At 45.5% G+C, this 72,089-nt stretch overlaps 1 protein-coding gene and 3 pseudogenes across 1 annotated transcript; all 4 read right to left on the minus strand.

The window, feature by feature from the left end:
• Positions 1-10,063: 10,063 nt before the first annotated feature.
• On the minus strand, positions 10,064-12,460 carry LOC147114300 (protocadherin alpha-C2 pseudogene; annotated as a pseudogene).
• Positions 12,461-20,883: 8,423 nt separating this feature from the next.
• LOC147114301 (protocadherin-10-like) lies at positions 20,884-37,345 on the minus strand. Its single transcript, XM_085996198.1, has 5 exons — positions 37,277-37,345; positions 34,369-35,144; positions 33,362-34,037; positions 21,448-21,600; positions 20,884-20,964 (listed from the first exon to the last, which is right to left on the minus strand). The coding sequence occupies exons 1-5, from the start codon at positions 37,343-37,345 to the stop codon at positions 20,884-20,886; spliced, it is 1,755 nt and encodes a 584-aa protein (XP_085852324.1).
• Positions 37,346-49,614: 12,269 nt separating this feature from the next.
• LOC147114302 (protocadherin alpha-C2 pseudogene) lies at positions 49,615-51,705 on the minus strand (annotated as a pseudogene).
• Positions 51,706-67,061: 15,356 nt separating this feature from the next.
• LOC147114303 (protocadherin alpha-C2 pseudogene) lies at positions 67,062-69,927 on the minus strand (annotated as a pseudogene).
• Between the last annotated feature and the right edge of the window lie 2,162 nt (positions 69,928-72,089).

Raw genomic sequence — 72,089 nt, forward strand, 5'->3', positions numbered from 1 at the left:
CAAGTAAAATCAAATAAAACCCAAAGATGTTTTATAAATATATTAACAGTAACAGGATAACTAAAGAAAGGGTAGGGCCTATTAGAGATCATGAGGGTAATCTGTGTGTGGAGGCGGGAGACATTGGTAGGGTTCTCAATAAATACTTTGCATCTGTTTTCACAAAGGAGAGGGGCAAAGCAGACATTGCTATCAGGGGAGAGGAGTGTGAAATATTAGTTGAAATAAACATAGTGAGAGAGGAAGTAACAAGGGGCTTAGCAGCTTTAAAAGTGGATAAATCCCTAGGCCCGGATGATATGTATCTCAGGCTGTTAAGCAAAACAAAAGAGGAAATAGCAGAGGCCCTGACCATCATTCTCCAATCCTCTGTGGCTTCAGGTGTGGTGCCGGAGGACTGGAGGACTGCTAATGTGGTATCTTTGTTTATAAAGGGAGAAAGGGATAGACAGAGTAATTACAGGCCAGTCAGCCTAACCTCGGTGGTGGGAACATTATTGGAAAGAATTCTGAAGGGCAGGATAAAATTTCATTTAGAAAGGCACGGATTAATCAAGGATAGCCAGCACGGATTTGTTAAGGGAAGTTCGTGTCTGACAAAGTTGATAGAACTTTTTGAGGAGGTAAAACGGAGGGTAGATGAGGGTAGTGCATTTGATGTAGTGTATATGGACTTTAGCAAGGCTTTTGAGAAGGTTCCACACTGCAGACTCGTCACGAAGTTAAAAGCCCATGAGATCCAGGGCAAAGTTTCAAGTTGGATTCAAAACTGACTCGGAAACAGGAAGCAGAGTGTAATGGTTGATGCTATTTTTGTGACTGGAAGGCTCTGCAGGGTTTGCTTTTGGTAGTATATATCAATGATCTAGACTTGAATTTATGGAGTATGATTAAGAAGTTTGCAGATGATACTAAAATCGGCTGTGTGGTTGATACTGAAGAATGAAGCTGTAGACTGCAGGAAGCTATCAATAAATTGGTCAGGTGGGCAGAACAGTGGCAAACGGAATTCAATCCGGAGAAGTTTGAGGTAATGCATTTGGGGAGGGCTAACAAGGAAAGGGAATACACATTAAATGGTAGGACTCTGAGTAGTGTCGAGGAACAAAGGGACCTTGGAGTGCATGTCCACAGACCCCTGAAGGTAGCAGGCCAGGTAGATAAGGTGGTTAAGAAGGAATACGGAATGCTTGCCTTTATTAGCTGTGGCATAGAATACAAGAGCAGGGGGGTTATGCTTCAACTGTATAAAACATTAGTTAGGACTCAGCTAGAGTACTGTGTGCAGTTCTGGTCAGCACATTACAGGAAAGATGTTATTGCACTGGAGAGGGTACAGAGGAGATTTACAACGATGTTGCCGGGAGTAGAGAATCTTAGCTATGAGGAAAGACTGGATAGGTTGGGTCTGTTTTCCTTCGAACAGCGGAGGCTGAGGGGAGACCTCATTGTTGTGTATAACATTATGAGGGGCATACAGAAAGTGCACAGAAAGGACCTACTTCCCTTAGCAGAAGGGTCATAAACCAGGGGGCACAGATTTAAAGTTATTAGGGGAAGGTTTAGAGGGGATTTGAGGGGCAATTTCTTCACCCAGAGGGCTGTGGGGGTCTGAAACTCACTGCCTGAAAGGGTGGTAGAGGCAGGAACCCGAACCACATTTAAAAATACTTAGATGTGCACTTGGGATGCTCTGACCTGCAGGGCTACAGACCAAAAGCTGGGATGTGGGATTAGGCTGGATAGCTCTTTGTTGGACCGCGCAGACACGATGAGCCGAAATGGCCTCCTTTTTGATCACAGTTCTACTTTCCTGATGCCCATATCCCTTGATTCCACTAGAGTCCAAATATCTATCTATCTCAGCCTTCAATATATTCAACGACTCAGCATTCACAGCCGTTTAGGATAGAAACTGCCGAAAATTCACAACCCCCTGTGTGAAGAAATTCCTCCTGATCTCAGTCCCAAATCTCCGACTCTGTAGCCTGAGACTATGCACCCTAGTTCTAATCTCTCCAATAATGGGAAACAACCTCTCAGCATCTGCCCTCTACACCCTCTGCAATCTTATATGTTTCAATGAGACCACCTTTCGTTATTCTGAACTCCAGACAGTATAGGCCGAATCTGCTCAACCTCTCCTGATAGGACAACCCTCTCATCCCACGGAACAAACTAGCAAACCTTTGTTGCACTGCCTCTAAGGCATGGATGACATTTCTCAGATAAGGAGACCAAAACAGTGCACAGTACTCCAGGCGTGGTCTCACCAAAGCCATGTACAATTGTAGCAAGATTTCCTTATTCTTGTACTCCAATCTCGTTGCAATAGAGGCCAACATACTATTTGCCTTCCAAAATGCTTGCTGTATCTGCATGCTAACTTTCTGTGTTTCCTGCACAAGGACACCTAAATCTCTCTGAACACCAACATTTAATAGTTTCTCACCATTTAAAACATATTGGCCTAGAAATTCAGTATAGCCACGTTTGGGGCGCTACAGCTGGGCAGCTGCTAAAGTTTGCGCCCGACGCAACTTCGCGCCACTTTCGCTGACATTCAGTGGCATCACCCCAAGAGGTTGCTGCTGCGCTAAAACAGGTGATGCACGACTATCATTAGGCGCTAAGCTGGCGGCCCGGGGCGATACCCCCGAGGGCAGGCGCAGCGCAGGTGCGGCGAGTTGCTGATTGACGGCAGACACTCTGGCGCCGGTGAGCTCTTAAAGGGGGAGGGTGGATTTGTTAGCCTGCCACGCCCTGCACACTGCCGCCCTGAAGCAAGGCCTGACCACTGCTGCTTGATCTGTACAACGCCCAGGACTATGGAGAAGGCCAGGGAGAGAGCGCAGCGCTTCATCAACGGTGATCTGAGGGTGCTGGTTGGCGCAGTGGAGCGCAGGCGCCATGTTCTGTTCCCTGAATGTGGCAGGAGGCCGCTATCCAGTGCCTATTGGAAAGCCTGGAGGGAGGTGTCAAACAGGGTGACCTCCAACAGCGTGGTTGCCAGGACTCCTGTGCAATGCCGGAAAAAGTTCAACAACCTCACTCGGGTTGTCAGGGTGAGTACCCTTTCCAGTGTCCTCCTCATCCCTGCATGTGCACTTCAGTTTATGGGCAAAGGGACCTGAAAGCCCTAATGCCCAGCCCTCATCCAGCAGCTATGGGACTGTCATGAAAATCACTTGCACATTCAGCACTTTACACACTGTACAAGCTATTCGACCATGGGAGGCAGTACAGCCAATATCAGGGCTTCACACTGTCAGGGCTAGTCCACCATGGGAGGCAGTGCAGACAAGATCAGGGCTTCACACTGTACTTAGAGGCCGTCCTTTCTCTTGCAGGCCAAGGTGGCGCACAACCAAAGGCAGCAGCGTGAGACCAGGGGAGGCCATCCTGACCTCAAAGAGCTCTCCGACCTGGACCAGCATGTGGAGCGCATTATGTCAGGCCGGCTGATTGGCCCCGTTGCCAGTGGAGATGCCAACACTGTTCTGTGCCCCAATGATAAGGGCATCACCTTTTTGACCTCTCTCTTTCCACTTGTGCCTCAGAACAGCATCCTTTGCCACTGTCCGACCAATGCAATGCATAGCAGCACTCATGCCTCCCTCGCTGCCGCCCTGTCCTCACTCTAAAGCAACTCTTGTGCCTCCCTGCTTTCAGATGCTGAATCGCTAGGTGAGGAGGCGGGCCCTCAACCTGGCACTGTGAGTGAATCGGAGGGTGAGGAGGAGGAAGAGGAAGAGGAAGCCGGACCATCAGTGCCACCCTCAGTCGAGGCAGCCCATGGCGATGATGGGGACACGTCTTCCCTGGAGGGGAGCTGGGGGGTAGAGTCGGAGGAGAGTGAAGCTCCGGGGCCCAGCAGCCTGCAGCAATGCGGGAGGGGTGGGGAAGCTCGGCAGCCTTCTCCCCGGAGGGTGAGTGCGGCCTCCAGTCCTGCGACGGTGAGCGCAGAGGAGGTGCGGCTCCTAGAGGAAGTGGCCGCCCAGGCTGAGCACAGGCACACTGAGCTCATGGCTGCAGTGGCAAGGATGCCTGACTCCATAGAGTCACTGTCAAGGAGTGTGCAGGAATTCGGGGCAGCACAGGCGGCTTCTAGCCAAATGCTCAGTCGTGCCGTCCATTCACTTGCTGGTGTCATGCAGACACAGACCAGGGCCACTCGGGCACTAACTGCTGCCACCCTCACTGGATCGGCCAGGCATCGCCAGGGCACTCGCCGCGCCGCAGCAGCCCAGCAGTCTGTGCTTCAGCAGATTGCTGCGCCTGCTGCAGTGCTGGCCCGTGCGAGTGCCACTGGCTCAGGCGACCAGGGAGTACCTGTGATCTGTCAGGTTGGCAGCATTCCTGCAGCCGACACTGCCACTCCTCCGTTGCAGCTGCCACCAGCCACTGGACAGACTGCTGCCGCACAAGCAGAGTTGGAGCAGTCAGCAGCCGGCCCCTCCAGGGCCAGAGCTGGTTCAGGCCGCCCCTCAAGGGCATCTGCCGTCTCACCATCTGACCCTCAGCAGCCTTCCCCCAGCCTTGCTGCAGCCACTGGGGTCCCATTGAGGAGGAGCTGCAGGGCGGGCAGGGGCCAGTCACGGATGCGAAAGGCATCTCCCTCGCAGGGCAAAAAGTAGAAGGTGTGCCCAAATGTTTTGTTTCACTTGTAAAGGCCGAGATTGGTCGCTTTGTGTTTTTTGAAAGGCCGAGACTGGTCGATTTGTGTTTTTTGAAAGGCCGAGCCTGGTCGATTTGTGTTTTTTGAAAGGCCGAGACTGGTCGATTTGTGTTTTTTGAAAGGCCGAGACTGGTCGATTTGTGTTTTTTGAAAGGCCAAGACTGGTCGATTTTTGTTTTTTGAAAGGCCGAGACTGGTCGATTTGTGTTTTTTGGGGGGGCTTCTCTCCATTAGTTTGTTATGTGGGAAGGGCAGAGGTATCAAAGTAATAAATGTTCTTAAATCGCACTGTCCATGCTTTCTTTTGGAAGTCCTGGTTGCCCTGCTCGGCTGAGGGCTTGTGGAGCGGCTACATTCATCACAAGCCATTCCCTGAGAGGGGGCCTAGAACCGACATTCAATAAGCCACCGACGGGTGGCCCTTGCACTTTCTGCCTCCCTCCTGTGCTGGTCCTCCTCCTCCTCCTCCTCCTCCTCCTCCTCTGGTGGTCCTCCAATGTCTGGTGGCAGTGGCTGAGTCCTGTGGATAGCCAGGTTGTGCAGCATGCAGCACACGACCACGAAATGGGAGACTTGCTCAGGCGAGTACTGTAGGGCTCCTCTGGAATGATCCAGACAGCGGAACCATTGCTTCAGGACGCCGATTGTTTGCTCAGTGATGTTCCTGGTTGCTTGATGGCTGTCATTGTATCCCTCTTCAGCAGGGGTGCTGGGCAAACGGAGCGGGGTCATCAGCCAGGTGCACAAAGGATAGCCTTTGTCCCCGAGAAGCCATCCTCGTGGGTGAGGCTGGGCCTGGAACATGTCTGCCACAGAAGTCTGGCGCAGGATGAAGGCATCGTGGCTGCTGCTTGGAAAGCGGGCATTGACAGCTAGGATGAGCTGCCTGTGGTCACACACCAACTGCACGTTGAGCGAATGGTAGCCCTTCTGGTTGAGGGAATCCTCGGCATTCTCTAGAGGTGCCCGCAAAGCCACATGCATGCAGTCAATGGCGCCCTGCACCATGGGGAAGCCTGCTAATGCTGCAAAGCCCATTGCACGCTGTTGCTGCTTGACAAGGGCCATGGAGAAGGAGATGAACTGACGTCTCCTTCTGAAAAGGGCATTGGTCACCTGGCGGATGCAGCAATGTATGGCAAACTGGGAGATGTTGGAAATGTCCCCAGTAGCGGATTGGAAGGAGCCGGTGGCATAGAAGTTGAGAGACACCGTCACCTTCACTGCCACCGACAGAGACGTCCTGCTCCTCAGATGTGGCTGCAGGTCTCCACGAAGCAGGGGGCAGATCTCAGTGACCACCGCCCTTCGGAATCGCAGCCTCCGAACACACTGCTCGTCAGACATGTTCAGATATGAGTACTGCTGGCGGTATACCCTGGGTGGGTAAGGCCTCCTTTGCCGACGCCTGTTGCCCCCTCTCCATCTGGCCATGACTGCCACTCTCTCACGGTGTCTCTGAGCCCTTTGAATGCAATGGAGAAGGCCAGCATTTGCACCCATTGCAGCTCCCATTATATGTTTCCAATCAATGATATGGCTCTGAAGTTAAAGACAAGTGCAAAGCTGTGGCCTGAAGCCACAAGTACCTGTGAGAGTGTTGAGCCAAACCAGAAAGCTCGCTACCTTTGTCTCTCTGCAAAGATCCGTCTCTCACAAAGAAGGAGTTTTGCAAAATGGCCGCCTTTTCTACTGCAGGAGGAGTGCCCTTTAATTTGCGCCCCCCGCACCCCGCAGCGACTGGGAACCGTTCCCCTCTACCAGTCGCTAGGAGCGCCAGGCGCACAATAGGCCGGCGCCACTGAATTTCCGGTTTGGGGCGCACAAAGGGCGTTGCACGATGAAATGACGTCAGGATTTGCTCACGCAGCTGAGCGCGTGCAAAGGCTTTGCGCCACCGCTAAATCTTTACTGAAGTTGGGGAGAGGCGCAGATCACGCTGCGCCCGGCCGCTAGCCACCTTGCGCCCCACATCTCCTCCTCCTAAGGTGTTAGCGGCTGGCGCAAACAACTGAATTTCTAGGCCATTATGTTATTCTATTCTTCCTACCAAAGTGAATAACCTCACATTTCCTCTGATTACATATTGCCTCTCACTTAACCTGTCTATATCCTTTTGCAGGCTCTTTGTGTCCTCCTGACAGCTCACTTTCCTACCTAGCCTTGTATTGTAAGCAAAACTGGATACATTGCATTTGGTCCCTCCAGCTAAATCATTAATATAAATTGTAAATAGCTGAGGCCCAAGCACTTATCCTTATGGAACCCCAATTGTTACAGCCAGCCAACCGGAAAATTACAAGTTTACCCCTAATCTCTGCTTTCTGTCCACTAACCAATGCTCTACACTTGCTAATATATTACCACAACCCGTGAGTCCTTATCTTGTGTAGCAACCGTTTATGTGGCACCTTATCAAATGCATTTTGGAAATCCAAATATACTAAATCCACTGCTTCCCCTTTACCTACCTTGCTAGTTACATCCTCAAAAAACTCAATAATTTTTTTTAGCTCCATTTCCCTTTCAGAAACCCTGTTGACGCTACCTAATCAGGTTATGATTTTATAGTACCCTGTTACCACTATCTTAATAATGGATTTCAGCATTTTCCCGACGGCTGATGTCAGGCTTACTGGCCTGTATTTCCCCGTTTTCTCGCTCCATCCTTTCGTGAATAGCAGGGTTACATTTGTTACCTTCCAATCCGCTGGGAACATCCTAGAATCGAGGAAACTTTGGAAGGTCACAACCAATGCATCCACTATCTCTGCAGCCACCTCTTTTAGAACCCTAAGATGCAGGCCGTCAGGTCCAGGGGATTTGTCGGTTTTAATTTTCATCAGTTTATCAGGTACATTTTCCCTACTGATATGAATTACTTTAAGTTCCTCATTCTTATTGGTCCCTTGGTTCCCCACTATTTTTGGTATGCTTTTTGTGTCTTCTCCTCTGAGGACAGATACAAAATATTTGTTTTAAGTCTCTGCCATTTCCTTATTCGCCATTATAATTTCACCTGTCTCAGCCTCTAAGAGACAAAGGGCTAGAAATTCAGTATCGCCATGTTTGGGGCGCTACAGCCGGGCGTTTGCTAAATTTAGCACCCGGCGCAACTTAGTGCCACCTTCACCAAAATTGAGTTGCATCGCGCCAAGAGGTTGCTGCTGCGCTAAAGCAGGTGGTGCACAACTATCATAAGGCGCTAAGCCGATGAGCCGAGGCACTACCACCGAGGGCAGGCGCAGCGCAGTTGCAGCAAGTTGTTGATTGAAGGCAGACATGCTGGCGCCGGTCAGCTCTTAAAGGGGGAGGGTCGATTTGTTTTGCTTCCACGCCCTGCACACTGCAGCCCTGAATCCAGGCCCAAACAGGGCGCTCCCAGCGACTGGTTGAGTGGAACGTTTCCACCCATTGCAGCCTCCATTATTTGTGGCGACTCAAGGCTATGGCACTGAAATTTAAATCCAACTGCAAAGCTCTGGCCTGAAACCAGAAGTACCTGTGCGAGCGCTCAGTCAAAGAAGACAGCTCTCTCCCTTTGCCTCTCTCCAAATCTCTCTCTCTCACACAGAAGGAGTGGAACAAAATGGCTGCCACAAAGAATGCAGGAAGACTCCCCTTTAAATAGCACCCCCAGCGCCCCACAGCGACTGGGAACCGTTCCACTCAACCAGACGCTGGGAGCGCCAGGCGCACAGAAGGGGGGCACCACTGTAGTTCCGGTATGGGGCGCACCAAGGGCATTGCACCATGAAATTATGTCAGGATCTGCGCACACATCGGAGTGGGCGCTGCGGTTTTGCACCACCGCTAATTCTTGACTGAAGTTCGCGAGAGGCGCAGATCACACCACGCCCGGCTGCTAGCCACTTCGCGCCCCACTTCTCGCCCTCTTAAGGCGCTAGCGGCTGGCACTAACAACTGAATTTCTAGGCCGTAACGGCTTACTTTTGCTTGTTAGATAGAGGACATCTGTGAAATAAATTAGAATATTTAATATGGACGTAATATTCCTTGCAGTTCAGTCGAGTGCCTTTACTAGTTCTTTAATTTCACCTTTTGACTTTGCTGTAACTTTACTTCAGCATAATAACCTGACTGACAGATGCAACAAGAATCACGTAGGCTGTCCATTTCAAGCCTTAAGTGGAGCCTAATAGAGAGTCTGCACACTAGGCAGACGAAAGCTGACAGCTATAGACAAGGCGGAGCATCTTTTGGTGCCTCCCCTATTTGGTAACTGTCAATCCAGTCAGTTTATAGATACACCTTGTTGGTGAAGTACTTTACTACGCAACTATAACTTCGTATGAATATTGCAACAAATATTTATTTATAACATCAGTTATGTAATGAATATTTTGTACTAATTTAACTTATTAGTTGTATTACTGCGGAACTTACATAATCAACAAAAATCCTGACGTCAGAGGGATTAAAGTGTATGGAGTGTATCATTGAAAATCTCCACTGAAACGGAAATAAGCATAACGCTTAACAACTCTCCCAGTGCATATGTGCGGTGATGATTCATATTGAGTTATCAATGGGCCGTATACTTTCGCCGCACGTAGGGAGGATTTGGGGATAATTTCGACCGTAGCGCTATTTACTAAATTCAGCCAAAATTAATCCAATTCCTCTGCTCTTCACAAATCGCCTGATATTCTTCTCTGCCTGAAATGCACTTACCGCTTAAAAGACTGAATGGGCTCTACAGCAGCTATGAACTCTAGCAAATAATTCCATGCTCTACCAATTCGCTGTCTAATATTACTTCCTTTTCCAGTAGTAGGCCTCATTAGAAGTCTTTGTGGATAAAATCTTTGAAAGAATGTTTACGGTATGATCAATATAGTGCGTTGGCATGAGTATACCTGATTGCACCAACATGCATTAATCTCTAGTCAGAAGCCATTATTACAGTTAATTTATCGTCCTTCTAAATCGCAATATTTTTATATGTGGATTCACTTCGGCATCTTGTAAAAATGCAATATAAGGAGCTTACGCATAGTGGCCAATATTTTAAACGAACGATGTTTACAAAAGATATAAATTTGCCTTTGCAATAAAACGTGAAATGAAATACTTAATGGCGTTATAGTTCCTATGGAAAATGCTGCTATGGGATGCTGCTTTACAATTACTGATGGAAGTTTTTCGGCAAAGCGATAATAAAAGCTAGACAACCTTAAGCCATTCGAGGGATAATGATGTTGGTATTACTCAGGAAATCACAAAAGGTTAAACTTAAGATAGCTGCTGCGGTCAATGATTTACATACATGAAACTCACTCTTGAATATTACTGCGTAATGAATCGGTTCCCCGTGCAAGTACGTTACCCATCATTCGTAGTATAAATTTACTTTCCAAGTCACTACCTCAGACTGTCACTCACACGGATGTCACTCAAAGGTAACGTAGGCTGGCAGGCCTTGAGAAACAAAAAATCACTCTTGGATGATTCCGGGGATAAGCGAACCGTGTAATGACAGGATTCAGAAACAGGGTGCGTCTGACCAGCTGCATAATAATTTAAAGATTGATTTGCTGCATGCCCACGATTAAAGATATCATTCGAATTCCTCCCCATACTACAACAGGAAATTATAGGGTTGTGGTGTCGCAAGTTATTTCGGTCTTGCTTACATTTCAGGACGACGAGCAACATTATAATTGCAAGAAATATGAAGCTCGTTGATCCAAAAATTACTATTAAATATATATTTACATCCGAGAAATATTCAGCGTGAATAGGATGCTCTACACGTTCAGAAGGATTTTGAGTGACGTTCGTCGAGATTGTAAAGTGGATTTTGACCGTGCTTGACAGACTGGGTTGTCCATTGTCTTTCACCAAGACCACGACTCTTTGCGTGGTGTCGTCTTGTTCCGTAAAGCTTCGGCTTATTCTGATTTCTCCGGTGTAAAGTCCTACAGTGAAGAGACTCCGATCAGTGGCCTCAATCAGGTCGTAGGAAAGACGTGCGTTCTGACCGGAATCTGCATCACTCGCCATTACCTTGGTGACCAAATATCCGGAATATATTGAGTGAGACACAATATCCACTGCCGCTGAACTGTTCCAAATTAATGGCGATATTATAACTGGGGCATTGTCGTTTTGATCCAAGATAACGATGCTCACCATAGCAGAGCTGCTCAGTGACGGAGATCCAGCATCCTGAGCTTGAACTTTGATCTGGAAAGTCTTCAGTTGTTCATAATCAAAGGAGCGCAGCGCATAAATGCTCCCACTTTTCGTGTTAATAGTGAAGTAAGCAGGCGCAGATACCTCTTGTATCTGATTCTCCAGAATAGAATAGGAGACGTCTCCATTTTGGCCCAAATCATAATCCAAAGCGTTAACTGAAAAAATAGACTCACCAGGAATATTGTTCTCCATCAGATAAACGTTATACGAGGACAGGGTAAACAGCGGAACGTTGTCATTTATATCAGAGACAGAAAGGACGATCGTTTTGTTTGTAGAAAGAGATGGCGATCCGGCGTCCCATGCTGAAATGGATATGTTGTACAGTGCAGTCGTTTCCCGATCCAATATATCTGTGGTTACCAACTTGTAGTGATTCCTTAAAGTGGTTTGAAATTTGAATGGCACATTCATCGGAATCTGACAGCGAACCTGCCCGTTCTGCCCAGAATCTCGATCCGTGACACTGAATACAGCGATCAGAGTACCTGGTGCCGAATCCTCGGGTACCATTTTTGTTACTGAAGTCAGCTTTATCTCGGGAGGGTTATCATTCACGTCAATTATTCTGATTAAAACTTTGGAATATCCCGCGTGTGGAGCGCTGTCCACAGCCTGTACCGCAAGTTCATAAACATCTGAGCTCTCATAATCCAGGAAACCTTTAACTCTGATCTCTCCGGTTTCCTCGTCCAAATTGAACAACTCGCGCACTCTTTGTGAAGCATAACGACTGAAGGAATATTTAATTTCAGCGTTGGCACCTTCGTCTAAATCAGATGCGTGTACTTTCATCACCAAAGTACCCTTGGGTGCGTTTTCTAACACACTCGTCCTGTATATTTCATGATCGAATACAGGTGCGTTATCGTTAATGTCCGTTACAGTGATGATAATCTGAGCTGTGCCAGATCTGTGCGGAACCCCGCCATCAACAGCCGTCAGCACCAGCGCAAAGGATGATTGTTGTTCGCGGTCCAAGGGGTTTTCCAATAACAATTCAGCGATTTTGCTACCATCGTTGCTTGTTTGCATTTTCAGGCTGAAGTGCTCATTTGAACTAATCTGGTAAATGCTGATAGTGTTTGTACCCACGTCCGGGTCTTGCGCGTTCTCGAGAGGGAAGAGCGACCCTGGTGTCACTAACTCAGAGAGCTGCAATGAAAACCTACTTATCGGGAAAATCGGTGCATTGTCATTCACATCTAATATCTCCACTTCAACAGGAAACACCTCGAAAGGATTTTCCATCGCGAGTTCCAATGACATGAAACAGGTAGACCTTTCCATGCAAAGCTGTTCCCTGTCGATTCTTTCATTAACAAATAAAATCCCATTTTCCACATTTACCTCGAAATATTGCTTCCCGTCATCCAGGAGCAGGCGAAACCTCCGCGCTATTAATTTCCGAACGCTTATTCTTAAATCTTCAGCGATGTTTCCAACAAAGGCACCAATCTCCAGTTCCTCCGGAATAGAGTAGCGAATTTGTCCGAAAACCAGGTCCGAGACACAAAGCAGTAACATGAAATATGCCGCGCCGCTGAGCGTATTCGCCATTCCTCTGGATTTTATTCTACTTATGTGACAATATTTTTAATCGACGTTTTATCGCTTCACAAAAACGTCGTTTCTCCCACCGAAATGCGGATTTTAAACCCAGAAATGCACAATCGCGACCTGAGCGATCCTTCTAAACATGGCTGCACGGACTTAACGCAGGCACTCTGTTCCTTCCTTCTGTACTGGACTGTATTTATTGAAGGTGGGGGTAGATCTCTCACAGCGTCACAGTTCCTTATTGGCAGACAGCGACACAAAGAGCCTCAACCAATAATTGCACCGGGCATTTCTTAAAGCGAGCTTGTTTTAAAAATGACTTACAAGGGATATTTAAAAGTGTTCAATACAAAATCCAGGACATGTGAAGAAATGTGAATTCAAATTCGGTATGTACAGTTTCATTATCATAAATAATCAATGTTTAATTTCTAGAAAATATAATAAAACCGAGTAATTCTTTACCCATATAGGTTTACAGTAGATATTTTTGCTATGAGTTTATGGTTACTGTTTGTTAAAAATAAACTTTAAATAAATGAATAAAAATTGAAATCTGGAATTTTCCTCTCTCGCTTTATCAATATTCACTTGTTCATTTTTTGGAAACTAAACGCCAGCTGAGTATTACCGAATGGTATGGTCAAATTCCAAGCGTATAGAAAAGGCGTGTCTCATTTAGCATATGTATGCATAAAATGTGATTTGTAATATTGGTAAGTGAATGCAAAAAAATATATTTCGGCATTTTTCCGGTTACGTATGAGCTATTTACATCAACAATATTATTAAATCCCAAACAGCAATTTATTTCCAAGTTTATAAATGGCTTGTTGGATTGCTAGGTCTCCACTCTCTCCTCTTGCACCTGGGTCATTATTTTAAATCAGTCGGATTCAAGTAATGAAACTTGTGTATTTAATTAACTAAATTTCGCAAGTGTCCATACTCGGAAATTACCCATAGCAGAAAACAACCACTACTCCCACGACTTTGCCAGACTCCCTCATGGAAACAGGGGGATGGCTCGTGTCAGGCACTTAAATATCGCATTATTCTCATATTTCATGTTACTATGATGTCGGACTTAATGTCCATTTTTCGGCGCGAACAGACAAAGCTCTGTGTATATCTCGGTCATATCTACGCTGCGAGTGCGTAATGCTGGTGCCAGTTATTTGGATTGGAAGTGCTCTTCATTGTGCAGTGGTAATATTTTATCCTCATCGCCTTGTTGACAAAACCCGACAAAAAATCTTGAGCACTGCAGAGAGAGAGAGCTGCCCTCTGCTGGAAATGCGGTGCTTGTTATCTTCCTAGTTTTGAGAAAAATCTTGGTACTGCGATGCAAGAAATTGCCAAATAAAATCCATTTTAAATTATTCTATTGAAATTATTAAACTAATCACTATGATGTTGAGCATAAAATAATGTATCTTTATGTTCTCCTTATCATTTTGGTAGAGAAAAGTGCACGGTTATACATTCATTATTGTTTGAAGATCCAGTTATACATTATAAGCCAGATGTTAAACAGACAAAATTTACCGTTGCACATTATTTTACATTTACTTGACCAGCAACTTAACTGAAACAATCACATAAATACTGCGGCTACAAGAGGAGGCCAGAGTCTGGAATTCTGCGGCGAATGTCTCACCTCCTAACTCCCCAAAGCGTTTCCACCATCTACAAGACACAAGTCAGGAGTGTGAGGGAATACTTTGCACTTACCTGGATGAGTGCAGCTCCAACAGCACTCAAAAAGCTCGACACCATCCAGGACTAAGCAGACGGCTTGATTGGCACCCCATTCACCACCCTAAGAATTCAGTCCCTCCTACAACGGCACACCATGGCTGCAGTTTTTATCATATACAAGATGGACTGCAGCAACTCGCCAAGGCTTCTTCGACAACATCTCCCACAATCATCACAACCAGAAGGATAAAGGCAGCAAGCGCACGGGAACACCTTCACCTCCAAGTTCTTCTCCAAGTCACATACCATCGTGACTTGGAAATATATCGCCGTTTCTTCACCGTCGCTGCGTCAAAATGCTGGAACTTCCTCCATAACTGCACTGTGGGATTACATTCCCTACACGGACGGCAGCGGTTCAAGAAGGCTCACCACCACCTTCTCAAGGGCAATTAGGGATAGGCAATAAAAGCTAGCCTTGCCAGTGATGCTTACATCCCAGAAACGAATAATAAAAAAAATAGTAAACAGGTGATCGGAATTTTGGTCAAAGCATTAAGGAGTTAGTACGTTTTAGCGATATGAACCTATCTATTTTCTTCCTTCATGAAATACGTGTTTCATGAATAGTTTAAAAAATGCTGTCCTGCACTTGCAAATTATTTTTGATCATAGACTTACATCAATCAACACTTTCCTATGCAATATACATTCTCTGCTTTCTGTCACAGAATTCTTTCTTTCCTTCTTTATTTGTTTTTCCTTTTTCTTTCTTGCTTTCTTTTATTCTTCCTTCGTTCTTCCGTTCCTTCCTACCTCGTGTATTTCTCTCTGTACATATATATGGCGAACTGGTCATCGATATTTCACGCAAACACTTCTTCTGAATTGATCTAAATCTCCTGTACTCTATCAATGATTGTTGCTCTTGTGTTGAAAGCAGATCAGGACACCACATCTCAGAACGCCACAAAAAATATAGCCTCTCTCTAACTTTGGGAGCAGGGGCAAGCAAGTCTATTATCCTGTTACCGATAACATTTAATTCACTCTTTAGACCACAATCAACACCCTACAATAGGGCAGTTTCAAGATCAGGAAGAGAAATTAAGCTTTTATCGACTTGAATCCCAATATTAATTGATGCATTTGTTTCCTCTAGATTCGATTATTCCAAAGCTCCCCATGCTTGCAGCCCACATTGCACCCGCTGTAACCTTTAGCTCTTTCAAAGATCTGCTGCCCCTAAACGCACTCGCACCATTTCCAGTTCAGCCATCACGCCTCTGCTGTTTCCAGTTCGGCAATGCCTCAATTCAAAATTCTCTTCCATTTGTCATTCCCTCCGCGGCCTTGCTCCTAACTATGTCTGTAACCTCCTACAGCCCTACAACCATCCAACATTTCCGTGCTCAATCATTTCTGGTCTCTTGCACATCTCCGCGTTTCATCGCTCCACCACTGAAATTCCGTCCGTAAACCGCTCCGCATCTCTAGTCTCTCTCCTCCTTTAAAATTTAAACTAAAAACTTTAATGCTTTGATCAAACGGGGGCGAGGTGTGGGTGGTTGTGATGGAATGTCGTCGGGAAACCCAGGGGAAAGGGTTTCCCTCAGGCACTGCGAACTTAACGGGCCTGATTAAGATTTTGAATCTCTGTTTAACGTCCGCAGCCAGCCAGATAGAATGGCAGAGAGGAGGGAGGGAGAGATCGGCGGGGAGTCGGAAGGCCGGGAATCTTCGGTGATATGGGCGGTTGGAGGTCGCAGGGGAGGTCGTAGGAAGCAGATCCTCGGCGAGATCCCGGGCTGGAGGTTGGAGGGGAGGTCGGGAGTTGCAGATCGTCGGGAGCTCTGGGGCTGCAGTCCGATGGAGATGTCGGGGCTGCAAGTTGGAGGGGGTTGGGTGGGGTCGGGGGCCGTGATCGGGAAGGGAAGGGGGTATCGGCGATCAAGGGTGGTCGGAAAGCCGGAGGGGGGATCGGAGATCGGAGGACTGTAGAAAGTTGCCTATGAGGAAAGATTGGATAGGCTGGGGGTGTTTTCTTTGGAATAGAGGAGGTTGAGGGGAGACTTGTTTGAGGTGTACAAAAATAATGAGGGGCCTACATAGAGTGGATAGGAAGAATCTATTTCTCTTCGCGGAGAGGTCAATAACCAGTGGGCATAGATTTAAAGCAATTGCTAGAAAGCTTAGAGGGGAGTTGAGGAGAAACGTTTCCACCCAGTGGGTGGTGGGGGTCTGGAACTCACTGACTGAAAGGCGTATCACGTCAAAAATGTACTTGGATATGCACATGAAGTGCCGTAACCTACAACGCTACGGACCAAGAGCTGAAAAGTGGGATTAGGCTAGATAGCTATTTTTTGGCCGACACAAACACAGTTTGCAGCAGTTCTCGTCTTCCTTCAGCTGGCGGTTTCCCCAACGCCCGGGAAAACTGGCCAGCCAGAGATAAATTTAATATGGAGCTTCAAAAACAAGCACGAAGTCTCATAAGTGTCAATCCGCCTCCTGGGAGCGGGTTGGCCGCCCTCACCCGTGTGGACTCTGTTACAACCGGAAGTGGGCGGGCTGGAGGCGGGTTGGCGTCTCTATTCAGATTTTAAATCTTTAAGCTCCAACTCGATCCCAGCCCACCCATTCTTTTAGGGTTAATTTTTCCTCCGTGTGTTTGATAGCGCTGCTGTGAAGCGCCTTGGGAAAGTTAACTACGTTAAATTCGCTATATAAATGCAAGTTTTAGTTCTTAGTTTCTAACACTGGGTGAATTTTGCGGCCAACATACTTCATGGCAATTCAGTGAAAGAGAAATGACTCGGAGTTTATGAAGTGACATTTAAACTGAGCCAGTGATGCAGATAAAATTAAGAGAGAAGTCAGCGAATTCCTCCCGGCATATCGTTACCGATATGGAATGGCCACAATAGCGGAAGGTGTTCTTGTTATTTAAACAGACCACACCAATGACCTGCTACACTTTCTGTAATATTTCCCTATCACTTTAATAGCTTCCGAACTCACCTTCCCCATCAACACAGTCCGGATCTCCTTAGTTAACCAACATATTTATTGATTAGATTCTCGACATTAATAGTTGATTTATCACGTACTAAGCAACGCCTACACTATTTGGAATACTCTACTTAGCAAGCGGCTAATATAACTATATAACATTAGGCATGGACTGATTGTCTCTATCAAAGGTCACTGATAAGCGTGGAACACTAATTTTATGCACACATTCTTCACAGTTGCTTTAAAGCGTCTCTGAAGTCTACTTGTCTACGTAAATTAAGTATTATCAACGCTCACAAGTGAATTCGTGCTGGTCCCCTGCAGTGGTTTCAATCGTTTCACCTATGTCAACACTCTCGCTACCTTCTCTGAAAACTTTTAAGCGCCCTTCTTGATAAATCTACGCTACAAACAAATTAGCCACTATCTCACTACTGAAACCGCCAATTTTCTATTTTTCTCTCCAGCGATTTGATCTTTATTCCAGTGACCTGCTTGAACTTCCTCTGGTTATTTCCATCCTTTCACTGCATATCACATCAGTGTCTAAAACAGAATCAGTACGTTAATTCTCTTAATACTCTGCTTCTCACGTTAGATCTTGTTCTGCCTTTCTTAAAATTAAACCGTTGCCATCCACCCCACTTGCTGTATTAATTCTCCGTCAGGTCACTGACAATTTTTTCAATGGGGCCACAAAAAAGAAATGTTGAAAAAATCTACTAGTCTGTTAGCTTATATGGTTTCAGACTTGTATCCTTCATTCTTAATGCTTAGTAATTTCTCTACCTGAGTCAAAACCAACTTGTTTTTCTGTATTTAGTTGCAATCTTTTACACTCTGACAATGACCAATCCAAAGAGCACATTAGCTCCAATACTTAACGTTATTGTCGTCTCTTTCATCTCTATAACCAGTGATCAACACTCACAACAATGGCATCATCTGAATTCTAATGCTGAAATGACAGCACAACTCATTGCTCTCCATTCTCGTCTCTTTTTACTCAACCAAAGTATGTGTATATTTTAGTAGACTTTCAATAATTCTTATCTTTCTCTGTGCTAAAGCTCAAATATTAAACTACTTCCCACTGAATTAATTATAAAATGAATGTAACTCTAAATTGATAAACTATTCTTGAACCATATTAAACAGTTTCTCTAAACGTAAAAGCGCGTTAAATTAATTGCTTCAAAACCTCCATGCGTAGGCATCATTTTGCTGCAGTCATATTTATCAATCGGTAAAACGTGTGTGGGGATAGGTAGACATATATTAAATAGATTAAGCTAGCTAGCATTAAATAAATGTAAAATAATAACAGAAAATGCTGGAAACACTCAGCAGGCCAGACAGCATCCGTGGAGAGAGAAACAGATTTAACGGTTCAGGTCTGTGATCCTTCCTCAGAACTGGAAAAAAGTTAGGGATGTAACAGGTTTTAAGCAGGTGCAGAGGCGGGGAATGGTGGGGAGGGGAGGAAGGAACTAAAGGGATGGTCTGTGCTAGGATGACAGGCAGGAGAGATTAAATGTTTCAAATGGGGATGGCAGAATCATCAACAGCTGCCACCTGAAAAAATGGGGCAGGGGTTATAGTCTGAAATTGTTGAACTAATGTTGAGTCCCGAAAGCTGTAAAGTGCCTAATTGAAAGAGGAGGTGCTGCTCCTCAAGCTTACGTTGAACTTCATTGGAACAGTGTAAGAGGCCGAGGACAGAGAGATCAAAGTGGGAGTGGAGCAAAGAATTAAATTGACAAGCGACCGGAAGCTAGGGGTCACCCTTACGGACTGAACAAAGGAGTTCTGCAGAACCATTTCCAGTTCTGACGAAGGGTCACAGACCTGAAACGTTAACTCTGTTTCTCTCTCCACGGATGCTGCATGGCCTGCTGAGTGTTTCCAGCATTTTCTGCTGTTATTTCAGATTTCCCGCATCCGCTGTATTTTGCTATTGTATTATATAGATTTATATGGGTATTAAAGTTAGAAAATTGTCGGGGTTAAGTTATGTCAAGAGATGCTTTCGACACAGGCACGCACAGATAATGTTCTCTGCCGCCAAGTGGGGCTAAGAGGGCCTGAATTGGCCGCTGATTATTGGATAGTGTCCAGGGGTCCTGGGGGGGTTTGGAAAGGGTTTGCGTCCGGTTTGCTATAAATATCACGAGATAAACTTGCTGCAGAGAAAAGTAATGACCAATCATACAACGGGACACACAGAGTGTGATGAACCTAAAATACATGAACTAAAATGCGGACTGAATGATAGCAGCTGAATTAATCATTAAACACGCTGACAAATCAACAGCATCTGCCCAGAAGGTAATGACGCATGGGACCCAGTAATTCATCATATAAGTACAGACTACACTGTTAATCATCAGGAACTCTCTGAGTGGTGGAGAGAAGGCACCTCACCAGACTTGATCAATATATATGTCAGTTCATGCATCGAAAGTCGATCTCATGGGCACTGCATGTAATGCTTTGTATTCGTGTGTTTATTAATAAATGTTTTTGAGCAGACGTCTTGATATATCTGGCACTTGAATCAACAGTGATGTGAACGATAGTGGATAGCCAACAAACTCAACAGAGTCCAAAAATCCATCGATCTCAGCTTTGAATATATTCAAAGATTCAGCATCCACATCTCTTTGGGATAAAGGCCCATTCTAATCACTTTCTCCTCATAGGACAACCCTCTCACCCCCGGAATCAATCTAGTCAACCTGAGATGCACCCCCTCTAAGGCAAGTATCCTTCCTTAGGAATGGAGACCTAAACTGTGCACAGTACTCCAAGGGTGATCACGCCAAAGCCGTCTGCAATTACGCAAGACTGCCTTGCACTTGTACACCAATCCCCTTGCAAAAATTCAATTTTCAATTTTCCTTCCTCATTGCTTCTTAACTGCATGTTAACTTTCTGTGTTTCGTGTCTCTTCATCTAAGTCACTAATATAGATTATAAATGGCTGAGGCCCAGCACCGATTTTTGGGGCACGCCACTAGTAACAGCCAGCCAACGTATAAATGAACCGTTTATTCCTATTCTCTCTTTTTTTCCCTTTAACCAATCCCCTATCCATGGTAACTTCACTCCAGAGTCAAATCACTCCCAGGATTTACCCTACAGCTTTAGAGCAAGTCTAAGCTGACGTTGCTTGGCACTCGTGATGCACTTGTACGGTAAATGCACATTTACTGTAAACCTCAAACTCCCAGGTACAACTGAAACAGAAAGACCGTTGCATGGAACGTCTACCATCTCTCAGTAAAGAAAGATGGGGTCTACTACTCTCATCTTGGTGCCTTCCCATAAAAGAAAGAACCTGCATTTCTACAGCGGCTTTCACGACCTCAAGACGTCCCGAAACGCTTTACAGCCAATGATGTACTTTGAAGTGTAGTCTCTGTTGTAATATAGGAAACACGGCAGCCAATTACGCACAGCAAGCTGCCACAAACAACAATCAGATATATGGCCAGATAATCTGCTTTATTGATGTTGGTTGAGGGATAAATGTTGGCCAGGTACCGGGGAGTACTATCCTACTCTTGTTCGATATAGTGCCATGGGATCTTTTTGCGTCCACCTGAGGGGGCACTTAGCACGTTGGTTTAATTACTCATCTGACAGACAATACATCGGACAGAGCAGCACCCGTCAGTACTGCACTGGTTTGTTAGCCTGGATTATGTGCTCAAATCGCTGGAGTGGAACTTCAACATAAGAACTGCCGACTCAGAGGTGAGAGTGTGAGCCATGGGTGATACCTAAAGAACAAAGAGAATGGCAAATACAAAATTCAACGGTGGATGGGGATTAGGGGGAGGGGAGAAAGACCCTGTAGCTTCTCAATAGGAAACAGCCAGGTTACCAGCTGGGGTGGGGGTGAATGACGGGATCCAGTGGCTATTCAATTGTAAATAATGGGTCACAGAGGCTACCAAGGAAAGCAATACAATTCAATCGTAGAAGTTCTCATTCCTTCCGATGTTGCTTTGTTACTTCACTGTTAGAAGATAAGATTTAGAATGAAAATGTTATGACAAGAGAAAATTAGATAATTAGATTTAGACTGTAAGAGTAATGGTGAAACAAATTTGCTTTATTTTATACACATATATGTCCAAGAAAGAGGCTCTTAGATTTTCCATTAAAACTATGGTGACCAGAAACTCTGGCAATATAGCTGACTTTAAAGCACTAGCAGTTTAATTATCCTCTAGATATAAGCAATCACCCTACAAACATACTAAGACCTTGGGATCATGCAGGACCTGTAATTGAGAAAGCATTTTTGCACCCATCTTATCCACCTGTCCAGGTTCAAGGGGAAACAGTAGACGAGTGACATCTTTATGATAGAGAGGTGTCATTACATCCTGTTGAACCAACAAGCTGATATTCTATGTACAACAAAGAAAGTTGAGAAGCAGCATAATCATAATTCTGTCGTCTAGTTAATAGGCAAGGCTACATGTGTTAAATTTTAATTAAAACCGTTTACAGTTCCAATTATTTCCTAAGGCACAATATCTAATTGTGGGACGAAAATATACTAAAGGAGCTGTTAGTTACAGGACCAATCTTACTACAACCTATGGAACGAACATAGTTGGGTGCAAAGGAAGTGATGCTCCATCAGTGAAGAACATCAGAACATAAAAATTAGTAGCAGGAGCCTGCTCCGCCATTCAATAAGATCATGGCTGATCTTTGACCTGAACTCCACTACTCCACTGTTCCGGTGCCCATATCCCTTGATTCCCCCAGAGTCCAAATATCTAGCTATCTTAGCCTTCAACATATTCAATGACTCACCCCCTGAGTGAAGAAATCCCTCCTCATCTCAGTCTAAGGGCTCGATTTTGCCATTGGTGTGGGCTGGGGGCGTGTCAGCCGCTTTTCGTGTTAGCCACCGACTCCAATTTGATGTGGGAAATATATGCGACTTTCCCCTAATCGGGCAATTGATTTCCAGCATGTGGGAACCCCTGGCCCACTTAGTCTTTCCATCCTGAAAGTCGCCTCCGATGACGCCATCAGTGCTGCTGGATTTAAGGCCTGCAAGCAGCCTTGCTTCTTCTGCAGACTGCAAAGCTTATGCCCTTTGCTGTGATAGAATCCTCCAGCAAATATGTCCAGCGGTAAGCAAAAGTCTGCACCAAGGGTCGATGACGCCGCCCTGCAAGTTCTGGTGGAGGGAGCAAAAGAAAATAAGGAGGTGCTCTTCCCTTCCTCGGGGAGGAAGACGCCTCCCCAGCAGACGAAAGCTGTGTGGATGCAAGTGGCCCAGGAGGTTACCCCTTTGTCTGTGTGCCGCAGAACCTGGCTGCAGTGCAGGAAGAGGTTTCATGACCTCTGCTCACTGGAAAAGTGTTTATGACTTTCCTATTACCCTCAATCTGATCCCCATTGCCTCTCCTGACCAGCACTCAGTTTTGACAACCTCTTTCTCCACATCCCACTTGACACTGACATCCCTGCACCCTTACCCATTCCCTCTCTCTCTATGGTCACATTCACCTAACTATTGGAATATGCAGCTCTCACACTCTCTAACGCTGTGATGCTATGAAAATAACTTACAACACACAGGGAGGGCCCTTGGTCTTGCCAGCTCACTCCATCTTTGTCTCCTTCTAACCATCATTCTCACTCAAACTCCACTTGTCTCCCTCATTGCAGGAAAAGAGAGCTCACAATAAGAGGGAAAGTGCGAGGACAGGAGGAAGGCCACCCTCAGTAGCCCAGCTCACCCCCTGGGGGGAGGCAGCACTGGAGGTCATGGGAGTGGAGGAGGATGCGCAAGTGGGCAATGGATAGATGGGTGTATCAGAGCAAGCTGTTGACAGAATAGTTTATCATCTCTCTCATTGACATTGCATAATGATTCTGATGCTTTAACAGATTGACTTTTGATCATCTGCAATAATCAATGTACATGTAACCTTGTCCTCACATCTCTGACTCTTTCCTTTACTCCCACAGGACCATCGAAAGCCCCTGTCTCCACTATCCAGTAGGAAGAGCCTGAGCCTCCAGACTCCTCAGAGGAAGCTGCAATTTCTGAGGGCGCAGCGTCATCAGAATTCAGCCAACCCAGCACCAGCACAGACACTCACACCTTGGTGGTACCTTCGCGAGATAGTGCAGTGCTGTCAGCTGGTGTATCACAGCTCACAAGTGAGCAACAGCAGATGGTGGAGACAGGGACAGCAGTGGAGAGACCTGGTCTGAGGGCGCAGGATTCTGCCAGCTCAGCTCAGCTGCATGTCGACCCTCTACCTCCGGGTCAATCCAGAAGTAGTGCTGGAACTCCAGGAAGAGGTGCAGGAGCCTCTGGCAGGTTTTGTCTCCAGGGTCACTGCGAGTGTGGAGCGAATGCAGGAGTCCATCGCTAACATGAGCAGAGCCTTTGTGGAGGCTTTGACGCATGAATGCATCACCACGGAAAGGATGGCAACCTGCGTGGAAAGGATGGCTACCTCCATGCTAAGGCTGGCTACCATAGAGGAGAGGATGGCTACAGTAGAGGAGAGGATGGCTATGGCCATGGAGGAGCTTAGTCGCCAGGGTATGGAAAACATGGTATTTTTTCAGAATAGACTGACATCTCTTGAGGAGCGATGGTCAGCTCTTGAGCAAACAAACCAGACCTTCAGGCAAGTCCTCTGGAGTAGGACTTCCAGCACAGAAGCAGGTCCTCATGGCCCCACTGAAATGCAGCAAGCTGCTGTCAAGCCACTTGCTATCTCTGAAGTGGGGCTAACACATGAGACAGATGTTGGTGGCATACAACAAGGAAGTGGGAGCTCCTCTCCAAGTGCTCACACGACCATACCATTGCAGAGCCCTCAGTCAGAGCCCCACCAGAGTCCCCACCCAACTGTGATCGGCATCTCAACCCCTGCACAGCCACAGGAGCAGCAGACTGTTGCCGAGCCCTCACAGGTTTGCAACCCCAGAGGACGCCCACCAATGGTGTTGAGACAGGAGCAGCAAGAAAGTGAGCAAGGGGACTCCACATCTGCTGAAGCCACAGGGGAAGCACCACGTAGGAGCACGTGTAAGAGGAAGATAATGCACAAGTAGTCACAATGGTAGTCACTTTGGTAAAATGTTATGTTTAATGTTGAAATGCCATCAGTTGGATATTTTCATTAAAAATTCTGATGGCAACTGTTGCAGTTGTGGCATGTGTCATATCGCTAATGGGGCTTCCACATTGAGGGTTTAGGATGACTTGCAATTGTCAGTATCGTGGTCAGAATGGTAGGAACCGCAGGTTCTTGGCCATTTTCGATGCTCTGGTAAGAAGCTGCGAGGCAAAAGTGCTTGATTGGCTAGGCTAAGCAAATCTGGCCAAGATGAGTGCATGCCTTGCATCCCAGCCAGCAATGTGCTCGCATGCTGCTGGCGCTGGTTGATGCGCCTCTGCAAGCTGGTCATTGTCGCTCTCCTCATCCTCCTCCTCCTCCTCATCTGAGGAGGCTATGTGATGAGCCACTTGTTCCGCAGGCATCGGCAAGCCACAATGATGAGCGATCTTGTGGAGTGCACAGCAAGCCACGACGAGTCTGGAGACCCTGGCTGCTGAGTACTGCATGGCTCCACCTGATCTATCCAGGCATCGGAAGTGCATCTTCAGCAAGCCGATGGTTTGCTCAATTATGGATCCGGTGGAAATGTTGCTCGAGTTGTAGTTCTCCTCAGCTTTGTTGGATGGGCTCCTCAATGGCGTCATAAGCCACGTCTTCAGGGGATTGCCCTTGTCTCCAAGTAGCCATCCGTTAAGTTGGTCTGGCAGACTGAAGTGTGGAGGCACACTAGACTGGCGCAGGATGAAGGAGTCATGGCAACTGCCAGGGTACTTTGCACAAACATGCAAAATGTCCTTCTTCCAGCTGTAAGTTAAGGGAGTGGAAGCCCTTGTGGTTGACAAAAATACCTGGAATGTAATGGGGTGCCTTAAGGGCCACATGTGTCCAGTCAACGACACCCGGCACCCTTGGAAAGCCTGCCAGATTGTCAAATCCAATGGAACGCGCAGTTAAACTGGCTTGATCCTTGGAGAAATGGATGTGATTGTGCACGATGACAAAGAGGGCATCGGTTACCTGCATAATGCAAGTGTGTGTGTGGCTGCCTGCGAGATGCTGCTGATGTCTGCTGCTGATCCCTGGAATGAGCCTGAAGCAAAAAAGTTGAGTGTGGTGGTGACTTTGACGGCCACTGATAAGGGGTGTCCACCTGCTCCTCTGTGCTCCAGGTCTTGCTGCAGCATTGCACAGATGTCACCCACTACCTCTCACGAAAGTCTGAGCCTCCTTTGGCACTGCTGCTCAGTCATATTGAGATAGCTGATCCTCTGTCTGTAGACCCTGTTTGGGGGGTATCTTCTGCACCGACGGGCTTCCATGTGCTGGCGCCTTCTGGCCTGTGCAGCTTCAGGTGGGTGAGCAGTAGCTTGGAGCTCCCGCTGTTGCTCCTGCAGCTGGTGCTGCTGTTGTTCAGGGTTCTGCTGCTGCCGCGGCTGGTCTTCATCTGAATCTGATGTCCAGGAGGAAAGGAAATAAATCAGTTGAGGAAGCGCTCATTCAAGGCGGGGAGAGGGGTTTCCCAGGAGTTCACACTGGAGATGGGTGTCAGGCTCCAAACTTCCACAACAATGTGTAGGCCTGTTAAAAATGCCCCCAGACCTGAGACAAGAAAGTTCTGCCACCTGCAAATGATGATTGCTGAAAACTCCTTTCTAATGGTGGAGCTGCAGCTGTTAGTAAGCAATCCACTTATGCTGCCACCAGGTTTGGCTGGCGTGTTTCAAAGGAGACGTGCAGCACGTGGGAAAACTGTTAAAATCAGAAAAGCCTCTCAAAATGGGATTATAGAGGCACTTAACTGGTTTTTAAGGGCCTTAAGGGCCTATCCCGCCTCTTGGAGGCGGGATGGAGACGGGGTCAGAAAACTCGCATGAGGAAAAATTGCTCAGAGGCGGGATGGTGGCGGGGTCGGGCCTGCCCGCCAGTTTTTGCGATTTTAACACCTCACACGCCTCCAATCCTGCCTCCTCGGGCCTGGCAAAATCGAGCCCATCTCTATGCTCCTATCTACTATGCTGCTACTTCCATCTCTAGTACTACATTATTTTCTATTACTATCCAACACACTCACTCTTTCATGCACCTTATTATTCTTTTCTGCTCCTATATGCTTGTGCTCATCCCCCTGCCAAGCAATTTAAACCCTCCACAACAACACAAGCAAACCTTCCTGCGAGAATTGGGGCCCCAGCTCTGTTGAGGTGTGACCTGTCCGGCTTGTACAGGTCTCATCTTCCCCAGAAACGATCCCAATGCCTCAAGAATCTAAAGCCCTCCCTCCTGCACCATCTCTCCAGCTATACATTCATCTGTTCTATCCTCCTATTCCTGTACTCACTAGCACGTGGCACCGGGTGTAATCTGGAGATTACTACCTTTGAGGTTCTGCTTTTTTAATCTCTCTTCTAGTTCCCTAAACTTTGCCTGCAGGACCTCATCCCTCTTTCTGACGATGTCGTTGGTACCGATATGGAAAACAACCCCTGGCTGTTCACCCTCGCCCCTCAGAGTGTCCTGAAGCCACTCAGCGACATCCTTGAACCTGGCAACATGGAGGCAAAATATCATCCTGGAATCATGTCTGCCATCGCAGGATCACCTGTCTGCTTCACTAACTATTGAATCACTTAGCACTATTGCTCTTCCACTCTTTTTCCTACCCCGCCCCCTCCACATGCAGCTGTGCCCGCAGTGGCGCCTTGGACTTGTCTCTGGCTGCAATCCCCAGCAGAATCATTGCCCCCACCAGTACAAAAAACAGAACACTGGTTGGAGAGCGAGACGCACTACGGAGACTCCTGCTCTACATTCCTGGTCCTCCTCTGCTGTCTATTGATCACCCACACCCTCTCTGCCTGCACACGCTGAAGCTGCGGGGTGACCACCTCCAGAAACCAGCTATCCATGTAACTCTCAGCCTCGCGGGTGCACCGCAATGATTCCAGCTGCTGCTCAAACTCTGAAACAAGGATCTCGAGCTGCTGTAGCTGGTGTCACTTCCTGCACATGTGGTCGTCCAGGCTACGTGAAAAATCCAGGACATCCCACATGGCACAGGATGTGCACTCTACGGGACTGAGCTGCCCTGTAATGCCTCTATTTAATAGACTAAGAACTAACTTAGCAGAAATAAACTTAAAACTTAAAAATGACACTCACCAGCTCCTTCCTTTGGAGGATTGAAGTATGGTGTGGAGATGCTGGGGTTGCACTGGGGTGGACAAATGTAAGAAGTCACACAACACCAGGTTATAGTCCAATAGTTTTATTTGAAATCACAAGCTTTCAGAGCGCTGCTCCTTCATCAGGTGAAGTGGAGAGATGCATAAAGACACAGCTTATATAGTCAGAGAATAATGCCAGATGATTACAGGTAATCTTTCTAACTGCCATTTATCACGCCTCGGCAGAGAGATAATCACAGCAATCAAAGGTGTGAATGGTTTCCAAACAGGTTAGTCAGGAAAACATTACATCAAAGAACAATGACGTGGGGTCACAAGGGGTCAAATGTTGCAGATGCTGGGGTTTGTATGAAAAACAAAAAACAGGCAAAAAATTTTTTTTTTGCTGGGAATCACAGCAGGTCCGGCCGCATCTGTGTAGAGAGAACAAGCCAACGATGACTCGAGTCTGGATGACCCTACATCAGGTGAGGTTACATGTAGCGTGACATGAACCCAAGATCCCGGTTCAGGCCGTCCTCATGAGTGCGGAACTTGGTTATCAGTTTCTGCTCTACGATGCTTACCCGAACATCGGAGGCTGAATGTCCTTGACTGCTGAAGTGTTCCCCAACTGGGAGGGAACTCTCCTGCCTGGCGATTGTTGCGTGGTGTCCGTTCATCCGTTGTCGCAGTGTCTGCATGGTCTCGCCGATATACCATGCTCCGGGGCATCCTTTCCTGCAACGTATGAGGTAGACAACGTTGGCCAAGTCACATGAGTATGTACCATGTACCTGGTGGGTGGTGTCCTCACGTGTGATGATGGTATCTGTGTTGATGATCTGGCATGTCTTGCAGAGGTTGCCGTAACAGGGTTGTGTGGTGTCGTGGTCGCTGTTCTCCTGAAAGCTGGGTAATTTGCTGTGAACGATGGTCTGTTTGAGGTTAGGCGGCTGTTTGAAGGTGAATAGTGGAGGCGTGGGGATGGCCTTAGCGAGGTGTTCATCATCATCGATGACATGTTGAAGGCTGCAAAGAACATGGCGTAGTTTCTCCGCTCCGGGGAAGTACTGGAAGACGAAGGGTACTCTGTTGGTTGTGTCCCGGGTTTGTCTTCTGAGGAGGTCTATGCTATTTTTTGCTGTGGCCCATCGGAACTGTCGATCGACGAGTCGAGCGTCATATCCCATTCTCACTAGGGCGTTTTTCAGTGTCTGTAGGTGTCCATCGCGTTCCTCCTCGTCTGAGCAGATCCTGTGTATTCGCAGGGCTTGTCCATAGGGGATGGCTTCTTTAACGTGGTTAGGGTGGAAGCTGGAGAAGTGGAGCATCCTGAGGTTGTCCGTGGGCTTGTGGTAGAGTGAAGTGCTGAGGTGTCCGTCTTTGATGGAGATTCGTGTGTCCAAGAATGAAACCGATTCTGAGGAGTAGTCCATGGTGAGTTTGATGGTGGGATGGAACTTGTTGATGATATCGTGTAGTCTTTTCAGTGATTCTTCACCGTTCGTCCATAGGAAGAAAATGTCGTCGATGTATCTGGTGTATCGCGAGGTCCTGTGCAACGAAGAAGTCTTTCTCGAACTTGTGCATGAAGATGTTGGCGTATTGGGGTGCGAATTTGGTCCCCATGGCTGTTCCATGTGCTTGGGTAAAGTATGCAGAGAATATCATTGAAAATCTCGAAATGAAACGGAAATGAGCATAACGCTTAACAACTCTCCCTGTGCACATGTGCGATTATGATTCAAATTGAGCTATCAATGTGCCATAGACGTTTGCAGCATGTAAGGATGGTTGGTCCAATTTCGACCATAGCGCTGTTTACTCGATTGATCCAAAATTAATCCAACTCTTCTACTCATCCGAAATCGCCTGATTTTCTTCTCTGCCTGAAATGTTAATGGGCATTCCTCTTTAAAGGCTGAATGGGCTCCACCTGAGCTATGAACTCCAGAAAATAACTCCATGCCCTACCAACTCGTTGTGCAATATTACTTCCTTCTCCAATAGTTGACGTCATTAGAAGTTGAAGAGCCTTTGTGGATAAAATCTTTGAACGAATATTTAAGGAGTGTAATATGATTAACATATTGCGTTAGTATGAGTATACCTGATTGCACCAAAATTCATTAATCTCAAGTCAGAAGCCATTATCATAGTTAATTCAATGTCCTTCCAATTCCAAGAACTTGGTATGTGGACTCCCTTCGGCATATTTTAAAAATGTAAGGATTTTAAGCATAGTGGCCAATACTTTAAAAGAGCGATGCTTACAAAAGATATAACGTTGTCTACGTAATGAAACATGAAATTAAACCATTTATTGCGTTGTAGTTTCTATGGAAAATGCTGCTGTGGGATGCTGCTTTACAATAACTGGTGGAAGATTTTCGGCAAAGCTATGATAAAAACTGGACAACGGTAAGCAATTCAAGGGTTAATAAAGTTGGAATTACTTATGAAATCATAAAAGTGTAAACTTTATGTAGCTGCTACGGTTAGTGATTAACATACATGAAACTCACTCTTGAATGTTATTGCGTAATTAATCGGTTCTCCGGGCAAGTATACATTTGCTTTCCAGGTCACGACCTCATACTGTCACTCACACGGATGTCACTCAAAGGTAACGTAGGCTGGCAGGCCTTGAGAAACAAAAAATCACTCTTGGATGATTCCGGGGATAAGCGTACCGTGTAATGACAGGATTCAGAAACAGGGTGTGTCTGATCAGCTGCATAATAATTTAAAGATTGATTTGCTGCAGGCCCCCGATTAAAGATATCATTCGAATTCCTCCCCATACAACAACAGGCAGTTGTAGGGCCGTGGTAACGCCAGTTATTTCGGTCTTGTTTACACGTCAGGACGACCAACAGCATTATGAATACAAGAAATATGAAGGTTGTTGAATCAAAAATTATTATTAAATATATGTTTACATCCGAGAAATATTGAGCGTGCCTTGGATGCTCTATACTTTCAGGAGGATTTTCAGTGACGTTCGTCGAGATTGAAAGGTGGATTGTGACCGTGCTCGACAGACTGGGTTGCCCATTGGCCCAGTAATTCCGTTCCAAACGCGTGAGTACGGTCGGGGTACTCACGCGTCTGGCCGGAGGAAATGCCGGTTTTCAGCATGCACAGCGCATGCGGGGAAAACCGGCATTTCCAGTCCTCTGAACCAAGGGGTTCAGAGGCACAGCGTGTGCGACTGCACAGGCAGCGCGTGCGCAGGGAACGCCGTCGATTTCATTCATGGATTCAGTGAGGTTAAGTCCTTGCAACTTACACATGAAAAGAGCATGTGTAAAGTTGCTCCAGAGGCTGTGGAGGAAGATATATTTTATCGTGGAGCTTCTGAAAGGCAATATTTTTGTTTGGGAAAGGGAGGAAAGTTATTTTAAGAAATGATGAGGTAAGTTTTAAAGTTTAATTTTTTTTTTAAAACGGGTTTTCAGTACTGTAGGTAGAAGGAGCAATTGTGGCTGTGTCAATTGAATTTGCTGTGTTTATTAAATGTGAAAATGACTGTTCTAAAATGAGTAATGTAACATTTCCAACATTTTTAAGAAAGAAACTTCATCAGTAATATATTATTTTAAGTAATTATGTATGTATGTCTGTATATATTCCTTTATGTATATGTATATATTCCTTTACTTATGTGTATGAATGTATGTCTTTAATTATGATTTTCCAATAAGTTACTTTCTCTGAAAGTCATAATTAAATACATACATTCATACACATAAGTAAAGGAATATATACATACATATACTCAAAGGAATATATACAGACATACATACATATTTACTTAAAAGAATATATTACTGATGAAAAGTTTCTTTCTTAAAAATGTTGGAGTCATTTTCACATTTAATAAACACAGCAAATTCAATTGACATAGCCACAATTGCTCCTTCTACCTACAGTACTGAAAACCTGTTTTAAAAAACAAAAATAAACTTTAAAACTTACCTCAGCATTTCTTAAAATAACTTTCCTCCCTTTCCCAAACAAAAATACTGCCTTTCAGAAGCTCCACGATAAAATATATCTTCCTCCGCAGCCTCTGGAGCAACTGTACTCATGCTTTTTTCATGTGTAAGTTGTAAGGACTTAACCTCACTGAAAGCATGAATGAAACTGGCGAATTTTACTGCGCACACGTTGCCTGTGCAGTCGCACACGTTCTGCCTCTGAAACCCTTCATTCAGAGGACAGGAAATGCCGGTTTTCCCCGCATGCGCTGTGCATGCTGAAAACCGGCATTTCCTCCGGCCAGATGCGTGAGTACCCCGACCGTACTCACGCGTTTGGAACGGAATTACTGGGCCAACATTTTACATGTCAATAAAATGAAAAATTTAACAATTGCACGACTTGCCCCCTCGCATCTGCAAATGAGGATCCAAGGAGGTGCATTGCGCAAGAGGTCATCGTCGTACGTATCCTCACACTGTTCCCTTTCGGGAACTGTATGAAGTGGTGGAAGGATTTCTGGCCACGTTAATGCTCCTTCCGTGACCATAACCATCTTCATACCAGCCATTAGGGTGGTTAGTCCTATGGCATGAGGGTTTTACGTGCTCCCACAACCGATCTGAGGGGGGGGGGGCACCCACACCCGTGGACGCAAGTATCCCGCTGGATGTCCACCCATTATTTATAGTTGGAGCTCCGACTCCAATTGCCGGGACTGTCTGGAGCGGGGTTCAAAACCCTACTCCTTCTGGCCCAGCGGCAGGGATGCTTACCGCTACGCAAAAGGCCCACTCCGCGCAAAAGGTGACACCCATACATTTCCTGCACCTTTTCCCTCCCCGTGACTGGAGCCCTATGCTGCCACTTGAAAGACCAAGCTATCATCTGTCCTTTTTGTGGCACCTTTGACTTCTCATTACCAATGATGAGCAGGCGCTGTGCCTCCACCTCGTTGAGGAGATTGCTGAGGTCATCATCAGTTCAATTGTGAGTTCTTTTAATGCCGTGAATTGTGATCATTCCAGCCATTTCACGTTGCTAATCGGATTGGGCCTTTGGCGTAGCGGTAGGATCCCCGCCGCTGAGCCAGACGGGTGTAGAGTTTCAAACCCCGCTCCAGACAGTCCCGGCAAGTGGAGTTGGAGCTTTGGCTCTAAATTCTGGGTTGACATCCAGTGGGATATTTGCGTCCGTGGGTGTGGGTGCCCCCCCCCCTCGTATGGGTTGTCGGAGCCCGTAAAACCCTCCCGCCATAGGACTAACCACCCTAATGGCTGGTTCAAAGATGGTTATGGTCACGGAATGAGCGTTAATCATGGCCATAAATCCTTCCACCACTTCATACAGTTCCCCAAAGGGAACAGTGTGATGACACGTATGACGACGACGTTGCTAAATAAATAAATGGAATAAAAAACATTCTTTTAGGGCTTTTAAAAGTCTTTAAATTGCTTTAATTCTGTTTAAAACTACTTCAGATTCTTCAAAATAATGTAAACGTTTTTAAAAGTTTATAAAAGTTACCAAAAGCTTCATAAAAATACCAAAAACCTATTTAAAATGCTGCTTTGCATGTAAAAATGCTTTTCAGCTTGTGAGAAACATTGGGGGCATGTCCTATTAAACTGAGACCTCAAGGGGCGTGTCTCAGTTGCACAGCGCGCTGCAGGCTTCGCGCTGGCTGCACTCCTGGGCGGTGTGACGTCAGACGCTGCCCGGGATTCTTCAGTTTAAAAAAGGAATTCCAGGCGTCCCTGGAGGTGAACGGCAGGCGCGTCGGGTAAGTGCAGATCGGGGGCTTGCACCCGCGGCAAGCCCCCGACCCGAATTTCTGCCCCAATGTCTTTCACCGAGACCACCACTCTGTGTGTGGTCGCGCCCTGTTCCGTAAAGCTCCGGCATGTTCTTACTTCTCCGGTGTAAAGTCCTACAGTGAAGAAACTTCGATCAGTGGCCTCAATCAGGTCGTAGGAAAGCCGTGCGTTCTGACCGCAATCCGAATCACTCGCCATTACCTTGGAGACAAAGTATCCTGGATACATTGACTGGGTCACAATCTCCACTGCCGCTGAACTGTTCCAAATTAATGGCGAAATTTTAACTGGAACATTGTCGTTTTGATCCAATATAATGATGCACACCATAGCAGTGCTGCTCAGTGACCCAGATCCAGCATCCTGAGCTTGAACTTTGAGCTGAACATTCTTCATTTGTTCATAGTCGAAGGAGGTCAGCGAATAAATGCACCCACTTTTCGAGTTAACGATAAAGTAAGAAAGCACAAATACGTCTTGTATCTGATTCTCCCGAATAGAATAGGAGACTTCTCCATTCTTGTCCAAATCAGGATCCAAGGCGGTAACTGAAAAAATAGACGCACCAGGAGTATTGTTCTCCATCATATGCACATTATATGAGGACTGTGTAAACCGGGGAACGTTGTCATTGATATCAGAGACAGAAAGGACGATGGTTTTGTTCATAGAAAGAGCGAGCGATCCAGCATCCCATGCTGAAATTGTTATGTTGTACATTGCAGTTCTTTCACGATCCAATATATCAGTGGTTACCAACTTGTATTGATTCCTGAAAGTGGTTTGAATATTGAATGGAACATTCATCGGAATCTGACATCGAACGTGCCCGTTCTCATCATAATCTCGATCAGCGGACACTGAATACAGCGATCAGATAACCTGGTGCCGCGTCCTTTGGTACCATTTTTGTTAGAGGTCAGCTTTATCTCGGGGCATTATCATTCACGTCAATTATTCTGATTAAAACTTGGGAATATCCCGCGTGTGGTCCGCTATCCACAACGTGTACTGCAAGTTTATAAACATCTGAGCTCTCATAATCCAGAAAACCTTTAACTCTGATCTCTCCGGTTTCCGCGTCCAAATTGAACAACTCTTACACTCTTTGTGAAGCATAACGACTAAAGGAATATTTGAATTCAGCGTTGGCAGCTTCGGCTAAATCAGATGCTCGTACTTTTATCACCAAGGTACCTTTGCGTGCGTTTTCTAACGCATTCGCCCTATACATTTCATGTTCGAATGCAGGGGCATTATCATTGGCGTCCGCAACAGTAATGATAATCTGAGCTGTGCCCGATCTGTGCGGAACGCCACCATCAACAGCCGTCAGCACCAGTGCAAAGGATGATTGCTTTTCGCGGTCCAAAGCGTTCTCCAATAACAGTGCAGCGATTTTGCTACCATCGTTGCTTATTTGCATTTTAAGGCCTAAGTGCCCATTTGAACTAATCTGATAAATGCTGATCGTGTTTGTATCCACGTCCGGATCATGCGCGCTCTCGAGAGGAAAGCGCGCCCCTGGTGTCACTAACTCAGAGAGCTGCAGTGAAAACCTACTTATCGGGAAAATCGGTGTATTGTCATTGACATCTAATATCTCCACTGTAACAGGAAATAATTCGAAAGGATTTCCTACCGTTAGTTCCAATGACATGGAACATGTAGAGCTTTCCATGCAAAGCTGTTCCCTGTCGATTCTTTCATTAACAAATAAAATCCCATTTTCCACATTTACCTCGAAGTAATACTTTCCGTCTTCAGACAGCAGCCGAAAATTTCGAGCTGATAACTCCCGAACGCTAATCCTTAAATCTTCAGCGATATTTCCAACAAAGGCACCAATCTCCAGCTCCTCCGGAATAGCATAGTGAATCTGTCCGAAAACCAGGTCAGAGATACAAAGCAGGAACGTGAAATACGCCCCGTTACGCCATTACTCTGGATTTTATTCTATATAGATCAAAATTTCTGACAATATTTTCATTAGCCGTTTAATCGCACCACGAAAGATGATTTTTTACAACCAGATGCGGATATTAAACCCGAAAATTCACGAACCGGACCTCAACGATCGATATAAGCATGGCTGCTCCGGGTAAATTCAGGCACTGTTCCCTATTCCCTTCGGTTATCCTCTATATTTGATGCTGATGGTGCTGGTAGATCCCTCACAGCGTCGCATCTCCTTATAGGTAGATAGCGACACAAAGAGCATCAACCAATAACTGCACCAAACTTTTCTTAAAGCAAGCTTTTTTTCTCAATTATTTACAAACGAATTATGATATTTAATAGTATTCAATAAAATTCGGGGACATATCTGCTAATCCATATTTCTATTCTTATTGATGAAAAAAGTTTAATATAATCGGATATGTACAGATTGTTTATCATAAATAAGCATTATTTAATTTATAGATAAAGCAACGTAAAAGTAAAGTTTATCCACATGGCTCCATGTCAGCCATCTGTTGATGGGAGTTTATTAATAATGCTTGCTACAAATACAGTTTTTTCAAAATGAATTAAAAATGCAATCTGAAATGCAAAGTTCTCTCTGATTTAATAGTCCTTGTAAACTAAATGCCAGCTTCATATTACCGAATGGCAATGTTGAATTCCTAGCGTATAGAAATAACTGATCTATGCTGGAGGGTTGAGTCTCATTATATCCCATGTATGAAGAAAATGTATTCGGAATATTGGTACATTAAATTAAAAACTTATATTTCTATCTTTTTTTCCATTTACAGAATTGCACAATCAATGCTGTTATGTCCCCAACAACATTTTAAATATAAGTTCACAAAGTGCTTGGTGGATTAGTAGGTCAAAGCATTTGTCTTTTGCATCTTGACCATTAATTAAAAATAATCCAGTGTTCAAGGGATGGAAGTCTATTCTCCTGTTTATTTTTTCGCTAAGTCGCACTATCGTCCATAGTCGGGAATGAACCACAGCGCAAAGCTATCACTACTTCGAATACTTTGCTAGGCTCGCCCAGAAGGGCCACAGTGATGGTTGCTGTCAGAAACTAAAATATCGTCTAATATGATGTTATGTGTTCGGCCTTAAGGTCTATTGTTCGGTTAGACCGGAAAGAACTCTGCGGCTATCTCTTCTGTACTTCAGCCTGGAATGCGTAATGCTGCCAGAGTTATTTGGATTGGAAGCGTTCTTCACTCTGCAGTGATAATATTTTATCCTCATCGCCTTGTTGACAATAACTGAGGAAAAAATTATGAGCTATACAGACAGAGCTGCCGTCTACTGGAAATGGGGTTACCTTAATGCATTCCAAGTCTCGAGCAAACCTTTGGCAATCCGATGCAAATAAATGCCAAATAAAATATTTTTGTCATTGCTATCATGAAACTAAACACAGTGATGCTGAACAATAATGCTTCTTTACATTCATTTGTTTGGATAAACACACGGTTGTAATTCATTCGGTTTTCAAGACACTGTAACAAAAGTAAAATACTGCGGCTGCTGGATATATGAAATAAAAACAGAAAATACAGGAAGCACTCAGTTTGTCAGGGAGCATCTGTGCAGTGAGAATCCGAGTTAACATTAAAGATCGATGAGCTTTGATGAGAAATTTACGATGTTAGAGTTGACGTGCTTTTAGCCAAATGGGGAGCTATGGAAAATGGGCAGGGGAAGAGCAAGAGGGTGAGGTTTGCGATCAGCGGGAGGGCAGGAGTGATTATGCAATAATTTTGCAAGGCACAATGAGGCGATAATGAGACAAGTAACGTCATTACTTTTGCACTCCATGTCTCTATTCCTAAAGCCATGGATCACATGTTTGCTTTAAAAGCCGTATCAAATAGTTTTGCCAACTTCAATGATTTGTGTAATTGAACTTTCAGGTCACTGTTCCTGCATCTGTTTATAATTGCGCCATTGCACTTATATTGCCTCTCCTCATTTTTCCTTCCAAAGTGCATCAAGTCACAATACACTTTATTACATTTAATCTGCGTCGGCTTAGGTTACCTCTTTGTTTCTCTCCTTCTTTCCTTTATTCTTTCTTCCGTCCTTCCTTCCTTTCTTCCTCCATTCCATCCTTTCTCCCTAAATCAATTTGACTAATCTTCTTTAGTAGTTGAAGTGTCTTTATGAATATTTTTAAAGTAACTTTCAGGCAGGTGTAACGACTGGGTTTGTTGTCGTTAAAACAGTGCACTCAACAACAACAACAACTTATAATTATATAGCACCATTAACGTAGTAAAACGCCACAAGGCGCTTCACAGGAGCGTTATCAAACAAAATTTAACACCGAGTTGCATTATGAGATATTAGGGCAGATGAACAAAAGCTTTAAGGAGTGTCTTCAAGGAGGAAAGCGACGTAGAGACGTGGAGAATATAGGGAGGGAATTTCAGAGCGTAGGGCTTTGGCAATTGAAGGCTTGGTCGCTCATGGTGGAGCGATTCAAATAGGGTATGCTCAATAGGCCACACATGGAGGAGTGCAGATATCTCGGTGGGTTATAGTGCTGGAGGAGATAGGGAGGGGCCATGCGATGTAGGGATGCACCGTGGCTGCTGTTGAGAAGGTGATGGTGAGCCACCTTTTAGAACCGCTGCAGTCATTGTGGTGAAGGTACTCCCATAGTGCTGTTTGGGAAAAAGTTTCAGGATTTTGACACAGCAACAATGAAGGAACGGCGATGTATTGCCAAGTCAAGATGGTGTGTGACTTGGACGAGATTTGGGGGTGGTGTTCCTCTCATGTGCCTGCTGCCTTTTTCATTCTAGGTGGTAGAGGTCACAGGTTTGGGAGGTGCTGTCAAAGAAGCATTGGCGAGTTGCTGCAGTGCATCTTGTAGATGGTGCACACTGCAGCCACGGTGCAACGGTGATGGAGGGAGTGAATTTTTAAGGTGGTGGTTGGGGTGCCAATCAAGCGGGCTGCTTTGCCCTGGATTGTGTCGAGCTTCTTGAGTGATGTTGGAGCTGCAGTCATCCAAGCAAGCGGAGAGTATTCCATCACACTCCTTACTTGTGCCTTGTAGATGGTGGAAAGACTTTGGGAAGTCAGGATTTGATACACTCGCAGCAGAATCAAATCAAATCAAATCAAAATCAAATCAACTTTTATTGTCATTGTTAGTGCACAAGTGCAGTACAACGAAATGTAGGCTTGCGGCTCCCGAGAGTGTACAATTTGGATTAGGACACTTAAACATTTCAACATACATTTGCCCTCACGGCCACAATATTTGTGCGGCTGGTCCAGTTAAGTTTCTGGTGAATGGTAACATCCAGAATGTTGATGGTGGGGGAATGTAGTGATGGTAATGTCGTTGAATGTCAAGGGGCAGTGGATACACTCTCGCTTGTTAGAGACAGTCATTGCCTGCCACTTGTGTGGCGTGAATGTTACTTGCCACTTTTACGCCCCAGCATGAATGTCATCCAGGTCTTGCTGCATGCTGCCACGGATTGCTTCATTATCGCAAGAGTTGCGAATGGAAGTGAACACTGTGCAAACATCAGCGAACATCCCCACTTCTGAGCCTGTGATGGAGAAATGGTTCTTGATGAAGCAACTGAAGATGGTTGGGCTTGCGATGCTGCCCTGATGAACTCCTGAAGCGAGTTTCTTGGGCTGAGATGACTGGCCTCCAACAACCAAAAAATATCTTCCTTTGCGCTAGGTATGACTCCAACCAATAGGGAGTTCTCCCCCGATTTTCATTGACATCAATCATACTAGGGCTCTTTGAAGGCACACTCAGTCAAATTCTACCTTCATGTGAAGAGCTGTCACTTTCACCTCACTTCTGGTATTCAACACATTTGTCCATGCTTGGAACAAGGCTGTAATGAGACCTGGAGTGGAGTGGTCCTAGCAGAACCCAGACTGAGCATCAGTGAGCAGGTTATTGGTGAGTAAGTGCTGCTTGATAGCACTTAAGCTGAAACCTCCTACCACTTTGCTTATGATTTAGAGCAGACTGATTGGGTGTTAATTGGCCGGATTGGATTTGTCCTGCATTTTGTGGACAGGACATACTTGGGCAGTTTTTCACTTTGTGGGATATATGTCAGTGCTTTAGCTGTGTTGGAACAGCTTGGCCAGAGGCACGGCTGTTTCGAGAGCTCAAATCTTCCACACGATAGCTGGGATGTTGTCGAGGATATAGGCTGCGGTTCTGCCTACCGAGGAGGTTCGGTGCAGCCAGCGTCGGTGGCGGTGGTCGACTGCGCTGCTGGCACCAGCCTGCTCTGTGAAATGATATTATGCAGATTGGGCCTGCCCTGCGCATTTCTCGGTCAATTGAAGGAATCGGGTATGGTGACGTTCCTCAGGCTAGTGCAATAATAGCAACTAAAACACACAAGGGTAGGCACTTGGGTACTTTATCCAATATTAATGTAAAGTTTATTTTAATGTGGTGTCATGGAAACCTTTCTTTTCACCACTCTGGGTTCTTGGACAGGTTTGTTTGCACCTTTAGAAGTGGCTTAGTGCGTTGCAGTGAATGGTGAGACATAACAGCACCCGTTGCAATGGTCATGATTGTGAAAGGAATCACTTGGGCATTGTAGGGATGCTTTATGGTCAGGTGGTGCCAAACTGGCACATTATGTTGCAGCCAGGGTGTACAGCATCAAGTGAAGTAAATCTGGCCAATGTGAGGACAGCCCTAGCCTCCCAAGCAGCAATATGGTCGGTTGCTAATGCCCTGTGTCCTGTGCAGCGTCAGTTGATTACAGGGAAGGTTGGTGTGCCTGGTGCAGCTGGTGTTGGTGCTGATTGTGGTGGGATTCTGAGGACCAAGGTGAGATAGTTTCAGGGGCACTGATGCTAATGTAATAGATGGCAGGTGAAGTACAGATGACAGCAGCAAATCTGTCAATGATCAGAGCGGTTGTTCCAATGAGGTGGCACTGGATAGAGAGTTGGCTTCAACACTGGTAACCTGCATAAAGCTCAATCTGTCTTCCAAATGCAGTAAGCAACAGTTTCTGAGCTTGGAAAGTGAACAGCTGTGAGATTTAGTCCACTTTTACAGCTGTCAAGTCATCGGAAAATACAATGCTGAATCCACTCACGACCTGCTGAGCTGCCCTGATCCCCAAGCAGCGTATAACCCGTGGGGGAACTCGTAAAATTGAAAGGTGAGATTAAAATTGTAGTTAAATGCCTCTTAACAATCTCTTAATGATCTACATTGCCTCGCCCGCCGCTTGGTGTCGGGCCTGTTAAACGCTGACAGAAGACCCGACATCTTGGAGACTAGCATTGAGGCGGGTTGACAACGGGTTCCCTACCCGCTGTCAAAAAAAAATTCCCACCCGACCCACAACTGATCATGCCCGCTGACCCCCCGGAAAAATTACTCCCATAGACGTTGATGTATTTAGCATGCTTAGCCGTTTCTTGATATCACGTGGAGTTATTCGAATTGGTTGATGACTGGCTTCTGTAACGGTGGCGACCTCAGGAGGAGGCCGATAAGGGTCATCTGCTCAGCACTTCTGGCTGAAGATAGTTGTGACTGCTTCAGCCTTGTCCTTTGCACTCATATTCTGGGCTCTGCCATCATTGAGGATGAGGATGTTCATGGAGCCTCCTCCTCCCGTTAGTTGTTTAATTGTCCACCACCATTCACGAATGGATGTGACAGGACTGTAGTGCTTTGATCGGATCGGGGTTGTGGGATCCCATAGCTCTGTCAATAGCATGCTGCTTCCACTGTATAGTACGTAACTTCACCAGTTGGCAATTCATTTTTTGTTATGCCTGGTGCTACTCCTGGCATTCGCTTCTAAACTCCTCATTGAACCAGGGTTGGTCCCCTGCCTTGGTGGTAATGGTAGAATGAGGGATATAAGGAATACAGTCCTGCTGCTGCTGATGGCCCACAGTGCCTCATGGTTGCCGACTTTTGAGCTGCTAGAACTGTTCTGAATCTATCTCACACAACACGATGGGAAGTGTCCTCAGTGTGAAGACGGTCTTTGTCTTCACAATGACTGTGCGGTTGTCACACCTACTAATCTCTCATGGACAGATGTAACTGTGACAGGTAGATTGTTGAGAATGAGGTCAAGTAGATTTTTTCCCCTCATGTTGGTTCTCTCGGTACCTGCAGCGGGCTTAGTCTGGCAGCTATTCCTTCTGGATTCGGCTAGCTCGGTCATTTGTGGTGCTACCGACCCACTCTGAATTCCTCCTCCCAGAGTACGTTCAGTGCCCTTGCCACCCTCAGTGCTTATTCCAAGTGGTGCAAAACATGATTCATGTTGAGCAGCGTACAGCATACGTTAATGATTCTTGAGGCCCTAGCTGGTGCATAATGAAGGGCTCGTCCAGATCTGTCAAGACATCTGAAGCACATCTTCATGATGCCAATTGGTTGCTCTATGATACATCTGGTCGAAATTATAGCGATCCTTGGCCTCATTGCTTGGCTTCCCCAAGGCTGTCATTAGCCACATCTTCAGTGGACAGCCCTTATCTCCAAGCAGCCAGCTGGTAAGTCTGTATGGAGGTGTGAAGAGCTGAGGTAGGGTGGACTGGAACAAGATGAAAGAATCGTGACAGCTCCCTGGGAAATTGGCACACACGGGCATGATGATCTATTTATGGTTGCAGACGAGCTGCACATCGAGGAAGTGGAAGCCCTTTTGGTTCACAAATAATCCTGAGTGATGTGGGGGTGCCTTGCTGCCCACATGTGTGCAGTCGATGATCCCCGAGGGAATCCAGCCAGAGGCACAAAGCCCAGCACCCGCTCATTAACACTGGTTTCATCAGTGGCAACGTTTACATAAGTGATTGACTTGTGAAACATAGCATCGATCACCTGGGTGATGCATTTGTGGGCGGCCAACTGCGAGATCCTGCAAAAGCCTCCTGCAGGAACTGGAAGGAGCCTGAAGCAAAGGCATTGAGCATGGTGGTGACTTTGACAGCCACAGGTAAGGCGTGTGCACCAGGTCATCTGGTCAGTAGGTATTCTCCCAGTAATAAGGATAAGGGGTAAGCCATTTAGGACAGAGATGAGGAGGAATTTCTTAACCCAGAGAGTGGTGAACCTGTGGAATTCTCTACCACATAAGGCAGTAGAGGCCAATTCATTAATATATTCAAGAAGGAGTTAGATATATTTCTTAAGGCTAAAGGGATCAAGGGATAGGGAGAGAAGGCAGGGACAGGTTACTATATTTGGATGATCAGCCATGATCTCATTGAATGGCAGAGCAGGCTCGAGGGGCCGAATGGCCTACATCTGTTCCTTTCTTCGGTTTCTATGTGAGCTACAAATGTCTGCCACAATCTGGCATGATAGCCTGAGCCTCCTGAAGCACTGTTGTTTTGTCATGTCCAGAAAGTTCATCCTGTGCCTGTATACCCTGTGTTGGGGGTATCGCCTCTGGTGTAGTTACATGTGGAAGTCGGCTCGCTGGGTGGGTTCCTGACGCGCTATCAATTTCAACTCTTTTAACTGCTGACCCACTCCCAAACCCGCACGGTCTTCCGTTTGAAAATTCCAGCCTAGCTTTTTAATTCCAAAATTAATTATTTCAATTTAAATTCCCCAGCTGCCGTGGTGGGATTTGCATAACTGTATCCGCTGGCTGTTGCTTTAAAATTATGGCGCTTAGAAAAGTTTTATTTCGTAATGTTCTCTGCGAAAAGTGCTGCTATGTATGACGTGATGCTTTACAAATACTGGCGTTTTTTTTTGCTTTTCTTCCAAGCATGACAAAAAATGGAAACTCATAAGTTATTCAAGGGATAGCAAAGTAGGTATTAAGCAGGAAATCAAAGAAAGTGGCAACTTTAGGCAGGCATAATTATCATTTTCATTACGACTAACAGCCCGAATTCAATGAATAAAAGTCCATTCTCCTGTCTATTTTTGGAGCTAAATTTCACAAACTTCCATAGTGGGAAATGTCACGCAGCGCTAAATTATCACTGCTTCCATGAATTTGCCATGCTCCGTCAATAGGGCCACAAGGACGCTTGGTGTCAAAAAAGAAAATGTCGCACTGGTTTCATATTTGATGTTGCTATAAAGAGGCAGTTAAGCTCTATTTTCGTCTGAAGCTAAAATAACTCTGCGGCTATCTCTTTTGCACCTCAGTTGGGATTGCGTAATTCTGGTACCATGTATGGCGATTGGGAGCTGTCTTCATTGCGTAGTGGCAACATTTTACCCTAATCGAGTTGATGACAATAAGTGAGAAAAAAATCATTAAGCTACACAGATAGAGCTTCCATCTGCTGGAAATGCAAGGGCCTTATTGCCTTCCAAGTTTCTATAAAAATAGTGATAATCCGATGCAGGAAAATACAAAATTCAGTCCTTTTATCTATTGTTCTATTGTTATTTTAACCCTAAGCACTACAATGCTGAGCGCAAAACTACGCGACTTTACATTCTGCTAATCATATTGGAAAAGACTAGCACACCAATACATTCAATAATTTTTCAACACACTATTGTACATTATAAGCCAGTCGTTAAATTATCAAAGTGTGCCGCTGTATAGCAATTATACAGCTTAACTGGAAGTCACGGTTATCGGTCGGTAGCAGCAGTTTGGGTTTCAGCCTGGCAGTGTCCTGTGTATAAGATCAGATACGTATAGATCAAATAGAGAAGCTAGCTAGCATTATATACGGATATTAAGATAGGATCATTGTAGAGATTATGTTAAGTTAAAACACATTTCGGACACAGAGAATCACCCAGATGTATCATGGTCTGAATCCAAGTCGCGGTGAGAGTGTGTGATGGAACGTTGATTATTGGAGGGACACTAGAATATCTGGGAGACGCCTGGGCAGTGTGGATAGGGGATACGTGCATTTTACACTAATTATCAAAAGATATAAGGCATTAAAGTCTACAGGGAAACTTAATTTCCACTCATTAGATGTTTGAATTGGTCGAAGCATTTTAGTGTGTTAACGTTAAATAATTTTGGACAGAAAATAGATTCACTTTAGTAGTAAATAGTATACCTTTTAAAATGACTTCAATGGGAAATAGGATTAATGTTCATGATTTAGCAGAGAATGATACAGGAATCATTGAAATACCCCTAAATGTCTTAGAATGATTGCTAACAGCTGATTTAATCACTAATCAAGCTGGCCTGTCAACAACATGTACTCAGGTGTATTGCAACCAGTAATTAGCCAGTAAGTGAAGGGTACTGTGTTGTACTTCAGGAAATCTGTATACGTTGACTCCGACCTACTATTTTTGGTTCGGAGAAGCCAGCTCACCAGCACTGATCAGTTATATATATGTGTGACTATATTTGACGTCGATCTCACGCGCATTATATGCAGTGGGTTCTATCAGTGTGTTTATTTATAAATGTCTTTAATCAGACGTGTCCCTATTTCCTGGTCCTTGAATCTTCCCTGCGGTGAACGTTTGTGAGTAGCCTAAAATCTTAACACTGTGTGCACTGCTTGGCTTACAGTTGAATTATTCTATCCAGAACAGAGCATGCTTAATCTGATGTGCAGAGCATTTACCGTGAAACTTGAGAAGGCAGATTCTGCACAATATTAACAGTCAAATGCATTGAAAAATTGGCCAGGAGATCTAATTCACCACCCTTGAGATGTTTTATATTTAGCTTGAGACTTAACTGCATTTACAATCCAATGCGGTCAGCGTATCAAAGAGGAGGCGTGCAAGACTCTTTTCTCCCAGTTGTCAGTTCTGTTACTCCAGATTAAAGTCAGTCCTCCGACATACGCTACAACTTTATTATTATTCCTGCTATCATTATTATTCATTCTCTCATTATTCCTTCCTATACATTTCAGGCGTTGACGTTCATATTTATTTAAATGTGGCTTTGTAATTTTACTATGATAGAAGACCAGACTAAGAGTGTAATCACTGTAATAGCAGGTTGGATTTATGACCAGATAATTTGTTTTAGTGATGTTGATTGAGGGATATATATTGGGCAGGACACTGGGGATAACTCCGCTGCTTATCTTCGATATACTGCCATGGGATCTTATACATCCACCTGAGAGAGCAGACGGGGGCTCTGTTTAACGGCTCATCCGAAAGGACAGCACCTCCACCGGTGCAGCACTCCTTCAGTATTGAAGTGGAGTGTCAGCCTAGATTTTCGTGTTCAAGTACCTGGAGTGGGACTATAAACCCAAAACCTTCTCGACTGAGAGGCGAGGGCGCTATCAACTGAGACACGGCTGAGGCTGTTAGAAGATGCTCCATTTGAGCACTATGCTGGCCAGAAATACTTGAATTATAGCTGACCTTAAAATATAAACCACCCCAGACACACGTACAAAGGCCTGGAGATTATCCAGAACCTGTGTGTGTGAGACAGCATGGCTACATATATACTATCCATCTTTCCAGCTTCTTATGGAACCAGAAGAAATGTCATATCTTTATGATGGCTAACGAGGCAACAACTTAATATGCCCTGCACAGGAAGGGATGTTGGGGAAGGACATCTGCATCATTCTGCTGTCTAGATAAGGGTCAAGGCTATATGGTTTAACTACAAATTTAAAGAAGTTTATAAATCCAATTAATTCCTGAAGCATTACATCTAATGGGGCGAAGAGCATATACTAAAGGAACTGGTAGTTGCAACAACAATCTTACACAGCCACGTCTGTGGAAGGATTGTAGTTGGGTGATAAGGAAGTGGTACACCTTCAGTTAGATAGATGACATCTGCGAAACGAATACAGGCAGATGGTAAGGAAACAATACCCCTTGTGGAGGGCCATTGCTAGCTCTAAAATTTCACCCATTTAGGTTTTGTTCTGTAACTGTTCTTCGCATAATGAACTGATTAACAGATGTAACAAGATTTGCATAGGCGGTACTTTTCAAGGCTTAAGTAGCGGCACAGTTGGTAGCCTATTCAAGAGTACACACGTCCAGCTTAAGGAAGCTGACAGCTACGGTCAAGGTGCAACAACTTCTGGTACCTTCCAGCTTGCAGACACAGCTTATTAGGTAAAGAGACATTAATGCGATTACCCTACTCCTCCCAAATAGCACTATAGTTCTTCTGTGTAAAATGTTAGTCCACTTTTCTCTTAAGTGATTCAATGATCTCTGCCTCAGTTACATCCACTCGCAAATAATTACATGTTCTAACAATTCACTGTTTAATATCACTTCCTGTTCCTTCCCTAGGCATCATTATTATTTGAAGCATTTTTGAGTATATAGTAATTGCATGCGCATTTCGAGTGGGCCTAACGCAATTATATGATACTAGCTGGGGGGGCCCGGTGTTGCCTAGGCTTTTTTGTGGAACGGCAGTTTACAGGGCTACGCGGTTGATGGCCGGCCGCTGCCGCTCCCCCGCTCTGTGTCTCGGGCCAAGCGGTTGTCAGGGCCGGCCCGGCCCAAGTGAGCCCAACTCACCTCCTGCTCCCGTGGGCCGGGAGCAGGATACTATGCCAGAGCCGCAATGTGGGGGTTTGTTGTGCTGGTGCTGTCGCTGCCGGTATTTAAAAAATGGCAGCGATGTTTCGGGAGGCTGCAGGATTAGGCTCGCCCACACACGGAATGAAACGCCCCCTGTGATGCACCGATTGGTCAACCATCAGGTCACTGAACTGTAGGATTGGTCAACCATCACGTCACTCAATGCTAATGCGCAGTAGGATTGGTCAACCACTAATGAGCGGATTTTTGAATGTTTTTTGTATACTGTCCGAAGAATGTTTGTCTGACCAAAAAGTAACTACACCTATGACACTCCCCTGATCATAACCTTTCTTTTGATATAAAATATGTGTAGGTACGCTCTGCAACTTTTGAGTGTATAGTGGACAGACAGACAGACGGACAGACAAACCAACTGCTTTATATATATAGACTAGCTGAAGTGCCCGGCGGTGCCGAGGCTTTTTCGAGGGCATGTTGTTGTTGGAAGAGAGAGAGAGAGCGACTGGGGGGAAGCGAGAGAGCGACTGGGGGGAAGAGAGAGAGCGACTGGGGGGAAGAGAGAAAGCGACTGGGGGGAAAAGAGAGAGCGACTGGGGGGAAGAGAGAGCGACTGGGTGGAACAGAGAGATCGACTGGGGGGAAGAGAGGGACGGGAGGGGAGGGGAGGGGGGGGAGGGGAGGGGGAGGGGGGAGGGGAGAGGGGGAGGGGGGGAGGGGGTGGTGAGGGGGAAGGGGGAAGGGAGGGGAGGGGGGAGGGGAGGGGGGGGGAGGGGAGGGGAGGGGGGAGGGGAGGGGGGGAGGGGGAGGTGGAGGGGGAGGGGGGAGGGGAGGGGAGGGGGTATGAGCGGAGGGGGGTTGGAGGGGGAGGGGGGGTGGAGGGGGGAGGGTGGGAGGGGAGGGCGGGGAAGGGAGGGCGGGGGGGGGAGGGGGAGGGGGAGGGGGGGGGGAGGAGGAGAGAGGAGGGGGGGAAGAAGGGGCAGGAGGGGGAGGGAGGGGAGGAGGGGGGGAGGGAGGAGGGGTGGAGGAGAGAGGAGGGGGGGGGAGGGGAGGGGGAAGAGGGAGAGTCCACGAGCCCCCCTGATCCCCGTCCCCCCAAAACACTCCCGAGCCCCCCTGATCCCCACCCCCCCGAACTCCAGAGGTTGGCCCACCCGAGACTCGCACCCCCCACCCCCGAGGCTCGCCCACCACCCACCCCCACCCCCAAGGCTCGCCCACCACCCACCCACCCCCGAGGCTCGCCCCCCCCACCAACCAAGCACCGAACTCCGGAGGCGCGATCTTCCGAGCACCGGCCCTCCCGAGCTGGCTTCAACATTGCGGCTGTGCGAGGACGGCCGGAGGGCCCGGTTGCCAGGGTAACTGTGACGCTGACCAAGCCCCGCCACCCGGCCGAGCCAGAGAGAGAGACGCCACGTCTCAGCTGCTCCTGCTGCGCGCGCGCCCCCCCCCCCCGAGGGTTGCGGCCCCCCCCCCCCCCCCCCGAGGGTCGCGGCCCCCCCCCCCCCGAGGATCGCGGCCCCCCCCCCCCCCCCCCCGCCAGGTGAAGACCGCCGATTGCGGCTGTGCGAGACGGCCGGCGGGCCCGGTTGCCAGGGTAACGCTTGACGCTCAGCAAGCCCCGCCCCCCGGCCGAGCCAGAGAGAGATGCCGCGTCTCAGCTCCTGCTGCGCGCGCACCCTAGCGGCGCTGGGCTGAGGCTCGGCCCTCCAGCCTTCGAGTGGGGCCGGGGAGGTGCCTAGCTCGGGCGTGGGTGCGGAGGAGACGCCGAGGCTTCTAGGCCTACCTGGAAAAACGGGGAAAGGTAGGAAAATTAATGAGAATAGATAAGTTAATTACATTCTAAATCATTTTTTTTAAAAACAATATGTGTTTTAAAAGCAACGTTTTTTTTTAAGACGTAGAAAGCGGGAAAAAGAAAGGAAAAGTTTGGAATCAAGGTGGCGGCGACTCACCTCGGTTCAGAACGATAAGGCCCGGCCACACACGCACCGATTGGCCTGGCGGCACACGCCAGCAACCCGGCGTACGATTGGTCGAGCTCGAGGTCACTCTGTCGCTAATGAGCGGATAATGAGATGCTAATGAGCGGAACGTTGAAGGTTTTTGGGATACCACGGGCGCGATTTTAGCCCGGCCGAAACGTAAATACGCTTAAAACCGTCTCAGAAGCGTAAGCTTTCTTTGGAGGTAACGCGCGCGTAGGTACGCCCTGTAACTTTCGAGCGCATAGCCCGACAGACGCACAGGCGATGACAGACAGAATGACAGAATGACAGAATGACAGACAGACAGATCGACCAATTTATATATATAGATAGATAGATAATTCAAGTAGTGAGTATGCATAATTGCTCCAATATGCATTAATATCTAGTCAGAAGCCATTGTCACAATTAATGTTATTTCCTACTGATTATTACAATAATTTTGTATGTGCGATTCTCTTTGGCATATTGTAAAATATTAAATGTAAGAAGTCTACGCATAGTGGCCAATACTTCAACAGAAATGTGTTTTCCAAACAAATAAAGTTGTATTCGTAATCAAACGTGAAATGAAAGATTTTATTGCGTTACACTTTCTGCCGAACAATGTTGCTATAGGATGGTGCTTTACAAGTATAAGTCAATATTTTCGGCCAGGCAATGATAAACACTGGAAAATCGTAAGTTAGTCAAAGGATAGTAATGTAGATACTGCGCACGAAATGTCAAAATGGTCAATTTCAGACAGGCATTACTATAATTTTCATCACGACAGAAGTTAGCTGCTCCTGTTGATGATTAACATACACGAAGATCAATCTTGACTTATATTGCGACATATATCAGTTCGTCTTGGAAGTGCAGTACCAAGCAGTCGCAATATAAATTGGCTTTCTAGTGCGTTACCTCACACTGGTGTCACCGACTGTGATCTCACTCAGAGGCAATGTAGGATGGCAGGCTTTTAGAAACAAAAAATCACTCTTGGAGGATTCTGGCGATAAGCGAACTGTGTAACGATAAGTATCGGAAACAGGGAGCGTCTGACCAGCTGCATAATAATTTAAAGATTCGTTTGGTGCAGGTCTCCGATTAAAGACATCGTTCAAATTCCTCCGCATGCAACAACAGTAATTTGCAGGGCTGTGGTAACCCAGGTTATTTCGGTCTTGCTTACACTTCAGCACGACCAGCAGGATTATGGTTAGAAGAAATATGACGCTTGTAGATCCAAAAATTATAATTAAATATATATTGAGATCCGAGAAATATTCAGCGTGCCTGGGATGGTCTATATGTTCTAAAGGGTTTTCAGTAACGTTCGCGGGGATTGAAACGAGGATTGTGACCGTACTTGACAGACTCGGTTGTCCATTGTCCTTCACCAGGACAACCAATCTTTGTGCGGTGCTGTCTTGTTCGTTAAAGCTTCTGGTTATTCTCACTTCTCCGGAGTAAAGTGCCACAGTGAACAGACTTCGTTCGGTGGCCTCAATCAGTTCGTAGGAAAGCCGTGCGTTCTGACCGGAATCTGCATCATTAGCCATTACCTTGGTGACCAAGTATCCAGGATATGTTGAGCGGGATGCAATGTCCACTGCTTCTGAACTGTTCCAACCTAATGGTGAAATTATAACTAGAGCATTGTCATTTTGATCCAAGATAACAATGCTCACCATTGCAGTGCTGCTCAGTGGTGGGGATCCAACATCCTGAGCTTGAACTGTGATTTGAAAATTCTTCAACTGCTCATAGTCGAAGGAACGCAGCGCGTAAAGGCTGTCACTTTTCGAGTTAACAGTAAAGTAAGCATTCACAGTTACGTCTTGCATCTGATTCTCCAGAATGGAATAGGAGACGTCTCCATTCTTGTCTACATCAGGATCCAAAGCGGTAACAGAAAAAATTGATGCACCAGGGGTATTGTTCTCCAGCAGATACAGGTTATATGATGACTGCGTAAATCGGGGAACATTGTCATTTATATCAGAAATGGAAACGACGATGGTTTTATTTGTAGCAAGAGAGGGTGACCCAGCATCCCAGGCTGAAATTGATATGTTGTACAGAGTCAAAATTTCGCGATCCAGCACATCAGAGGTTACCAACTGGTAATGATTTTTCAAAGACGTTTGAAGTTTGAATGGCACATTCATTGGAATCCGACATCGAACGTGGCCGTTCTCCCCAGAATCTTGATCCGTGACACTGAAGACGGCGATCAGAGAACCCAGAGCCGCATCCTCGGGTACCATTTTCTTTACGGAGTTCAGCTTTATCTCGGGGGCGTTATCATTCACGTCAATTATTCTGACCAATACCTTGGCATGTCCCACGTGTGCACCGCTGTCCACAGCCTGTACGGCCATCTCATAAACATCTGATTTTTCAAAATCTATTAAACCTTGAACTCTGATCTCTCCAGTTTCTGCGTCCAAATTAAACAACTCGCGCACTCTTTGTGAAGCGTAATTACTAAACGAATATTTGAATTCAGCGTTTGCGCCTTCGTCTAAATCAGCTGCGTGTAGTTTCATTAGCCAGGTACCTTTGGGTGCGTTTTCTAACACACTTGTTCTGTATATTTTATGATCAAATACAGGGGCGTTATCATTAATGTTGGCTACAGTGATGATAATCTGAGCTGTGCCAGATCTGTGCGGGATCCCACCATCAACAGCCGTCAGCACCAGCGCAAAGGATGATTGTTGTTCGCGGTCCAGGGGTTTCTCCAACAACAATTCAGCGATTTTTCTACCATCGGTTGTTGTCTCCATTTTGAGGCCGAAGTGGTCATTTGAACTAATCTGGTAAGTGGCAATATTGTTTGTGCCCACGTCCGGATCGTGCGCGCCCTGGAGAGGGAAGCTCGATCCCTGTGTCAGCAGCTCAGAGAACTGCAATGAAAATATACTTGTCGGGAAAATCGGCGAATTATCGTTTACGTCTAATATCTCCACTTCAATACGAAATATTTCGGAAGGATTTTCCATTGCGAGTTCCAAAGACATGGAACAGGTCGATTCTTTGTTTAACAAACAAAATCCCGTTTTCAATATTTACCTCGAAATATTGTTTTCCTTCACCAGACTGCAGCTGAAACTTCCGAGCTGTTAATTCCCGGACGCTCATCCTTAAATCTTCAGCAATGTTTCCAACAAAGGTACCAATCTCCAGTTCCTCGGGAATAGAGTAGCGAATTTGTCCGAAAACCAGGTCCGAGACACAAAGGAGGAACATAAAATATGCCCCGCCGCTGAGTGTACTCGCCATTGCTCTGTATTTTCTTCGGCATATATCGGAATGTCTGACAATCGTTTCAATCACTGTTTTCTCCCACCACAATATATGTCTTGTAAACCAAGAAATGCTCAATCGCGAACTGAGCGATCCTTCTAAACATGGCCGCACGGAGTAAACGCAGGCACTTCTGTCCCTTTTCCTTCGGTTCTTGTCTGAATTTGATGATGAGGATGGGTGTAGATCTCTCACCGCCTCTCTGTTCCTCATTGGTAGACAGCGACACAAAGAGCCTCAACCAATAACTGCACCAACCTTTTCTTAAAGCAGGCTTGTTTCTAAGCTATATACGAATGAAGTGTGATATTTAAAAGTGTTCAATAAAAACCCAGGACATGTATTCTAATCTTATTTTTTAAATCCTTATATATAAAAAAGTAAATGTGTATAAATGTTAGATATGTACAGTTGATGACCTTAAATATCCATTATTTATTTTCTAGAAATCTACGCAAATAAACGTTGACCACATAGATCCGCATCAAACATCTGCTTATGGAAGTTTATTAGAAATGCTTGTTTAAAATAAAGTTTTCAAAATGATTTAATAATACAATCTGCAAGTGTCCTTTCACCTTTAATCGACATTCACAGGTTACATCCTTGGAAATTAAATGCCTGCTCCATGTCATCAGACAGCATTGTTGAATTCTATGCGTACAGAAAGAACTGATCTCTGCTGATGAACGTGCCTCATTATTTCTTATCTATGGAGAAAATCTGATTCGTAATATTGTCACTTGAAATGTAAAATATGTACTTCTTTCTCTTTTTGTATTCACGCATGACTTATTTACATCAACAATGCTGTTATGTCCCCAACTACATTTAAAATGTAAGCTCATAAAGGATTTGATGATGGTAGATCAACACACTTTTCTTTCACACCTGGATTAGTTCAAAATCATCCCAGATTCCAGGAATGTAAATCGATTACTTTGTATATTTTGTGAGCTAAATCTCACAAGCGTTCACATTCCGAAATGACCCACCTGGCAAAACTACCATTATTTCCATGACTTTGCTGGGCTCCATCAAAAGGATGGTTGGTGTCAAGAACTAAATATTGAAATATTCTCAAATTTGATGCTGCTATGAGATAGGGACTAAGGCCTGTTTTTCGGCTTTAACTGAGATAAATCTGCAGCTATCTATTTTGTAGCTCAGCTGGGAATGCGTAATGTTGGCACCAGTTATATGGATTGTAAGCATTATTCATTACCTAGAGACAACATTATATCCTTGTCGCCTTGAAAAAAACGGAGAGAAAAAGCATGAGCTATGCGGACAGAGCTGCCCTCTGCTGGAAATGCGGGGGCCTTATTGCCTTCCAAGTTTCGAGAATGAAATTGGTCATGCCATGCAAGAAATCGCATTACCAAATCACATTTCAACTGTACAATTGCATTCATTATTCTAAACGCCATATAGCTGAGCGCAAAATAAGGACATTTTACGATCTCCTTTGAAAAGAAAAGAACACGGCTGTGCATTGAATAATTTCTCAAGAATCGCTTTCTTCATCAACTACTTGTTATTCATGGGCACGTTAATTACTATTGTGGTCCTGCACTGGCAAATTTAGTTCAGACGTAGTTCAATGAAACCTTCTCCTATATGATATAAATTCTCTTCCTATGCTCCGTAATCTGTCCTTAGGTTTCCCTTCGTTATGTTTCGTATTCTCTTTGCAAGTTTCTCACAACTTTGTCTTTCTCTTTGTGTGCCTGTCTGTCTCTGCCACACATCCATCTTTCTTTCTTTCGTCATTTCTTTCAGTGTTTCTCTTTTCCTTCGCTTGTATCACTATGTATCGACGGGAGCCTGGTAATCGATATCTCTCGTAAACATTTTCTCTGGATATTTCTTGGACTCTATCAATGATCATTGTTCTGTCCTTTTACACAATGGAGCCTTGAAGGCATATTTTTTCTCCAAATGTCTGATAGCCATAAACGATCACATGTCTCTCACTCTGGAAGCAGGGGGCAGGGCATGTTTATCATCTTGTTACATCTTGTTGCCGACAGTAATTAGTTCACTTTTCAGAACATATTCAAGGGACTGTAATGGGACAATTGCAAACACCATGAGGAAAAATGAAAGTTCTTAAACCTGATTACCAATTTAAATTATTTCAATCTCTGGATAAATTCTGGGCCCAACATCCTTCAGCCACTTCCCCTAAATAGAGACGACTCAGCGTCTTTTGAATCGCCATTCCCACTGATCCAGAGTTGCAGATTTGTACACCATTCCCGAAACCAAATAAAGAGAGACAACAATGAATCCCTCCCATGATACCGTTACCAATATGAAACGCTCGCAACAGAGACAGAGCTATAAATTCCATTAAATTATTTTAATAATAGTTACACGTTGAGAATGCCATAGCACGCCAGCTACTGATATAACCGTATAATGTTACACATGAACTGATTCGCCAAAGGCTACCTATAAGTGGAGCAGACCAACTTAAGGCCCACATTCTTTAGTTTGCAGGTAATAAGCACACACTTACTTTTGAACTTATGTGATACCTACTTGTCCAAGTAAATTATTTAATATTAATGCTCACCATTGCCTGCACGCCTGCTCCCTGTCCTGATCACAATCCAATATGCACAACGTTGTTACCCCCTCTAAAAATTAATAACTATGATTATATAGATTTTAACCGGACACAAACAGGCCATTCGTCCCAGCAGTTTTATGCCAGTGTTTATGCTCCCCACGAGCCTCCTTCCACCTGATTTCATCTCAGCCTATCAACATATCCTTCTATTCCTGTGTCCTCGTGTACTTATCTAGCTTCCCCTTAAATACATCTGTGCTAATCCATGTGATAGTGAGTTCTACATTCTTAACACTCTCTGAGTAAAGAGGTATCGCCTGAATTCCTTATTGGATTTATTAATGGCTGGCTTACATGTATGCCCCCTACTTTTAGACTCCCGTGCAAGTGGACACATGTTCTGTTCGTCCGCTCTATCGAACACCTGCATAATTCTAAAGACCTCTGTCAGGTACCTCTGAGTGTTTTTTCTAGATTATAGAGCTCCAGGTTGTTTAGTCTTTGCTGATAGTTGCACCCTCTCAGTTCTGGTATCCTCCTTGTAAATTATGTTTGCAGTTTCTCCTCTGCTTCTATATCTTGTTTGTAATATGCAGAGCAGAACATTGCAGTCGAGTTATGGTCTAACCAAGGTGCAATATAAGTTTAACATAACTTCTCTGATTTTGAACTCTATTACTCCAGAAATTAACTCCAGTGCATTCTTTGCACTTTTAATAGCATTGTTAACCTGCGTTGCTACGTTTAATGATGTGTGAATCTGACTCCCAGAGCCATTTGCGTCTGTACCGAATTTTGATTCGTACTTTCAAAGGAATAGTTCGACTCCTTATTCCTCCTACCAAAATGCACTACCTCACAATTATATATATTTAAATTAATTCGCAAATTGCACTCCCATTCTGCTAGTTTGATAATGTCTCTTTCTATTCTGTTGCAGTCGGCTTCATCATTAATTACAAGCCCAACTCACGACCTAAAGAATAGATAGTGGGTGGAGAAAGTGCAGGAGATCCAGCAGCTAGCTGACAACCACGCTGCGTGTGGATTCTTTAGTGCAGTCAAGACCACCTATGGCCCAAGCACCCAAGGTCCTACCCCACTGCGACCCGAGAACAGAGTGGTACTCATCAAGGACAGGGAGGCAGTCAGTGCCCGTTGGAAGGAGCACTTCGAAGATCTCCTTAACCAAGACTCTGTCTTCGACGCGAGTGTCCTCAACTCCATCCTGCAGCATGCTCCCCACCACCACCTCAGCACAACCCCAGCCCAGCATGAGGTTGAAAAGGCCATCCAACAACTGAAGAACAACAAAGCCTCAGGAGCAGATGGAATCCCTGATGAGGCACTAAAGTATGGCAGAGAAGCATGACTGGCATGAATTCATGAACTCATTTCTCATATCTGGAAGGAGGAGAACATGCCAAGGGATCTCAGAGATGCCGTAATTGTGACCATCTTCAAGAAAGTTGACAAGTCTGATTCTGGTAATTACAGAGGAGATTCCCTGCTGTCTGCCACAGGGAAAGGCATCGCAAGAATCCTCCTCAATCCCCTTCTACAAGTGGCTAAAGAGCTCCTCCCAGAGTCGCAATGCAGATTCCACACACTAAGGGGCACAATGGACATGATCTTCACCGCACGTCAATTACAAGAGAAATGCAGGGAAAAGCACAAACCGCTGTACATCGCCATCTTTGACCTCAGAAAGGCCTTCAACACTGTCAATTTTGAGGGATTATGGAGGTTCCTCCTTGTATATAGCTGCCCTCAAAAGTTTGTCACCATCCTCCGCCTGCTTCATGACAAAATGCAAGCCGTGATCCTGACCAAAGTTTCCCCCACAGACCCAATTCAACTACGGACTGGGGTCAAGCAAGTCTGTGTCATCGCACCAACGCTCCTCTCGATCTTCCTTGCTGCAATGCTCCATCTCACTCTCAGTAAACTCCCCGCTGGAGTGGAGCTAATTTAAAGAACAATCGGGAAACAGTTCAAACTCCATTGCCTCCAGTCCAGACCCAAGGTCGTCCCATTCTCTGTCATTGAATTACAGTAAGCAGGCAACACTTGCGTCTGCGCATACTCAGAGGTCGAACTCCAAAAAATCATCAACACCTTCACCAAAGCATACGAGAGCATGGGCCTTACACTAAACATCCGTAAGACAAAGGTCTTCTACGAATATGCCACCACCACACAGTACAGCCCCCGATTATCAAAACCCACGACGAGGCCTTGGACAATATGGACCACTTTCCTTACCTCGGGAGCCCACTGTCAACAAGGGCAGACATGGATGACAAAGTTCAACGCCGCCTTCAGTGTGCCAGTGCAGCATTCCGTCGCCTGAAGAAGAGTGTGTTTGAAGACCAGGACCTCAAACCCAGCACCAAGCTCATGGTCTACAGCGCAGTAGTGATACCGGCCCTCCTGTATGTGTCAGAGACATGGACCATGTAGAGCAGGCACCTCAATGCACTGGGGGGGGGGAGGGGGTGTGGGTACCACCAACGCTGCCTCTGCAAGATCCTGCAAATCCATTGGCAGGATAGGCACACCAACGTCAGTGTTCCCGCTCAGGCCAACATCCCCAACATCAAAGCTTTGACCACACTCGATCAGCTCCAATGGACTGGTCACATCATTCACATGCCTGATACGAGACTCCCAAAACAGGCACTCTACTCAGAGCTCCGACACGGCAAGAGAGCCCCCGAAGGGCAGAGGGAACGCTTCAAGGACACCCTCAAAGCCTCCTTGAAAAAGTGTGACATTCCCATCGACACCTGGGAATGCCTAGCCCAAGACTGCACAAGGTGGAGGAGAAGCATCCGGGAAGGCGCCGAACACCTCGAGTCTCTTCACCGGGAGAAAGCGGAAACCAAGTGCAAGCAGCGCAAGGAGCGCACGTCAACCCAAGCACCCCACCCACCCGCCCCTTCAACCACCGTCTGCCCCACCTGCGACAGAGAATCTAGGTCCCACATTGCACTCATTAGTCATCTGAGAACTCATTTTTAACGTGGAAGCAAGTCATCCTCGGTTCTGAGTGACTGCCTAAGAAGAGAAATATTTGGTGTCGCTCGCAAATCTTGATATTGTACTTTTGATTCCCGAGTCCAAATCATTTATCTACATGGTGAAAAACAATGGTCACGGTACTGATCCCTATGGAAAACAACTTTGCTCCTTCTGCCCGTCTTCCTTGCAAACTACTGCTTCATTCGTGAAAAATTACCACCCCCAGTCCATCCTCCTTTCCTCTCAAAATCCTTGAAAATGTTGCCACCTCCAAAATCCGTGCCTATCTTTCCCGGAACTCCATGTTTAAATCCCTCCAATCAGGTTTCCACCCCTGTTACAGGACCGAAACAGGTCTTATGAAAGTCACAAGTTACATCCTATGCGACTGTGACAAAGGTAAACTATCCCTCCTCAGCCTTCTCGACTTGTCTGCAGCCATTGACATGGTTGACAATACCATCGTCCTCCAACACATCTCCACTTTCATCCAGCTGGATGGCACTGCACTCGCCTGGTTGCATTCCTATCAATCTAAGCGTCGTCAGATAATCATCTGCAATGGCTTCCCTCCCCGCTCCCACATCGTTACTTATGTTGTCCCCCAAGGCTCTATCATTCTCCCCCCTCCTATTTGTCATCTACATGCTGCCCCTCGGTGATAACATCTGAAAAAAGTGTCAGTTTCCACATGTATGCTGACAACGCCCAGCTCTATCTCAGCAGCACTTTTCTCGACCCCTCCACTGTCTCAAATTGTCAGACTGCTTTTCTGACATCCAGTAAGGATGAGCAGAAATGTCTCCATTTAAATATTGGGAAGGCCGCAGCCATTGTTTTCGGTCCCTGCCAAAAATTCTGTCCCCTAGCCACAGACTCCATCCCTCTTCCGAGCATCTTTCTGAGGCTGAAGCAGACTGTTTGTCATATTTGACCCTGAAATAGGCTTGCGACCACTTATCCACACCATAACTAAGATCGCTTATTTCCACCTCCATAACATTGCCACACTCTGCCCCTGCCTCAGCTCAGCTGCTGCTAAAACCCTCATCCATAGCTTTTTTACCTGCAGACTTGACAATTCCAATGCACTCCTGGCGGGCATCTCATGTTCTGCCCTACATAAACTTGAGATCATTTAGAACTCTTTTGCCCATGTCCTAATTCGAACCAAGTCCCGTTCACCCTTCATCCCTGTGTTCGCCGATCTACATTGGCTCCAAATTAAGCAATACCTCGATTTTAAAATTCTCATCCTTGCTCACAAATCCCTCCATGGCCTCGCCCCTCCTTATGTTTGCAATCTCCTCCAGCCCCACAAACCCCTGAGATCACTGCGATTCTCTAATTCTGCACTCTTGAGCATCCCTGATTTTAATCGTTCAGCCTTTGCGGCCGGGCCTTCAGCTGCCAAGGCCCTAAGCTTTGGAATTCCCTCCCTAAACCTCTCCGTCTCTCCACCTTTCTTTCCTCCTTTAAGTCGCTCCTTAAAACCTACCTCTTTGTCCAAGCAACTTCCCAAATAGTTCCTTATGTGGCTTGGTGTCATTTATTTTATATCTATCTCATTAATGAATGCTGCAATTGGCTTGGAGTCCCAGTCTTTTGGTGGAGAAACGTCCAGATTTCTGCTACTATTTGTGTGAAAAAGTTGCTATGTGATTTCTGTCCAGAAGTTCCTAATTCTAATGTTAAGGTTATGTCCTCTTGATCTTGATTTTCACACAAATGGCGTAAGTATCTCTATAATTACCCCCTAAAATTTTTTTAAGCTTTTAGCCAGAATGGCCCGGAATTTGCATTCAGCGGTGAAGCAAAGGCATTTGCCTTTGGCCTTGAAAAAGCTGCCCACAGAGATCTCGATCGGCCCAGATATTAGGTTCGGCGGCATGCCGCGCGTGCAAGCCCCCAGTGTGCACATACCCGGCGCGCCGACAGCTGAAGCCTGGGCCTGCTTGGAATTCCTGTCACTGGCCCGGTTCAGCTGTTGGCGCGCTGTGCTTGCCTGATCCAGCAGCGTAGTTAGTTTGATGTGCCGGCTGGGATCAGGTGAGCACTGGGCAGCCAATCAGGGGAGGGAAAACTTCATTCATGAGTTTGATAGTAAGAACTGTCAAACTCATGAAAACTACGGGCGCCCAAAACACTACTTAAACTTTAAATAAAATTTTAAAAAACATCCCACTAATTAAATGAACTATAAATAAATTTAAAAAACTATTTTAAACAATTATTCAAATTTTAAAAAAAAATATTTTTTTAAAAAATCGGGTATAAAAATACACTTACCTTACTGTAAATTCCTTAAAAACAATAAAGCTGTGGAAATTTTTTTATAATTTTAAATAATAAACCACTTAACTTAAAGAATCAAGTCCTTACATCTACTTTTTACATTTCTAAAAAGTTGAGGCCCTTACACACGGGCAAACCTGTAAAAAAGAAGAAAGTTCAACGCGTGCGCGCAGAGTCCTGCGTGCACGCGTTGGACCTCTGAACCCCTTGGAGGAAATGCGGTTTCCCGCGCATGCGCTGTGCATGCTGAAATACGGCACTTCCAACGGGCCCACGCGTGAGTACCCCGTCCGTACTCACGCGTTGGGACCTACTGGGCCGTTCTCTTTCGTGAGAAGTTTGCCTTTTTCGATGCGTAAATGATTTCAGTGCACCTAATGGAGAATCCGTAATGCACTCTGCTCTGACAGCAACAAGTTGTCTAAGCAGCCAATCCCATTACAGAACTCTCATTGATAGGGAAACAGGAAATGAGAACCTGCTTTGATACAAACATTTAAAAAATATTACAGAGAGCAAAACAAAGATTGGCGCTCTCACATGGGGATAAGGTGGAACCTGAAATAAATATGAACAAACTTTTAAAAAATTATAAATATATATATTTTTAAGTTGCTTTAAATTGTAATGTTTATCATAATGGAGAAATTTGATACTCCACAAAATTAAAATGAGATTTTCAGGGCCATAACTTTTTTTTAGCAGTTAATAACCCAGTTACACCTAATCCAACAAGGCCTAACATTTAATGGGATATTTAACAACAATATTACTGCGGAAAAACCCCAGTTTTCATCAATTTCACTGATTTCACTGATAATCGCAAAGGCTGCCACTCACTTAATGTACAGTTCGTGTGTGACTACACCCAGCGAATCCTCACCATCAATGCAGCAGCCACGAAGCCTTCATCCTAAGAAGACTGGTGTGCCAGCATTCTTCCAGCCACCATGTCAAGCTTGCAGCTGGCTGCTCAGAGACACTCTCCACCTGGCTCATGACTCCCCTCTGCAACTCCAACATACAATGAGAGGCATGCTGCCACTAGAAACACCATCGAGCAGGGCATCGGTGTGCTCAGGCAACGGTTATGCTGACTAAAACACAGAAATCTTAGAAAGTGGCAAAACATGCTGATCAGGCTGTTAAAAGCATGCACGATCCTAGACTTTATAAATAGAAACAAATAAAGACTTTTCCGACCACCTCCAAGCGCTTTACAGCCAATTAAGATCTTTTTTGAAGTAGAGTCACTGTTGTAATGTGGGAAACGCGGCAGCCAATTTGCGTATGGCAAGCTCCCACAAACAGCAATGTGATAATGACCAGATAATCTGCTTTAGTGATGTTGGTTGCGGGATAAATATTGGTCAGTACGCCGGCGACAACTCCCCTGTTCTTCCTTGAAATAGTGCCATGGGACCTTTTATGTCCACCTGAGAGAGCAGACCGAGCCTCAGTTTAACGTCTCATCCAAAAGACGGCACCTCCAACAGTGCAACACTACGGAACAGTTTAAATCAGTCATTTAAATGTTGTTTTGTTTCAGGAGTGTTGTGGCTGGTAAACATTAGCTACATTTGTTCTCACAACATATCAAAGTGCTACACTTGGTTACATTAATGAGGGCTGTACTGGCAGTTGACCTCGCCCTCCAGGGTCTATGGTGGAGGAAGCAGAGGCAGCGAGAAAGATTGAAACATATGACTGGAGGGAGGAGAAGGGCCATGAGTGATCTCAACAAGAGGCCTTACCCTCCGAGAGTATTCCGAGAACACTTCTCCTACCTTCAAGTAAGCAAGTCGCAGCATATTAGAAGGCTCTGCTTCAACAAGGAGGTGGTCACAGAACTCATCCGCCTCCTGCCACCAGAACTCCAGCCACAGCTCAGGTCGACCACGGCTTTTTCAGTGGCAGTTAAGGTCAATGTTGCCCTCAATTTCTAAACCAGCAGATTCTTCTGGGCTGTAACAGGAGATATAGCTAACATCTCGCAGTCCGCCATACATCGCTGCATGGGGGAGGTCACAGAGGCTCTCTACAGTAGGAGAAGGGATTACCTTACTTCCCCCATCACCAGAGAGAAGCAGGGCGAACGTGCATGTGGCTTGGCCAGGATAGCGGGCTTCCCCATGGTGCAGGTCACGATTGACTGCACCCATGTGGATTTGCGGGCACGGTGTCACAATCCTAAGATCTTCCATAATCGCAAAGGCTACCACTCACTTAATGTACAGTTGGTGTTTGACCGCACCCAGCGAATCCTCACCATCAATGCAGCAGCCACGAAGCCTTCATCCTAGGAAGACTGGTGTGCCAGCATTCTTCCAGCCACCATGTCAAACTTGCAGCTGGCTGCTCAGAGACACTCTCCACCTGGCTCATGACTGCCCTCCGCAACTCCAACATATAATGAGAGCCATGCTACCACCAGAAACACCATCGAGCAGACTATTGTTGTGCTCAAGCAACGGTTACACTGACTTGACCGCTCGGGAGGAACCTTCCAGTACCTGCCGCAGTGTCCCATTTCATGCTGGACTGCTGCATACTCCAGAACTTGGCCATCATGAGGGCCCAGCACTTGTCACCAGGGATTGCAGGACCACCTCAGGTGGAGGAAGTGGTAGAGAAGGTGGAGGACGAGGAGGAAGAGGAAGATGAGGAGGAGGAGGAGGAGGAGGGACAGGAGTGAGGGAGGAGGCAGCCACTCAATCGGCCTTCTGGTTGGGTGATCTGTGACCGCCTCATCAGACTGCAGTTCCAATAATTTAAGCCCCAGATCCTAATAATTTCATTCCTGTCACATGCCATATCACAGCCCAAAGCTGAAAGGAGAGAAATAACAAAATAATCCAAACTGAATTAACAAATTTATCAATAATCACTGAACACATATTTACAACAACAATATTACCTATTCACCCTATTGTAATTATTTAGTGTCTCTCGTTACTGTGCCTGTGCCTATGCTGGTGCTCCTATGAAGTGTTCGCCCAGTGGGGGCAGCATGGCTGGTGGAAGGTAGCTGAGTGTCCATGTGGGCGAAATCAACAGGCCTTGCAGGACTCCCTCGTTTAGCTGTGGGCCTGGAAAGCCCGGCTGTAGACTGCACCACCTCAGCATGTGCGGCAGCAGTCTGGGTTGGCTGGATGACGGGCAGTGACAAGGACAATGGCGGAGTGCCAGGGTGGTAGCAGAAATGCTGTTTACTGAGAAAAGACAGCAGGTTCCTGCTCTGTTGAACCACTGCCACTCGCCCGGGGCAGAACCTCACCATCCATAGCAATCTGCTGTTGCACAGATTTCTGGCCTGCTGCGATACCATGAAAGCTCCGGACAATGGTGGAAGTCATAGCCACGATGGCAGCAGTCAGACCTTGCGTGGCATTAAGGTGAGTCTGCATGAGAGCAGTCTGAGATTGAATGCCACCAAGCATAGACTGCATTACAGCACTAAGACATTCCTCACTTCCGTCTGTGCTGTAATGGAAGCTGCCAGATCGCCCATCACACGCGGCATCAGGTCTGGGTCACCACGTTCGCTCTGGGAGTCTACCATTCTTTGCAGTCTGCAAATGATGGGCTCCATGTTGTGCACAGCATTCTGTGCAATGTTGGAGGTGGACCCATCTACGCTCCTTACAATTGACGAGAGGCTGTCTGGCACCGTTGCCATTGCACCTATCATAAGGGTGTGCATGCCTGTCACCCTTCTTCTAAAGGCCTCCCCATCGAGGTCCTCATCTGAGTCCTGTGCAGCAGAAATCGCATGTCAGCTCTCTCTCCAGGGAGCTGGCTCCCGAGCTGCACTTTCCCCCTGGCCTTGCTGCAGGCCGTTTTTCCCCGTTGCATCAACCTGTGTGGATCCCCCTACTTTACTAGCCTCTAAAGAACGTGTAGTGCCAGTACCTGAGCTGGTGCCTGCAGATGAGACATGCAGTAATGCAGTGTTTTTTCCCGCCTCCTCTTCTCCCACCTCAGTCTCAATGGACGCTTAGGGACAGGCTGCTCATATATTTGTTCATTATCTGAAAGCATAAAGGCTCAGGTTTCAGGTTAAGTTTAGGGAAGGGGGCAGGAAGGGAGAAATGCATGCATACAGCATGATAAGCTGGAAAGTGCGAAAGACTTGTGGGGTGAGGTGGAAGTAGGTTGTGAGCAGAATGAATAGGGTTGAACATACCGTTGTTGTCCCCAAGGGGGTCAACGTCGCTGGTGGCAACGATGCCCACCAACTGGCACACAATAATCTGCAGCACTCGAGACTCTAGCTCAGACAATGGTTGGGTGTCAGCTTGTCCCCTGCCTGTGCGCTCTTGCTCCCTCCTGTTGTGAGCCACCTTGGCCTGCAAGAGAAAGGAAAATGCGTGAGTGACTGTGGAGCAATGTGTTTGGGTGACGTGCTGTCATAGTTGAATAGCTGCAATTGTGTGCAAGGAGTGAGATGTGGGTGTGAGTGTTGGTAGGTAGAGATTGTTGATTGGTGAGTGCTGGGGGGTGGTGCTTGGGACAGTGTGTGCAGAGTGTGGTTCTGATGGTAGCATTTGTTGAAGTATTGACTCACCCTGATCACCCGAGTGAGGTCGTTAAATTTCTTCCTGCACTGTTTGTAGTTCCTGGGAATCACAGTGCTGCCCGAGCCATGCTGGGCTGCCTCCCTTCACATTGTGCAGAAGGCTTGTGATGAGGGCCTTCTCCCACTTCACAGGTGGAGCACCGCCCTCCGTCTTTCCACAGTAAACACCAATGCCGCCAATGCATGGTCACCGATTCTGTGGGCTGGATCTCTGAGGTGTGGATCTGTCATCATTACGGCTGCTTGAGTCATCCGGCCTCTATTATCCTTTAGCTGCTGCTGCTGGCTGAGACAGCTGCACAGCCAGCAATGATGAGATTGAGGCACTGGAGCATCAATAACTCTCCCCTTTAAGAACTGGAAAGGCCTGTGGCAATGAGACTGCACCTGATATTGGTCAGTGCTTCAAGGTTAATGCCACTGAGCTAGGCCATTAGCACTTGATTTAGTGCTCCAATCCTTTCCTTGTGCAATGAGACTGAATTCTGCGTGCAGTCAGAAGCATTAAGCATTAGCGCCTAGTTCTATTCTCAAACATTTCAAAAGTTACCGCCCATTCCTGGGCTATAAGGAATTCCTCCCGCATAATGTTTGAATTAATGTTTCGGGTGGGTGTAACGACTCTCTGTAATGTGATTAACATCATGCACAATTGTGAGTGACTGATTACTCCAACATCCATTTATCTCTACTCAGAAACCTTTATAATAAGAAGAACATAAGAATTAGGAGCAGGAGTAGGCCATATAGCCCCTCGAGTCTGTTCCGCCATTCAAAAAGGTCATGGCTGGTCTTGGACCTCAAAACTTTCCCGTCCGATCTCCATATCCCTTGATTTCCCTACAGTGCAAAATAGCTATCTCAGCCTTGAATATAGTCAATGATTCAGCATTCACAGCCCATTGGGGTGCAGAATTCCAACGGTTCACAACCCTCTGAGTGAAGAAATTCCTCCTCAACTCAGTCTTAAAATACCGCCCCTTTATTCTGAGACTATGGCCCCTAGTTCTAGACTCTCCAGCCAAGGGAAACAACCTCAGCATCTACCCTGTCAATCCCCCTCAGAATCATATATGTTTCAATGAGATCACCTCTCATTCTTCTAAACTCCAGAGAATATAAGCCTAATCTACACAATCTCTTCTTATAGGACAATCCTCTTATCCCGGGGATCAATCCAGTAAACCTTTGTTGCACACCTCTAAGTCAAGTGTATCTTTCTCAGATAAGAAGACCAAAACTGTGCACAGTACTCCAGTGTGGTCTCACCAAAAACCCTATAAAATTGTAGCAAGACTTCCTCCCAGCCCCTTGCAATAAAAGTCAACATGCCATTTGCCTTCCTAATTGCTTGCTGTATCTGCATGCTAAATCTCTGTGTTTCCTGTACAACGACACCTAAATCTCTCTGAAGACCAACATTTAATAGTTTTTCAACAGTTAAAAAATGTTTTGTTTTTCTATTCTTCCTACCAAAGTGAATAACTTCACATTTCCCCATCTTACACTCCATCTGCTGTCTTATTGCCCACTCATTTAACCTGTCTATATCCCTTTCCATGTTCTTTGTTTCCTCCTCACAGCATCTTTTCCCACCTAGCTTTGTTTCATCAAAGTCATTAATATATATTGTAAATAGCTGATACCCAATTACTGATCCTTGCGGAAGACCACTTGTTGAAGCCTGCCAACCTGAAAATGACCCTTTTACCTCTACTCTCTGTTTTCTGTTAGTTAACTAAGTCTCTATCCTTTCTAATATATTACCCTCCAAACCCATGAGCTCTGATCTTGCGTAACAACCTTATAAGTGGCACTATGTCGAATGCATTTTGGAAATTCAAATATACTACATCCACTTGTTCCCGTGTATCTATCATACTAGTTACATCCTCAGAAAACTAAAAAATGTGTTAATCACGATTGTCTTATCATAAGACCATGCTGGCTCTGCCTAATCGCATTATGATTTCCGAAATGCCATGTTACCAATTCCTTAATAATGGATTTCGGCATTTCTCTACAGCAGATGTCATGCTAACTAGCCTGTAGTTCCCCGAGTGGCCTGCACATAGTGGTCTTAAACGGTGTGCTTCTAAACAGCGTCTTAAATTTGGGAATTTGGAGAGAGTGGATGTCTTCTCTAAGTAACGGTTAAATACTAGCTGTAAAAAGTGAAATTTAGTTTAACATTTTGAATTTAACTTAGAACTTTAAAAAATGTAGTTAACAGAAACTGCCTGTCAGTGGCAGTTAACTGTCAGTCAGCTGGATGTGTTTGTCTTGAACAGGTGCTAATTACTGCGAGCAGGAAGCAGAGTCAGCAATTGTAACATTGGAGTGGCATCAATGAGTATGATAGTTCATTAATATCCTTCTGATTCCAAGATTTATGTGAGTGCGATTATCTGCACCACGTTTTAAGCAAAAAGGAATGCAAGGAGTTCGCCTACAATGGGCGACACTTTAAAAGCAATGTGTTACAAAATAAATATTATTGTCTGCGTAATCAAACGTGAAACGTACGATTTTACTGCGTTATCGTGTCTGCGGAAAATGCTGTTATGGGATGACGGTTTAAAATTATTGGTTAAAGTTTATTGTTAATTACAACTGATAAAGAACTGGAAACCAGCAAGTTACTCAAGGGACAGTAATGTAGGTATTACTCAGGAAATCACAAAATAGGCATCTTTAGACAGACATCACTGCCATTTTCACCACGGTATGCTTCAGCTGCTATGGTGAATGATTCGCATACACGAAACTCACTTTTGAATTGTACTGCCTAATGTATCAGTTCCGCTGGTGAGTACATTGCCCATCAGTCGTAGTATGACGTTGCTGTCTATAATCCTAGCTCACACTGGCGTGATCAACATTGATGTCACTCAATGGTAACGTAGGATGGCAGGCGTTTAGAAACAAAAAATCACTCTTGGATGATTCCGGCGATAAGCGAACGGTGTAACGATAATTATCGGAAACAGGGAGCGTCTGACCAGCTCCATAATAATTTAAAGATTGGTTTACTGCCCGCCTCCGATTAAAGACATCATTCGAATACCTCCGCATGCAACAACAGTAATTTGCAGAGCTGTGATAAATCGTGTTATTTCGGTCTTGTTTACATTTCAGGATAACCAATAAGATTATGATTAAAAGAAATATGAGGCTCGTTGATCCCAAAATTATTATTAAATATATATTTAGACCCGAGAAATATTCAGCGTTTGTAGGATAGTTCATACGCTCCGAAGGGTTTTCGGTAACGTTTTCCGGGATTGAAAGGAGGATTGTGACCGTGCTTGACAGACTCGGTTGTCCATTGTCCTTCACCAAGACCACCACTCTTTGTGGTGTGGTGTCTTTTTCTGTAAAGCTTCGGGTTATTCTGATTTCTCCGGAGTAATGTCCCACAGTGAAGAGACTCCGATCACTGGCCTCAATCAATTCGTAGGAAAGCCGTGCGTTCTGACCTGAATCTTCATCATTAGCTATTACCTTGGTCACCAAGTATCCTTGATATATTGTTGGGGGCATAATCACAACGGCCGCTGAACTGTTCCACCTTAATGGTGAAATAATAAGCGGAGCATTGTCATTTTGATCCAAGATAACAATGTTCACCATAGCAGTGCTGCTCAGTGGCGGAGAGCCAGCATCCTGAGCTTGAACTTTGAACTGGAAATTCTTTCGTTGTTCATAGTCAAACGAGCGCAGCGAAAAAATGCTCCCACTTTTTGAGTTTATTGTAAAATAGGAAGGGGCTGGGACGTTTTGTATATGACTCTCCAGAATAGAATAGGAGACGTCTCCATTTTGGTCCAAATCAGGATCCAAAGCGGTAACAGAGAAAATCGAAGCGCCTGGACTGTTGTTCTCCATCAGATACACATTATATGACGACTGTGTAAACCTTGGAACGTTGTCATTTATATCAGAAACAGAAACGACAATGGTTTTAATCGTAGAGAGAGAGGGCGATCCATCATCCCATGCTGTAATTGATATGTTGTACAGTGCAGTCGTTTCACGATCCAGTTTATCACTGGTTACTACCTTATAGAGATTACGCAAAGGCGTTTGGAGTTTGAACGGAACATTAATTGTAATCAGGCATCGAGTGCGCCCGTTCTCCCCAGAATCTCGATCCGTGACACCGAACACAGCGATTACACTACCTGGTGCCGCATCCTCGGGTAGCATTTTAGTTACTGAGGTCAGCTTTATCTCGGGAGCGTTATCATTCACATCCACTATTGTAACCAAAACCTTGGCATGTCCCACGTTTGGAGCGTTGTCCGCAGCCTGTACATCAAGTTCATAAGCGTCTGATTTTTCAAAATCCAGTAAACCTTGAACTCTGATCTCGCCACTTTCCGCATCCAAATTGAACAAATCGCGCACACTTTGTGAAGCATAATTACTAAAGGAATATTTGAACTCAGCGTTTGCTCCTTCGTCTAAATCGGCTGCGTGTAATTTCATCACCAAAGTACCCTTAGGTGTGTTCTCCAGTATACTTGTCCTATATATTTCGTGATCGAATACAGGTGCGTTATCATTAATGTCCGTTACAGTGATGATAATCTGAGCTGTGCCAGACCTGTGCGGGATCCCACCATCTACTGCCGTCAATACCAGCTCAAAGGATGGGTGTTTTTCGCGGTCTAAAGGTTTCTCCAACAGCAATTCAGCAATTTTTCTGCCATCGTTTCTTGTCTGCATTCTGAGACCGAAGTATTCATTTAAACTAACCTGGTAACTGCTGATAGTGTTTGTACCAACGTCCGGGTCGTGCGCGCTCTCGAGAGGGAAGCGCGCTCCTGCTGTCACTAACTCAGTGAGCTGCAATGAAAACGTATTTGTCGGAAAAATCGGTGAGTTGTCATTTACATCTAATATCTCCACTTCAACAGGAAACATTTCGAAAGGATTTTCCACCGCGAGTTCCAAAGAAATGGAACAGGTAGAGCTTGCCATGCAAAGCTGTTCCCTGTCGATTCTTTCATTAACAAATAAAATCCCATTTCCCACATTTACCTCGAAATATTGCTTTCCGTCTTCAGCGAGCAGTCGAAACTTTCGAGCTGACAATTCCTGAATGCTTATCCTTAAATCTTCAGCGATGTTTCCAACAAAGGCACCAATCTCCAGTTCCTCGGGAATAGTGTAGCGAAGTTGTCCGAAAACCAGGTCGGAGACACAAAGCAGGAACATATAATATGCCCCGCCGCTGAGAGCATTCGCCATTGCTCCGGGTTTCATTCTACATATATCAGAATTTCTGACAATCGTCTTAATTGCCGCTTGAAACCAGCACAAAGGACGTCTTTTGTTGCATCGAAATGTCAGTATTAAACCCAGAAATGCACAAACGTTACCTGAGCGATCCTTCTAAACATGGCTGCACGGAGTAAACGCAGGCACTGTGTCCCGTTCTCTTCGATTCTGGTCTGTGTTTGATGATGAGGGTGGGGGTAGATCTCTCACAGCGTCACAGCTCCTTATTGGTAGACAGCGACACAATGAGCCTCAACCAATAACTGCAACAAGCTTCTCTTAAAGCAGTCGTGTTTTTTAATTCTTTACAGATATTTAAAAGTGTTCAATCTAAAATCCCTAGCATATTTGCTAATCAGATTTTTATATTCTTATTTAAGTAAAAGCGTGTACAGTATAAGTTGGTATGTACTGTTTGTTTATCACCAATAACCGTAATTTAATTTCTAGATAAATCACCTTAAAACGCAAGTAAACTTTTACCTGCAGGGCCCCATGTCAGACATATATTTTTGGAAATTTATTATTAAGGTTCATTAAAAATTAAGTTTTCAAAAATGATTTAACAATGCAACATGATACTCTCCTCGTTCATTTAATCAAAATTCACAGGTTACCTTCTTGGAAATTAAATGCCTGCTTCAGGTTACCGGATGGCATTGTTGAATTCCAAGCGTACAGAAATAACTAAACTCTGCTTGAGGGATGTGCTTCATTATGTCCTAGGAAGGAGAAAATGTTATTGGTAATAATGAGATCTGAAATGAAAAAAACAATGTCTCTTTTTATATTTATGCATGACTCGTTTACATCTTCATTACTGTAGTTCCTCGACCAAGTTTTAAATATAAGTTGATAAACTGGTGGATTGGCACATCAACCCGCACTTCTTCCGCATTTGGATCCTCAGTTCAAAATAATTCGCGATTCAAGGAACGACAATCCATTCCCTTGTGTATTTTGCGAGATTAACCTTACAAGCGGTCACAGTCGGGAGTGACCCACAGCGCAAAACGACACGACATTGCCAGGCTTCCTCAGAAAGGCCACAAGATGATTGGTGTCAGAAAAGAACATATCGCATTATTCTTAAAATTATTTTACACTTAGGTCGGAGCTTAAGTTTATTTTTTGGTTTGAACGAAAATACATCTGTGGCTATCTATTTTATAGCTCACCTGAGTGTGCGTAATGTTGGCACCAGTTATTTGGATTGGAAACGTTATTCAGTACGCAGTGGCAACATTTTACCTTCGTCGCCTTGAGGACAACAACTCAGGACAAATCATGCGCTATGCAGACGGAGCTGCCCTCTGCTGGAAATACGGGAGCTTCATTGCTTTCTACGTTTCGTGAATAATATTGGTAATACGATGCAAGAAATTCCCCAATCCAAAGGAGAGAAAGTATATATAATCATACATTTTCATGTATGAACTGGCTTCAATAGAGGCACTACAACAAATTCCATAATTCTGCCAGGACAATACACTTAATACAATGTTAACGTCAAAACACGGAAATTATTTATAACGGTTACACGTTTAGAATGCCCTGACTGGCCAGATACAAATATAGCCGTATATTTTTACTCAATGATTGATTATCTCCAGCACAGACTACCGATCAGTGGAGAAGACTAATTTAAAGTTAACATTCTTCAATTTTCAGGCAATAAACGCACACTTTTCTATGAGTAGTTTGAACACCTCCTTGGCTAAGTAAATCATTTATTATCAATTCTCACCACCACTGCCTCCTCTCCTGCTCCCCGTGCTGGTTCCATACCAACGTGTACAACCTCGCTCCTCCCTACGAATCTAATAACCAGGATTACATAGTATTGTACACCATAAAGGCAGGCATTTCGGCCCAATAGTCTATGCCGGTGCTAATGCGCCACACGAACCTCCTCCCGCATTATTTCATCTCAGTCTATCAACATATCCTTATAGTTCTCTCACTCTCATGGACTTATATAGCTTCACCTTAAGTGCATCTATGCTAATCGCCTCAAGCTTTCAAGAAAATGACCCCGTCTCTTCAGTCTTTCCTGATAGTTGCACTCTCTCAATTTGGTACCAGCCATGTAAATCTTTTTTCACTTACTCGAGTGCTTCTATACAATTTTTGCAATAAGGAAACCAGAACTGTGCATTCTATGCTAATTATGCCGTTCAGACCCTCGAGCCTGTTCCGCCGTTCGATTAGATCATGGCTGACATATAACCTAACTCCACCACACGCCTTGGCTCCAGAACTCTTAATACCCTTGGATATCAAAAATCTATCGACCTTAGATATAATTTGATTAATTG

This window comes from Somniosus microcephalus, chromosome 8 (genome assembly GCF_052327205.1).
Source record: "Somniosus microcephalus isolate GS21.2 chromosome 8, FLI_Smic_1.0, whole genome shotgun sequence".
In the NCBI taxonomy this organism is placed as follows: domain Eukaryota; kingdom Metazoa; phylum Chordata; class Chondrichthyes; order Squaliformes; family Somniosidae; genus Somniosus; species Somniosus microcephalus.

Bases quoted from the DNA above. Each gene is read 5' to 3' on its own strand.
- LOC147114301 (XM_085996198.1), bottom strand. From the start codon at position 37,345: ATGGAATGGAGGAAGAAAGGAAGGAAGGACGGAAGAAAGAATAAAGGA. The intron at 35,145-37,276 runs GTAACCTAAGCC...GTTTTCGGACAG, and splicing joins AGAAGGAGAGAAACAAAGAG to ATTCACTATGCTATTCCGGA. The intron at 34,038-34,368 runs GTAAGAGTTGTT...AACCACTTTCAG, and splicing joins CGTTATGCTTCACAAAGAGT to GAATCAATACAAGTTGGTAA.